At 46.4% G+C, this 72,089-nt stretch overlaps 1 protein-coding gene across 1 annotated transcript; it reads right to left on the bottom strand.

Moving 5' to 3' along the window:
• Positions 1 to 52,896: 52,896 nt before the first annotated feature.
• Positions 52,897 to 53,850, bottom strand: LOC141153021 (olfactory receptor 1L4-like). Its single transcript, XM_073637693.1, has one exon. It carries the CDS (start codon positions 53,848 to 53,850, stop codon positions 52,897 to 52,899), a length of 954 nt encoding a protein of 317 aa, XP_073493794.1.
• Positions 53,851 to 72,089: the final 18,239 nt, after the last annotated feature.

Below are 72,089 nucleotides of genomic sequence, written 5' to 3'. Positions count from 1 at the left end.
TCAGCATCGCAGACTACTATTGTTAGAAAAATTCAAGGTTAGTAACACAAGTAGTTGACTGAAAGTAAGTGCAGGCCTGCCGGTCTGGGAACCCAACTGCTACAGGCAATACACATGAAGGATAGCCAAATTAGAGTCTCAACATTTCCAAAAATTATGGGCAGACACCACTAAAATGGCATCAATTTCCCCAGAGTAGAAATAGTATAATGGGGCTCTGACACCCTTTGCACCAGAGGAAACTGTTAGGCGTCGGTCTGGATTCAAAATGGGTCCAGGACCTTCTGTGGTCTCCCATTTCAGTCCAGCCAGGGCTGATGCTGCTCAGCATCACTATCAGCCTCAACGCCTAGCTGGACCGCGAGCACTGTTTATCTCCCAGGTAGTTGTGCCTAGCAATGTTAAGCCTGGGTTGCAGAGAGAGACAGGGCTTGTGGAATCTAAGTCCAGGATTTGCCACACTGAGCATGTCCGTGACCTGGCGGATCATGATTGTTGGGTTGGCACCCACCTGACCCGGTGACCTGGCACCGCCTGATTGGTCCACGGGTAGCGTCACCAATGGCGCGTCGGTGGGCAGGGCTTTGTCTTTAAAAGGCCCGCCCACAAACATGGCGACGCGCTCAGATCATTTGAGCAAGTGATGCTGTTGTGTGGACAACTCTGTTCCACGTGCTCCCTAGCTGTTCTCTCCGTGATCTGACGATGCCAGAGTTCGCTCGGCTAATTAGCACAGGTCGCTTAGGTAGGTTAACTCCATAGAGGCAGGTTAGCTCCATAGAGGCAGGTAGCTTCGTCTAGCAGCCTGGCTCAGCCAAAGGGGTCACCTATCACCCCGAGCAGCCTGCAGACGTCCTGTGAATGGCTAACGCCTGTGTCGTCACTGCATTCTTGGTCTTCTATCCTTTGGATTACGATATCGGAGAGAATGAAGACACAGGACAGGATGTTTGTGTCTAAACATGCTCTAAACTTTATTACAAAACACAGGGCTAATATACACCCTGAAGGCAGGAAACGGATTTGCCATATATGGTTCGATTATACAGTTTAGCTGAACAAGCGAAAAAGCTAGTTTCTGTATGCTTTAAAATATTTAATTAGACGTATCTGGTTAGCAAGGCCATGTTATCTTCTTGCAAGAACACATTATTGCTACAAGAAGAAACATCTGGCCAGGGAGTACACGTTATCTTCTTAGCAAGGACACGCTATTGATACAAGAAGGAACATTTCAGCTTGCTGTTATTTTCACCTAAAGTAACTGTCAGACTTATATAGCATAGATGGGGCCTTTAAACTTGATGGACTCCATCTTCTGCTATAACATTCCATCCTTTTGTTCCTTCATTTATCAATACGAATCTCTATGTTTTCTTTTAGTACAACGCTGAATACACTTTAGAAAAAGCTTAAAAACCAAATAAGCCGCAAGACACATTAGCAAAACCTGTAAAATAGCTTGTACTATACCAGCCAACCACCCACCGATACCTTTAAACCAATTTGCGGGATTTAGAAAGGAAAATCTCTGTGTGGAATTATTGGCCAAAGTATCTGAACAGTTCACCCAAAAGTTTATCTCTTCCCATGAGACTGGGACAGCGAGAAAGGGTTTGCTAGTGGACGTCACAGGGGCATGTGTACATATCCAACAGTTAGCAATGGTCTGGTTTTGCTCCTTTAGTCCATCGATTAGAGCAAGATGGTGTCTAATGAATCTATTGTCATCTCCATCCATGGTGCCTAACGTAGTCCATGCACCTGTGGTCGCAAGTATGCAGGTAAGTATAAACAATGTCATCATTCTTTGTCTGCTGGTTCTCCTAGTATCTTTTTGCAATGGGATGCGTGGATCCAGGTCTCTTTTCCCTCTAGCTTAACGGCTGTACTTGTGGTCAGCAGAACTTGAAAGGGTCTGTCAAACCGTGGATCTAGGCTTTTCCTCACGTGTCTTTTTATAACCACCCAGTCTCCAGGTTGCAGCGTATGTCTGCTAGAGTCTTGATCTGGATCTGGAAGAGAACTGAAGACATTATCATGCATTTGCTTAATCTTTTTGTGTAAAGCCCTCACGTAGGAACTTAGCACATGGTTGTTCATTTCTAATGCTTGCGGATAGAAACACCCTAGGCTGGGTACGTTGCCAAACAATATCTCATATGGAGAGAGTCCAGTCTTTCTATTAGGCATGTATCTTACTGAAAACAGAGCAAGCGGTAAACAGTCCGGCCATGGTTTTCCTGTCTCAGCCATGGCTTTCTGAATTTTTAATTTCAATGTCCCATTCAGTCTTTCCACTTTTACTACTTTGTGGGTGATATGGGGTGTGGAATGCTTGTTGAATTCCTAGAGCTGACATGACTTCATTCATTATTTCACCTGTGAAGTGTGTACCTCTGTCACTCTCAATTACCTCTGGTACCCCATACCTGCAGACCACCTCCGCAAGCAGTTTCTTTGCGGTTGCCGCAGCCGTGGCTTTCGCAATCGGGAAAGCCTCTGGCCATCCTGAGAAGAAATCAATACAGACCAACACATATTCCCATGATCCTGACTTTGGCAGCTGAATATAATCAATTTGCAGTCTCTGGAATGGATAGATGGGCCGGGGGGGGGGGGGGGGTGTTTGGGTGGTGTTTTAACTACTCTACCCTGATTATGTGTAGCACATATCATGCACCCTTGTACCAGGTTTTCAATACAGGTGGAGAATCCTGGTGCCACCCAATGTTTCTGCATCACACTGATCACACCCGTTTTAGATTGGTGTGTCGGCCCATGTAGTATATGGGCAGCTGCTGGGTACAGTGCCCTTGGAAGGCAACATCGTGTCCCTTTCCCCCATACCCCATTTGCTTCATTCAGGCATGCACCTTCCTTTAACTACTTATCAACCTCCTCCTTTTGAGCCTGAGCCTGCATTTGGGATAAAATGTCCTCCGACACAAAGGGGTTTTTAGGGGCACTTAACTGACGTACTGTTGACCCTTGTTGCGGCTTACAGGCTGCTGTTTTTGCCGCTGCATCTGCCATCGCGTTTCCTCTGCTTACCTGGTCGGTGCATCTGGTATGTGCTCTTACCTTTATGACAGCTACTTGTTTGGGTAGTTGTAGCGCATCAATTAACTGCTGGACCGCATCAGCATTCTTTATGGGGTGTCCTGCTGCCGTCAGGAAACCTCTTGACTTCCATATGGGACCAAAATCATGCGATATACCGAATGCGTACCTAGAATCCGTGTAAATGTTAACAATACTACCTTCCGCTAGTTTACAGGCCTCGGTTAGGGCCCTAAGTTCGGCCTCTTGAGCCGATTGGTGTGGGAGCATTGGTTCTGCCTTGATTACTGCATTGAGGGAGACAACTGCATATCCAGTATGGAAGGTACCTGAATCGTCCTGATGACGGGATCCATCTACAAAAAATTCAAAATCTGCATTTTGCAATTCATGTTCAAATACAGTAGGTAAACCTGCCGTTTCTTGTGCCATCATTTGTACATAGTCATGAGGAACTTCCTCTCTTGGATCTTCCTTATAAAGCACAGTACCTGACCCCTCCTTTAGATCCGAGAGAGGTAACAAAGTTGCTGGATTCAGGGTAGTACACCTCTGTAAAAAACATTGGGAGGCATTAACAGTGCACATTGTAACCTAAGATGACGTGCTGCTGAGAGGTGAGCGGGTTGCACTTGGTTCAATATAGTGTAGACATCATGAGGTGTTAGAACGGTGAGCGGGTGGTCAAGAACAATGTCTGCGGATTTGTGGAGTAATAGTCCAACAGCATGCAGAGCACGTACGCAGGATGGTGCACCTCTGGCTACCGCATCTAATCTGCCACTAAAATAGGCAACAGGTCTCTGATTATCACCGTGTGTTTGAGTTAAAACTCCTGCTGCTTGTCCAGCTTGTGCATGAAGGTACAGAGTAAATGGGAGCTCATAATTAGGGGTACCCAAAGCTGGAGCTGCCAAAATACGGTTTTTGAGAGAATAAAAACAGTCTATTGCCTCTGGTGTTAGTACAAAAGGTGTTGGAGTAAGACAGTCATAGAGGGGCTGCATTAAAACAGAGACGGCATGAATCCACTGTCTGCAATAGGAAACAAGTCCAAGAAAAGTTCTGAGGGCTTCAACATTAATGGGGACGGTGAATGCCTGTACTGCTTGTTTACGTGCATTTGTCAAATGACGAGCTCCTGGTGTAATGCAATGTCCCAAAAAGGTGACTGAAGATTTACAAAACTGAAGCTTATCTTTCGATGCCTTGCAGCCAGCGTGATAGAGAAACAACATAAGCGATATAGTTGCACTATGACATTGTTTCCTGGAGGGGGCACAAATGAGCAGGTCATCGACATATTGCAGAACAACGATATGTGGTTCAGACCATCCCTCCAGTATTTCCTGCAGACTTGCAGTGTACATTGTGGGTGAATTCTGGGCACCCTGTGGCAACACTGTCCATGTATATTGACTACCGTGGAATGTGAAAGCAAACAAGTACTGGCAGTCAGGATGTAATGGTACACTGAAAAATGCATTTGCCAAATCGATCACTGAAAAGCAAAGAGAGTTAGAAGGTATCTGTGACAGAAGAGTATGCGGGTTGGGCACAACTGGTGTTAGAAGTTCTGTGGCTTTGTTAACCAACCGGAGGTCATGGACCATTCTATATGTGGCTGGTTGTCCTGGCACGCTCTTTTTCTTTACTGGGAACAGGGGAGTATTGCAAGGGGACTGGGATTTGATTAGGACTCCCCTCTGTAGTAATTTTTGGACTTGCTGGGCTATGGCATTCTCCTGAGCCCAGCTAAGGGGATACTGCCTCTGTTGAGGTAAGATTGCTCCTGGTTTTAATTTTACCATTACTGGTTGAACTCTTAACCTACCAACATCTGTGTTATCTGAGGCCCAAAAGTCGTATGGTACAGCCTGCTCCAATATCAGGGGAAAATCGTTTGTCTCTTCTATGCTGGCAATATCTAGTGACATAATTTTGCAAAGGGTACTTGGTTTTAAACCTGGGGTCATGGTGACAGTGCCATCGGAATGATACTCAATATGTGCTTGTAATTGGGACAACACATCATTTCCCAAAAGATTACATTGGCCTCGGGGCGATACCATGAGCTGGCTATGTACAGTAGCTCCTTGAATTTGCAGAGGAGTTCTCTTGGTGACAGGAAGCAGGACAGACGGGGAATTGAAGGGGGTGGCAATGACATGATGTGAAAAATCAGTGTCAGTGTATGGCCAATCACCTTGCCTAATTACTGAATTGTCGGCCCCCGTATCTACTTGGAAATCGATTTCATGTCCCCCTGGTAGGTTCACCTGCACTATACAACTGGGAGTTGGGGGTAAGGAGATGAGGGGGTTCATGTGCAAGCTACCCTCATCCTATGGGGGCGTTGTTTGGTCAGATGGAGGACCCGTACTCTGAGCATTTGGATACGGGTTGGTCCTACAGTTCTTTCTAAAATGTCCTGGCTTTTTACATCCTTAAAACAGTTTCTGTCCTCCTCCTTCAGTCCGTCCTCTGCCTCTGTTGTTTCTGGGGGTCGTCTCTACTATATGTATTCTGGCAGCTCTTTTTGCCTGCGCTATGTCATGCTGTGCCCCCTGAGCTATTCTAGCTAAATCTTCTGCCTTCACTGATCTCCAGTCTGGTCTACTTGCTTTTACCGTCTCTGCAATCTCTTTCTTTAGTCCATTCATGAAAGCACTTGCTAATACCCTCTCACTAGTGTTATTCCTGGGGTTGAACCCCATTTCAGACCAGGTTTTCTTTAGTGCATAGAAATAATCCTTAAGATCTTCCTCCTTCCCCTGCACTCTATCTTCTAGTGTAACTTGCTTTTCTGCTTGCCTGTCTTGGCATGCTTTTACCAACGCTGCTGCGAATAGGACTCCAGCTGCTGCATAATTAGATTCTGCATCTACGGGTCCGGTCCTATTGGCATACTGTTTTTTTGTCTCATCTATCAACCTATCATAGCGGGCTTCATCTGCCAATTTTCCCTTAATTACCCCCTGTAGATCTATTCTAGTGGCATGGTACGTATCCTGTATGGTGGAGATCATTCTAGCGAAACCCATAGGGGACTGGGATGGGTCTGGCAGCTGAGAGATCAGTGCCAACTGCTCTGAAGGACTCCATGGTCTATACATTAACATTGTACGAGCTTCCTGACCTGGAACCACTGCATCCCCCCCTGCTGCTGCTGCTTCTCCCAGTGCTCCTGGCACAACTACCGTCCTCATTGGGAATAGTCTAGCTGGGTGGGGTCTCGGTCCTCCACATGCCACACTGATGTCTACTGTCAAGGGGTTCTGTTGTCCACATCTGGGGCAAACCCAGAAATTGGGTTCCTGAGAATTCTGGTACTGGGGTGGGGGTGACGTCGGGGGCGGACAGGGAGGAAAATCTGTCATTCCGGTTTTTGTCAGTCTGTAATGTCCGTCTCCTAATTCTTCAATTTTTCCTTTAAAATGAGCACATGCATTCATCCATACATCTACTGTCCCTAACAGACCCTTATCTTTCAGCCATCCATGATAGGAGTTAAAGAAGGATTTCCATTTCTCTCCATTCATTTCTCCATTCTCATTCATTCCCGCTTTACACAATATTTTGTCAATTCCAATCAGTGCCTGTTTCCCTTCTCTGCGTACTACTAAGTCTTTGGCTATAATGCCTTCCTTGGCATTTTGGTTCCCCATTTTTTTCGGTTCTCCTCACCTAGAAGAGACTCCTCAGTCACTTAGACAATGGTCACTTAGACAATGGGCCACAAAGGTTTCTGAACCATTCCACTACTAGCCTCTCTAGGACTTATACGCCAACCAGAAAAACAGACCAAAAACATCAATTCTGAGACACACCCACACCACAATCATTGGATCCATACTTTCATTCTTAAATTCTCCAAAGGATAGAAGGCAGGACTGATCTGAGGGGATTCTACTGGTACAAAGGGACCTGAGCCAGACAACAATCTGTTGAATTACCTGGGGAGCCGACCGCTCGGGGGTGAGGGAGTCTCTTCTATGCAGTGATATAATTAGAAAACCGTTGCAAAGGACAAGCAGATAATATACATTTATATTTATGTATATTCTTACTGATCCAATAGATCAACATAATAGCATAAATGTATATCTGCTACTTAAATTGGTAGACCAATCGGAAGGCAATAACAAAACCAATATAGTAATAAATCCGACAAGAGGTCAAAAGTTGAAAACAAAGACCTTTATTACAAAAATTTTTTTGGGTACATAGTGGCAAGAAAAAAGAGAGCGCACACACGTATATCTTAATTATATCAAATGATAATGGGAGGGTATATGGATAATAGTAATACCAGGGCTGGATTAGACACCAAAACACCTCATGCATATAAATGGTATCCTAGATCAAGGGATATAATCTTGTGAAAGAGTTAAGCCAAAATAGGCATCCCCAGGCAATGCATGTGTATGCATGTGTATATCAAAAAGATATAACCCCCTGATGAAGGACGCACCGAAACGCGCGTCGGGGTGGGCGCCACACTGAGGAGGGAGGTCTGTACACTACCAGGTATGAATGGATCCAATATAACATTATTGTCATTTGTCAACCAACCCATTTGGGTATTTTATATCTTTTTTATATACACATGCATACACATGCATTGCCTGGGGATGCCTATTTTGGCTTAACTCTTTCACAAGATTATATCCCTTGATCTAGGATACCATTTATATGCATGAGGTGTTTTGGTGTCTAATCCAGCCCTGGTATTACTATTATCCATATACCCTCCCATTATCATTTGATATAATTAAGATATACGTGTGTGCGCTCTCTTTTTTCTTGCCACTATGTACCCAAAAAAATTTTTGTAATAAAGGTCTTTGTTTTCAACTTTCGACCTCTTGTCGGATTTATTACTATATTGGTTTAGTGATATAATTAGGTAGAATATAACAGTTATTCTTACCTCAGCGCTGTATATATCACCAACAGAGAGCCTCACTCGTCCCACGTCTCGGACCGGTCGAGCACCCCTGGGTAGATTAACTCAAGGTCCCTGTTCGAGGCACCAGCTGTCGTCACTGCATTCTTAGTCTTCTATCCTTTGGATTACGATATCGGAGATAATGAAGACACAGGACAGGATGTTTGTGTCTAAACATGCTCTAAACTTTATTACAAAACACAGGGCTAATATACACCCTGAAGGCAGGAAATGGATTTGCCATATATGGTTCGATTATACAGTTTAGCTGAACAAGCGAAAAAGCTAGTTTCTGTATGCTTTAAAATATTTAATTAGCCGTATCTGGTTAGCAAGGCCATGTTATCTTCTTGCAAGAACACATTATTGCTACAAGAAGAAACATCTGGCCAGGGAGTACACGTTATCTTCTTAGCAAGGACACGCTATTGATACAAGAAGGAACATTTCAGCTTGCTGTTATTTTCACCTAAAGTAACTGTCAGACTTATATAGCATAGATGGGGCCTTTAAACTTGAGGGACTCCATCTTTTGCTATAACACCTGTCAGCCACGTGGAGTTGAATCCTTCAGTCCAGTAGCACGCTGGCTGGGGGCACGTGTACCCGTTGGCGTAGTCACACATGCATCATAGCGCCGCCACTGTAGTCCCTGTGCTGTAACAGGACTACAGATAGTTTTCCGGTCGCTCATCTCCCGTGCTGCTAACGGAGACAGAGCGTAGCGCTTTACCCGTTTGTGTGTGGAGAAACACGGAAGGGTTTAATATTTAAGTTGTCGCTTTCCTTTCCACCCGGAAAGTGTTCGGCAGCAGTCCACCAGGCTGCATTGCGGACCCCGGGGTCGGTTGCATTCCATTAAATTAAAGTTGTTTGCAACCGCCCTCTTAACAGAAACACACATGATGGAGACCCCACCTGGAGTCTCAACATTTCAAAAATTATTGCCACACACCACTAAAGTGTCATCAATTTCCCCAGAGTAGAAATAGTATAATGGGGCTCTGACACCCCTTCCACTACAGGCAACCCACCAGATGGAGATCCAACTTGGAGTCTCCACATTTAAAAAAAATATTGCCACACACCACTAAAGTAGCATCAATTTCCCCAGTGTAGAAATAGTATAATAATGGGGCTCTGACACCCCTTCCACTACAGGCAACCCACCAGATGGTGATCCAACTTTGAGTCTCCACATTTCAAAAAATTAACATCAGCAGCATTAGCAACAGCAGGCACAGAAGCCACAGCAAAGCTGTCACAGACCGCAATAACGCGAGATCAATGCAGCACACTAAAAACTACACCATCGCCTAGTCTTCCCAGTCTGCGATTGGGGTACAAAAGTCATTGGAGATCCATGTTAGGCTGTCTACACTTTCAGTGGACAACTGGATGCGCTTATCCATCAGGACCCCACCAGCAGCACCAAAAATACGTCCAGAAAGACGCTGGCTGGGGGGATGTCAAAACCTTCAAGGCATGACAAGCAAGCTCAGGCCACTCTTCCATTTTTGAAGACCAAAATGCAAAAGTGTCCATATCCCCCCTTATGGCATTGATATTGAGCTTGAGATACTCCTGCACCATCCTCTCCAGTCATTCACTATGTATCAGACTTGCACTCTGTTCTGCGGGTACACAGGCTGATCTTAAAAATGTGTGAAACAACTCTTAGAAATTGCTTCTGCCACTTACACTGCTGCTGCTAAGGTTTTTGCATTTATGACTCGACATTCCCACGGTTGGAAGTGTAGAACCGCGATGCAAACTGTTTGCCTCACTGCAGTTTTTGGGGAAAAACACTCTTAAGATTGTCTACAGGCGTGTTTTGATACTCCAGCATGTGCAAGTCCCTTTCCAGGGCAAAAAGCATCTGGCATAATGTATTCTTATACCATGGATCTAATGGAGTGGAAACCCAGTAGTCAGCACTATTTCCAATCCTTACAATACGGGCATCATGTTGCAGATAGTGTAACAAGAAGGTGCTCATGTGTCGGGCTCTTCCATGAGGTAAATGGTGTGTTGGTGGTGGGGTAACACTCAAGCTTGATTACTACGTCCCTTTCCGCCAACCACGGACAACAGAGAGTGTATCATTATTCTCTTCATCTCCTGACTGTTGCGCGCCCATCACCTCTTCCTCCTCATCCTCCTCATCCTCCTCCATTTGTTCTCGTCTCCTGCATCTTCACTAGCAGTTTTTCTGGTACCATGAGCCCACCTTAATCGCTGTAATTCACCTTCCTATGGCTCCCAGCTGTGCGACCACATTCCGGAACAAAGAGATATTGTTATCCCTTCCGCATCCTTCTCTGCTTCCCCCTGTTCCTCTGGGACTACTACCTCCTCCCACATACTATTCAAAGTGTTCTCCAGAATGTAAATGACCGGAATAGTGATGCTTATGACTGCATCGTCAGAGCTAATCATCTTAGTATCCATTTCGAAACTGTGCAGAAGGGTGCAGAGGGCCTACATCTGTGCCCACTTCCGGACTGCGTTTGCAAAGGCTATGCAAAATGACATACTGCACCAGGACTCAACGTTGCTGCCACAGTTGCTGCAATGTGTGCAGAGTGGAATTCTACTGTGTCAGCACATTGCTTATCAAACGGTTAACCAGTAGGCCGGAAGACCTCTGCAGTGATGCAAGTCGATGACCAGTTGGGTGCAAATGGTGGAAGTGAGGCCGGGATAGTGGTGGAGAAATTGCTGTACCACCAGTTTGAGGATGTGAGCCATGCAAGGCACATGTGTGAGGTTGCCTCGGCATAGGCCCGCCACCAGGTACGCAGAGTTATCGCACACGGCCTTCCCTGGCTGCAGGTTAAGTGGAGACAGCAATGCTCATACCTACATACCTACACGCAACCTCTGATCCTCACAAGATCTCCTGCTCTACTCCCGTCTTATCTCCTCTTCCCACAATCACATACAAGATTTCTCACGTGCATTGCCCCTACTCTGGAACGCTATACCCCAACACATCAGACTCTCGCTTACCATGGGAATCTTCAAAAGGAACCTGAAGACCCACATCTTCCGACAAGCCTGCAACCTGTAGTAACCCTTGCTCCACCATACCGCTGCACGACCAGCTGTACCCTCACCTACTGTATCATCACCCATCCCTTGTAGATTGTGAGCCCTCAAGGGCAGGGTCCTCTTTCCTCCTGTACCAGTCGCTGACTCTTTGTTGTTCAAATTATTGTACTTGTTGTTTGCTATGCATACCCCTTTTAAACATGTAAAGCACCATGGAATCAATGGCGCTATAATAATTAATAATAATAATTGCTCAAACTCGGCCTAGATAGCTGTCTTGAGCTGTGTGACTGCGATCTCCAAGGCATATAAATCTATGCACTGCCTGATGACAATGAGCCATGGCTGCGCAGTATGGAGGTGGGGGGGGATTATCTCTGCACTGTTGGAATGCATGTCTCATTAAAGAAGAGGTTGAGGGTGAAGGTGGAGGCCCTAGAGGAGGTGGAGGAGGCAGAAGCAGTGGAAGAAGTTTTAGATACAGAGGTTTCTCTGGAAAGCCTTGTGTATTCCAAGACTTGTGGAGCAGCCCCTTCCCAACCTGCCCCCACAGCCACCAGTGTCATCCAGTGCCCAGTAAGTGAGATATAACGTCCCTGGCCATGCTTGCTCGTCAAGGTGTCAGTGATGAAATGCACCATGTCAGACATAGATTTTTTCAAGGAATGGGTGATTTTGTCTGCAACATGCTGGTGTAGAGCAGTCACAGCTTTCTTAAAGAAGTAATGGTGACTGGGCAACTGGAACTAGGGGACTGCGATGGCCATAGGCTTTCGGAATAATTTACAAAATGGGGTCACTTGAGGAGGGATTCTACTTTTCTAGCACTTAGGGGCTCTGTATATATAGCCTGCAAACTATTCTAGGAAAATCTGTGCTACAGGAGGCAAAGCAGTACTGTACAGCCACATATGGGGTATTTCTATGAATAGGTACAGGTAATTCCCCTCTTTCCACAGCTGCAATGCCACCTTTGCAACATCTATCATAACACTTAGCACTCCAAGACTTAATTTCATTGATAGACCAGTCCAGTACAGGATTGTGCAATTTTAACCAAGTTAACCCCAAAACCACTGGAGCAGGAAAATTATTTAATACCGCCAAATCCAAATTCTCTTGGTGGATACCATTAATGGTGAGGGGAAATTCAAAAACTTGTGAGTAATACCTTTCAAGGGAGAGCCATCAACAGCAACCACAGAAATAGGAGATGACAAAAGTTTGGATTCTAATTTAAATTTTTCCAAAAAACCCTCATCAATCACATTGAGTGTAGAACCACAATCCACAAATACCCGAAATTCAATCAACTCCTCCTGGAATGAGGTGCTTCCAGAAAGAAATACTCCTTTTGAGTTTAAACAAGCTATGCGGGCGTAACTCACCTCTTTTTTTTTGTTGTTCAAACGATGCACACAGTTCTTAATAAAGTGGTCAGATTTACCGCAATAAAAACACAATCCTTTAGCAAACCTGCGGTCTTTTTCCTGAGAGTGGGGTGACATCGCCCTAATCTCCATTGGTTCTCCACCCTCCGAACAGACCCTCTGAAAACTAGGAGCTGCCATAGCAGTAGATTTCTCTTCATTACTCCTAGCACACAGTCTCCTGTCCACACGTATGGCTAATTGCATAGCCTCCTGTAAGGTTCCAGGTTTTGGGAAGGCAATCAGCAGATCCTTAACCCTTTCACCTAGACCAGCAAAAAATAGACATTTTAATGTTGAGTCATTCCATTCCACTTCAGCCGACCATCTTCTGAAGTATGTACAATAATTTTCCACATCACCTGATCCCTGCTTCAAACGTCTTAATTCAGTTTCAGCAGATGAGACTCGATCAGGATCATCATACAACAACCCCATAGCAGAAAAAAAATCTTCCACAGATCTAAAACACGGATCATTAGGTTGTAGAGAAAAGGCCCATCCCTGTGGTTCTTTGCGCAAAAGTGACATTATAAACCCAATGCGCTGTGATTCATTCCCCGAGGATCTGGGTCTTAAACGAAAATATAATATACAAGCGTTTTTAAAGGAAAAAAAATCTTGCCTTTTTCCATAAAAAAAATCTGGCAGTCCTACCTTCGGTTCGACAAAATGCGCTCCAGGACAGCTACTCACGTGTTGCTGGAGCTCGGCCACCTCCAAAGACAGTCCCTGCAGGCGTTGAGCCAACTCCTGAACCGACACCATGCTGAAATCAGGATTTCTTTCCTTAGAGTGTTTTATTTTTGGGCTGGACTTACTGTTATGAACTGCTTCAAACACTAAGGAAAGATAGGAAAACTGTCCCTACAATAGGACTAAGCTGATTCCCTACGATGCAGGGGGGGACCAGTTCCTTGTGAACAGACCCGCCTAAGTCCTCAGCTAGACTGAACGCAGACCTATAGATATAAGGGAGGGGTCCCTACAAGAACTAAGGACTGGGAAATAGTTGGACACCTCCTAGCAGAAATTGTAGCAGAGCAAAGACAAACAAACAAACAGAAGTACTAGTGGTCAAAAGACCAAGCAAACTACAGAGTAAGGTACAAGGCACCTGGCTAGCTTAAGAGTAAATGTAACACTGAAGTCCAGCAAGGCCAGGAGGGCGGAGCTGGATTAAATAGGCAAAAAGTCATGTGACCAGCAAAATAGAAAAAACTAACAGGAGGGTTCTAACACTCGACACTGCTCGGTACTCGCCCGAGCATCACGCTACTCGGGATGTTCGGCGAGCACCCAGCATTTCCGGGTTACTCGGGCGGGAGCTCGGGTCTCCGCCCTGCATGTTTGGCGCTCTTTACAGAGCCAATGAACATGCAGGGATTGCCAGCCAGTCACTGTAATTCCGCAGCCATGTTGTTTGTGGGCATTACAGTGATTGGCTGGCCGCACAGCATCATCTCGAGTATTTAAAACCAGGCGCCGCCATCTTGGACACAGTCGCTCCGGATCAGACAGTGTAGGGACAGCACTGCTGATTTAGGGAAGGATATATCCTGTGAAATAGTTAGTGTAGGGTCTGTAAAGGCTGCCAGATCAAACAAACAGTCCTTCTCAGGACTATTATCCATCCCAGATATCAGGCAGGCAGGCAGACTGTATAGGAGACGCAGTGGTTATACCAGCAAAAGGTGCATTACAGTCCTGTGTGCTCCAGTTTCTGAAATTGCTGGACTTAGCTCCAGGTCTCGGGGGCCAGGAAAAATCATTTTATTTTCATCTAAATCCTCTTTTTCTTTTCCTCCTTCACACTGTCCAATACCCGTCTTATTAAACTTTTGGTGTTTCCCCGCCCCGATTTTTCAGACACAAATATATCTGTTGAAAATAGTGTGGTGTAGGTCAGAGAAATAAAAGTGTGGTTTTGCAGTTCCATAGGCCATTTGTATCTAAAAAAAACAGTTTGAGTGTGTCTCTCACTGTTCAGCCGCAAATATATATATTTAAAAAAGTCTGGTATACACCAGTAAATTATAATTGTGGTTTTGCTGTTCGACGGTGAAAAATTTCTATTATCCTGTTTTTGGCATTTTTTGCCGTAAAAAAAAAATAATAGTGTCTCCCTGATTTTTCAGACACAAATATATCTGTTGAAAATAGTCTGGTGTAGGCCAAAGAGACAGAAGTGTGCTTTTGCTGTTCCACGGTAAAAAATCTCTATTATCCTGCTTTTGGCATTTTTTGCCGTAAAAAAAAAAAAAAAAATAGTGTCTCCCTGATTTTTCAGACACAAATATATCTGTTGAAAATAGTCTGGTGTAGGCCAGAGAGACATAAGTGTGCTTTTGATGTTCCATGGTAAAAAATCTCTATTATCCTGCTTTTGGCATTTTTTGCCGTAAAAAGAAAAATAATAGTGTCTCCCTGATTTTTCAGACACAAATATATCTGTTGAAAATAGTCTGGTGTAGGCCAGAGAGACAGAAGTGTGCTTTTGCTGTTCCATGGTAAAAAATCTCTATTATCCTGCTTTTGGCATTTTTTGCAGTGAAAAAAATAATAGTGTCTCACTGATTTTTCAGACACAAATATATCTGTTGAAAATAGTCTGGTGTAGGCCCAAGAAATACAAAGGTGGTTTTGCAGTTCCACGGTTCAAACCTCTATATTATCCTGCTTTTCGCAATTTTTGACGTAAAAAATAAATAATAGTGTCTCCTGATTGTTCAGACACAAATATATCTGTTGAAAATAGTCTGGTGTAGGCCCGAGTAATACAAGTGTGGTTTTGCAGTTCCACGGCTCAAATCTCTGTATTATCCTGGTTTTCGCAATTTTTGACGTAAAAAATAAATAATAGTGTCTCCTGATTGTTCAGACACAAATATATCTGTTGAAAATAGTCTGGTGTAGGCCCGAGAAATACAAGTGTGGTTTTGCAGTTCCACGGTTCAAACCTCTGTATTATCCACTTTTGGGCCATTTGTATCTAAATAAAACAGTTTGAGGGTGTCGCTCACTGTTCAGCCGCAAATATATATATTTAAAAAAGTCTGGTATACGCCAGTAAATTATAACTGTGGTTTTTCTGTTCCACGGTAAAAAATCTCTATTATCCTGCTTTTGGCATTTTTTGCCGTAAAAAATAAATAATAGTGTCTCCTGATTGTTCAAACACAAATATATCTGTTGAAAATAGTCTGGTGTAGGCCCGAGAAATGCAAGTGTGGTTTTGCAATTCCACGGGTCAAATCTCTGTATTATCCACTTTTGGGCCATTTGTATCTAATAGAAACAGTTTGAGTGTGTCGCTCACTGTTCAGCCGCAACTATATGTATTTAAAAAAGTCTGGTATACACCAGTCAATTATAACTGTGGTTTTGCTGTTACACGGTAAGAAATCTCTATTATTCAGCTTTTGGTATTTTTTCCGTAAAGAAAAACATTAATAGTTTCTCCCTGATTGTTCAGATTGTTTAAAAGAGTCGGGTGTAGGCCCGAGAAATAGAACTGTGGTTTTCCTCTGCCAGGTTCTAATCTAGTTTTTATTACCTTTTTTCCATTGATAGTGCGAGTGTAAGCTATTTTACTTGCTTTACAATGGGCAAGGCGCGTGGCAAGGGACGTGGAAGTGGACGTTCTGGTGATGGTGTGTGCGGAGGACACGGCCGTGGCCAAGGTGAAAATGTGCCACAACCAACAGCCACATATTCTCGCTCCCACTTTTGACCGAATTACTAGGGAAGCACAGAACAACACAAGTATTGCGAACTGATCAGTGTGAACAGGTTATTGATTGGATAGCAGATACTTCCAGTCACCTGGGCACCACCACCTCCTGCCTGTCTTCCACACGGTAGACTCTTAGTAGCCCTGAGTCTCACCGCATACTCCTCCTCACCCTGATGCTCCTTCCTTCCACCATGCCGAGTGTCGTCAGACAGCAACTGATCCCACACTTGGACACTCTGAAGAGCTGTTCACTGGTCCATTTCCAGATTTGTGCCCCTCGACTGCTCCGCTTGAAGTGGTGGAAGAGGAGATCCCATGAAACGATGCCCAAATATTTGAACAGCCACGGCCACAGGAAGTCGACACTGGAAATTTGTCACAAGAGGTGGACTATGACGAGACACAATTGCCAGGAAGTGAGGAGGCGGGTCGTGGTGTGGAAGTGGAAGAGGAGGAGGTGGTGGATGATCTAGTATCTGACCCAATGTGGCAGGAGGACATGCAGAGTGCGGCCAGCAGCACACAGGGGGAGGGAGGCAGAGTACCCCAACAGGCAGGAAGAAGCAGTGTGGTGGCCGCAGACAGAAGGCGGGCAACCGTTCCCCGTAACACCAACACGAGGGACGTTGCAAGTACAACCGGTAGGTCTTCCAGAGTCTGGAATTTTTTTTAAGACTCTGCCCTCAACAACGCAGTTACTGGGAGAGTCCACCTAACAACGGACACGTGGACAAGTGCTTGTGGCCAGGGATGGTACATCTCCCTGACGGCACACTGGGTAAACATAGTGGAAGCTGGGACCCAGTCGGACCTTGGGACGGAACACATCCTCCCCACACCGAGGATTGCGGGCCCTATGTCAGTCAGAGTTGCCCCCACAGTGTACAGCTCCTGCACATCATCCTCCTCCTCATGTTCAGCCTCCAGCTCAGATATCAACACATCTGTTACAAGCTGGAAGCACTGCAGTACTGTCTCCGCCAAGCGGCAACAGGCTGTGCTGAAACTCATAAGCATACGTGAGAAACCTCACACTGCTTGTGAGTTGTGGACAGCTGTGAAAGAGCAGCCAGATCTGTGGCTGAGATCGCTGAACCTACATCCAGGCATGGTCGTGTGTGACAATGGCAGTAACCTGGTAGCGGCTCTGAGGCGAGGCAAGATCACACACGTACCATGCCTTGCTCATGTGCTTAACCTCGTGGTTCAGCGGTTTCTTAAATCGTACCCCGAGTTGCCAGATCTGCTCGTCAAAGTACGCCACCTGTCAGCTCATTTTCGCAAGTCTGCTACTGCTTCCGCCGCCCTTGCTGTGTTGCAGCAGCGCTTGCAGCTTCCGTCACACCGACTGGTGTGTGATGTTCCCACACGTTGGAACTCTACCCTCCACATGTTACAAAGGATTTGTGAGCAGAAGAGAGCAGTTGTGGAGTACCAGCTGCAACAAGGCTGTCGATATTCAGGTCAGACTCCACATATAACACCTCAGGATTGGAACTGGATGTCTGACATCTGTACCATCTTGACAAACTTTGAGGAGTCCACCCAGATGGTGAGTGGCGATGACGCCATCATTAGCTCAGCATTCCACTTGTCTGTCTTTTGCAATGCTCTCTGCAGAGAATTAAAGAGGAGGCATTGCAGCCAGAGTATGATGAGATGGATCAAGAAGCTGTAGCGGTCGATTACACACAGCCCAGCCTCATCTCATCACAAGGTGCATTGGGGGACAATGAGGGAGAGGAGGAGGAGGAGGAAGAACAGGAGATTGTATCATGCGCTGTAGACAGTAGTACCTGTACAACTGTTATACCGTCGGTTCAGCGTGATTGGCCTGAGGACAGGGGGGAGGAGGAGGAGGAGGAGAGCATGGTCAGGCCCTTGCTGTAGAACTGTTGAAAAAATTCCTATCTGAACACGCTAGCGGCAGAGGTCACAGTTCGTTGACCAACCAAGGCGTACAAGCGAGAGAGAGACAACTCCAATCCAGCAGAGGCAGGGGAACTCTGTCAATGTTCTGGGATAGTTTTCTGAGACCCGCCCAGCTTACAGGCCCTGAGGCGCCGGGTACTCTCACAAGGAGTGGAAAGTTTCAAAAGATGGTGAGGGAGTACCTTGCCGACCGTACCAGCGTCCTCTGTGATTCCTCTGTGCCTTTTAATTATTGGGTATCCAAGCTGGACACTTGGAATGAACTCGCTCTGTATGCCTTGGAGGTCCTGGCCTGCCCTGCCGCTAGCGTGTAATCGGAGCATGTTTTTAGTGCCGCTGGGGGAATTATAACTGATAAGCGCACTCGCCTGTCAACTGACAATGCTGACAAGCTGACTGTTATCAAAATGAACAAGGGCTGGATTGGGCCAGACTTCTTATCACCACCAAATGACAGCAGGGTAACAAAGTCAAATCCACTGTGTTTTTTCAGGAGGTGTATTCACATGCATCGCTTCACACCCACACATGGGTATATGCTTCCTCATTTCGGCTGTTTTATGCTCTTCTCCTTATCCTCAGCCTCCACCACCACTATATCACCAGGGTGACCGTGGTCCGTGTTGCCATTATTAAAAGTTCCTCCATCCTTATTTTTGTCAGCTTTTGCTTGGAAGTCATAAGCAAAGACTGTGGGAGACCCACTCCCCAATAATGGGATTAATATTTTTAAGATGCTGTACTGTATGGCTCTTGTAAGGGGCATTGCAAGTTACTCCGTCCTAATTTTTTGGCAGCTTTTGCTTGGAAGGCATAAGCAAATACTATGGGAGACCCACTCCCCAATCATGGGAATAATGTTTGTAATATGCTGTACTGCATGGCTCTTGTAAGGGGCATTGCAAGTTCCTCCATCCTAATTTTTGGCAGCTTTTGCTTGGAAGACATAACCAAATACTATAGGAGACCATGTTATACACACGCCCGGACTGACTGGCGTGTGTTTGTTTAGTGATCTCACTGGACCATGAACTGGAGAGTGCCTGGAGGGGCTTAAGTAAGTATCTACCCGATCCGACCAAGGTCACACGACGGCTAACGACGCCAGTGCACCAGGGAGGAACCGAGCAGAGGGACCAGGTGCAACTCCAGTTCAGACCCCCAGACACGGCTCTTGACCCACACCGGGGAATACAGGAACAGGCAGGTTAGAGCACAGGCTGGGTAGGGTCCAGTACAGACTAGGAGACGGGTTCAGAGCCGCAGATGCGGTAATCAAGCGGAATAAAACGAAACCGCAGGTGCGGTGGACAAGGCTGAGCAGAGCGAAACCGCAGGTGTGGTGGACAAGGCTGAGCAGAGCAAAACCGCAGGTGCGGTGGACAAGGCTGAGCAGAGCAAAACCGCAGGTGCGGTGGACAAGGCTGAGCAGAGCAAGACCGCAGGTGCGGTGGACAAGGCTGAGCAGAGCAAAACCGCAGGTGCGGTGGACAAGGCTGAGCAGAGCGAAACCGCAAGTGCGGTGGACAAGGCTGAGCAGAGCGAAGACACAAGTGCGGTGGACTAGGCTGAGCAGAGCGAAACCGCAGGTGCAGTTGACAGGGCTGAGTAGAGCAAAACTGCAGATGCAGGGGACAAGGCTGAGCAGAGCGATACCGCAGATGCGCTGGACAGTGATGAGCAGAGCGAAACCGCAGATGCGGTGGACAAGGCAGAGCAGAGCAAAACCGCAGATGCGGTGGACAAGGCATAGCAGAGCGAAACCGCAGATGCGGTGGACAAGGCTGAGCAGAGCGAAACCGCAGATGCGGTGGACAGGGCTGAGCAGAGCAAAACCGCAGATGCGGTGGACAAGGCAGAACAGAGCGAAACTGCAGTTGCGTTGGACAAGGCAGAGCAGAGCAAAACCGCAGATGCGGTGGACAAGGCAGAGCAGAGCGAAACCACAGATGTGGTGGACAAGGCAGAGCAGAGCGAAACCGCAGATGCGGTGGACAAGGCAGAGTAGAGCAAAACCGCAGATGCGGTGGACAAGGCTGAGCAGAGCGAAACCGCAGGTGCGGTGGACAAGGCTGAGCAGAGCAAAACCGCAAGTGCGGTGGAGAAGGCTGAGCAGAGCAAAACCGCAAGTGCGGTGGACAGGGCTGAGCTGAGCGAAACCGCAGGTGCGGTGGACAGGGCTGAGCAGAGCGAAACCGCAAGTATGGTGGACAAAGCAGAGCAGAGCGGGCAGAAACAGCCAGAGCGGTAAGTAAGGCAGAGCAGAGATAAACCTCCAAAGCGGTGAGCAAAGACAGAGTAGAGGGGACAGGGCTCTGTTCACACGGAACAGACTGGAAGGAAAAGGCAGAACCAGATACACACAAGGTACTTGCAAAGAAGTAGTGAGTGGACTCCAAACTCACAAACAGAAGTACAGCGACAACAAATAGGAGTTAGGTGCAGGTTCAGACTCTGCAGAAAAAGAGAGGAAACGGACACAGAGACAAAACAGGTAAGAGACCAGGAGACAGTTCAGACAAGAACTGTACTGCAACGTAATACAGGAACGAGCCTAGGTAAAGCCAAGTGCTGGTTCAGACACTGCAGCAAAAGGGAGGAAGCGGACATAGAGACAAAACAAGTAACAGGTTAGGAGACAGTTCAGACAGGAACTGTTACTGCAACGAAATACAGGAACGAGCCTAGGTAAAGCCAAGTGCTGGTTCAGACACCGCAGCAAAAGGGAGGAAACGAGCATAGAGACAAAACAAGTAACAGGTTAAGAGACAGTTCAGACAGGAACTGTTACTGCAACAGAATACAGGAACAAGCCTAGGTATAGCCAAGCGCTGGTTCAGACACTGCAGAAAATGGGAGGAAACGGACATAGAGACAAAGCAAGTAACAGGTTAGGAGACAGTTCAGACAGGAACTGTTACTGCAGCGAAATACAGGAACGAGCCTGGGTATACGGCCCCCAGAGGCAGAAACGAACAGGCAAGGAGCGGGTTCAGACTGGCCTGGAAATACAGCCTCCAGGAAGGCGGACAGACAGGCAAGAAAACATAGATAACAGATCAAGGTATGCGGCCCCTAGAAGGTGGGACGAACAGGCTAGGAGCGTGTTCAGACAGGCCTGGACATACAGCCTCCAGGAAGGCGGACAGGTAGGGAAAAACAGAACAGGACCTGGCACATTCAGAGTCAAGGAGCACACTGAATGTTAAAGTTGCTCAGGCATCAGTTTCCAGGTGAAGCTGGTTTAAATATCCAGTGACAGACAGCAATAGGCTGAGGACGCATTAGGGGTGTGCCCGCAGCAGCTACAAGAAACAGGAAGTGACCGGGCCACCGCCCTAAGCAATCAGAACAGAGACAAACAGACAGCATGGAAAGAAGCCAGGCTAGCAGACTGGACTGATAATCAAGTTTGCGATCTTGCATAGTGAGAGATGGTTCACTATGCAAGCCCGCCACCAGGTATGCTACAGTATCCCCCCCTTACGCCCCCTCTTTTTCAAGCCTTCAAGAGTGTTCCGCAGAGAATTGGGAGGCCAGTCCTTCTCTTCAAGAGGATTGCCTCTTCTGTCCACTAGAGCAAACAAAACTGGTCTCATCATCTTGGTAACTAGGATGCTTCCTCCCATCAAGCCATCCTCAGCCACGGATGAAGTGGGTGAAGTACCAGGTACAGGGTGTAAGAAAGTCTCTGTCCATTTGTTATCAGGTAGCACCCCGGAGGATTCAGGAGACAACTGGAGGTCCTCCGCCTGGTTGAAGGGGTACAGATACTTGGGGGTATCCCCCGCCTCGATGGACGCAAGGCCAGATTTATTAAAGATGGAGGGTCCATGCTTTGGGACCATCCTCAAACTGGTTTCAGAGATGACATGTCTGTGAGGCGGGATGGTACCTGAAGCCAGATCATTGGTACAATCGTCGAGACTGTGTGGGGACATTGCATCCACTTCCCTTCCTTCGGAGACTTCAGTGCACAGCGAGTCAGCGACTAGCAGATCTGGTGAAGAAGAAGAAGACATTGCTGACTGTCCTGAAGATATTGGGACTGGACACCCCTTGTACCTTAACAGTCCCCCACGATACACCATGCAAGGTCTCCAGACCTGAGCAGACACTAGATTTCTCGGCTCTGGGCGACTTGTGGGTAAACCAGTCAGCACCTGAAAGGAAAGCTTCTTCAAGTGTAATGCTCCAATCTGGAGCTTAATTTGTAAAGACATATTTTGACCGTTTCTGAGTAGGGCTCGTCCTTCTGCAGACAATGCCCAAACCGGCTTCTGTGGAGAGGAAACAAAAAATGCCCAGGGCAGCCTCTCCTACAGGCCTAATGTCTTGGGATTCTCCAACCTTCACTGGATAAAGACCATCAGTGGGACCCAAACAACCGCAGCGGGACTGCAATCCGATTTCGTGACTGATTTCCGGCCTCTGCTTTGCCTGCCGAACATGGTCAACCTTTATGGATTCAGTGCGGGTAGCTGCTTCTGCAGGCTGGGGAACAAGAGGTCTTTGGGAGGACAAAACCTGGTGTGATGGTTTGCCTCTACGCCTTGCACGACTGGACTGCCTCTTGAGGTTGGGAAGAGAAGTATTCTGCGGAGCGTAGTCATCCTGTGTGGATTCTGGGTGGGCATCAGTCTCTTTGGGCTGGAGAACTGGTGAGCTACCCACACACATTACCCATCGGGGCTGCTCCGGGATACTGGGAAGTGAAGCATTAGCAGAGGCTTCAGGATTGGGGTCATCGAAGACCATTAGAAAGACCACCAGGAAGGCCTGCAGGTCAAGGACGATAGGATCCCATGCTTCCCATAGGGGGGTGATCCATTTCAAGGCATCACCCGCAAGGTAGTATAACAAAAATGCCACTTTAGACCAATCGGTAGGAAAATAGAGAAGGTAGAACTTGAAATGCAGCATGCATTGCTCCACAAACGCACGGCTTTGTTTAGGATCCCCATAGTATCGAGGCGGATCCGCAGGAACGGGTGCAGAAAGCTCCATTTGGACTGGTGCGTACATCGCCTGGGCCATAGCTAGAGAAAAAACATTTTTTTACATTTATTTATTTTTTAATGCACGTATTCGCTGGATACAGATTCAAAATGCCTCTGAGAGCGAAGGGCCGTGGGGCTCAACGGGAACCATGGCCTGAGCAAACTGTTATGCAAACGCCCGGACTGACTGGCGTGTGCGTGTTTAGCGATCCCACTGGACCATGAACCGGAGAGTGACTGGAGGGGCGTAACTAAGTATCTACCCGATCCGAATAAGGTCGCACGACGGCTAACGACACCAGTGCACCAGGGACGAACCGAGCAGAGGGACCAGGTTCGACTCCTGGTTAGAACCCGGACACGGCTGTTGACCCAGACCGAGGAATACAGGAACAGGCAGGTTAGAGCACAGGCTGGGTAGGGTCCAGTACAGACTAGGGGACGTGATCAGAGCCGCAGATGCGGTAATCAAGCGGAAAAAAGCGAAACCGCAGGTGCAGTGGACAAGGCTGAGCAGAGCAAAACCGCAGGTGCGGTAGACAAGGCTGAGCAGAGCAAAACCACAGGTGCGGTGGACAAGGCTGAGCAGAGCAAAACTGCAGGTGCAGTGGACAAGGCTGAGCAGAGCGAAACCGCAAGTGCGGTGGACAAGGATGAGCAGAGCAAAACAGCAGATGCGGTGGACAAGGCTGAGCAGAGCAAAACCGCTGGTGCGGTGGACAAGGCTGAGCAGAGCGAAACCGCAAGTGCGGTGGACAAGGCTGAGCAGAGCGAAACCGCAAGTGCGGTGGACAAGGATGAGCAGAGCAAAACAGCAGATGCGGTGGACAAGGCTGAGCAGAGCAAAACCGCAGATGCGGTGGACAAAGCAAAGCAGAGCGAAACCGCAGTTGCGGTGGACAAGGTAGAGCAGAGCGTAACCGCAGATGCGGTGGACAAGGCAGAGCAGAGCGAAACCGCAGATGCGGTGGACAAGGCAGAGCAGAGCGAAACCGCAGGTGCGGTGGACAAGGCTGAGCAGAGCAAAACCGCTGGTGCGGTGGACAAGGCTGAGCAGAGCAAAATCGCAGGTGCGGTGGACAAGGCTGAGCAGAGCAAAACCGCAAGTGCGGTGGACAGGGCTGAGCAGAGTGAAACCGCAAGTGCGGTGGACAGGGCTGAGCTGAGCGAAACAGCAGGTGTGGTGGACAAAGCAGAGCAAAGCGGGCAGAAACCCCCAGAGCGGTAAGTAAGGCAGAGCAGAGATAAACCGCCAAAGCGGTGAGCAAAGACAGATCATAGGGGACAGGGATCTGTTCACACGGAACAGACTGGAAGGAAAAGGCAGAACCAGATACACACAAGGTACTTGCAAAGAAGTAGCGAGTGGACTCCAAACTCACAAACAGAAGTACAGCGACAATGAGTAGGAGTTAGGTGCAGGTTCAGACTCTGCAGAAAAAGAGAGAAAATGGACACAGAGACAAAACAGGCAAGAGACCAGGAGACAGTTCAGACAAGAACTGTACTGCAACGTAATACAGGAATGAGCCTAGGTAAAGCCAAGTGCTGGTTCAGACACTGCAGCAAAAGGGAGGAAATGGACATAGAGACAAAACAAGTTTCAGGTTAGGAGACAGTTCAGACAGGAACTGTTACTGCAACAGAATACAGGAACGAGCCTAGGTATAGCCAAGCGCTGGTTCAGACACTGCAGAAAATGGGAGGAAACGGACATAGAGACAAAACAAGTAACAGGTTAGGAGATAGTTCAGACAGGAACTGTTACTGCATCGAAATACAGGAACGAGCCTGGGTATATGGCCCCCAGAGGCAGAAACGAACAGGCAAGGAGCGTGTTCAGACTGGCCTGGAAATACAGCCTCCAGGAAGGCGGACAGACAGGCAAGAAAACACAGATAACAGATCTAGGTATGCCGCCCCTGGAAGGCTGGATGAACAGGCTAGGAGCGTGTTCAGACAGGCCTGGAAATATAGCCTCCAGGAAGGCGGACAGGTAGGGAAAAACAGAACAGGACCTGGCACATTCAGAGTCAAGGAGCACAATGAATTGTAAAGTTGCTCAGGTATCAGTTTCCAGGTGAAGCTGGTTTAAATATCCAGTGACAGACAGCAATAGGCTGAGGACGCATTAGGGGTGTGCCTGCAGCAGCTACAAGAAGCAGTAAGTGACCGGGCCACCGCCCTAAGCAGTCAGAGCAGAGACAAGCAGACAGCATGGAAAGAAGCCAGGCTAGCAGACTGGACAGATGATCCAGATTGCGATCTTGCATAGTGAGAGATGGTGCACTATGCAAGCCCGCCACCAGGTATGTTACAGTCCCACTCCCTAATTATGGGAATAATATTTGTAATATGCTGTACTGCATGGCTCTTGTAAGGGGCATTGCAAGTTCCTCCATCCTAATTTTTGGCAGCTTTTGCTTGGAAGGCATAAGCAAATACTATGGGAGACTCACTCCCCATTAATGGGAATAATGTTTTTAAGATGCTGTACTGTATGGCTCTTGTAAGGGGCATTCAAAGCGTCTTGTTAAGCTACTGCAACCTCCACCACTTTTCCGAGGGGAATTAAAAGCATCTAGTTAAGCTACTGGGGCCTCCACCACTTTTCCGAGGGGCATTAAAAGCGGCTTGTTAAGCTACTGGAACCTCCACGTCTCTTCTGAGGGGGCATTAAAAGCGTCTTGTTAAGCTACTGGGACCTCCACCACTTTTCCGAGGGGCATTAAAAGCATCTTGTTAAGCTACTGGGACCTCCACGTCTCTTCTGAGGGGCATTAAAAGCATCTTGGTAAGCTACTGGGACCTTCACGTCTCTTCTTAGGGGCATTAAAAGCATCTTATTAAGCTACTGGGACCTCCAACACTTTTCCGAGGGGCATTAAAAGCATCTTGTTAAGCTACTGGGACCTCCATGTCTCTTCAGAGGGGCATTAAAAGCGTCTTGTTAAGTTATTGGGACCTCCACCACTTTTCCGAGGGGCATTAAAAGCATCTTGTTAAGCTACTGGGACCTCCACGTCTCTTCTGAGGGGCATTAAAAGCGTCTTGGTAAGCTACTGGGACCTTCACGTCTCTTCTTAGGGGCATTAAAAGCATCTTATTAAGCTACTGGGACCTCCACCACTTTTCCGAGGGGCATTAAAAGCATCTTGTTAAGCTACTGGGACCTCCATGTCTCTTCAGAGGGGCATTATAAGCGTCTTGTTAAGTTACTGGGACCTCCACCACTTTTCTGAGGGGCATTAAAAGCGTCTTGTTAAGCTACTGCGACCTCCACATCTCTTCTGAGGGGGCATTAAAAGCTCCTTGTTAAGCTACTGGGACATCCACCACTTTTCTGATGGGCATTAAAATCGTCTTTTTAAGCTACTGGAACCTCCACGTCTCTTCTGAGGGGCATTAAAAGCGTCTTGTTAAGGTACTGGGAACTTCACCACTTTTCCGAGGGGCATTAAAGGTGTCTTGTTAAGCTACTGGGACCTTCACGTCAATTCTGAGGGGCATTAAAAGCGTCTTGTCAAACCACTCTGAACTCCACAGCTCTTCCAAAGTGCATTGAAATGTTGTTTTTAATTAACTCTAACCTCCATGACTCTCGAACGGGCATTGCATTTCCGCCTAATTTTTGGCAGCTTTTGCTTGGAAGGCATAAGCAAAGACTATTGGAGACCAACTCCCCAATAATGGGAATAATGTTTGTAATATGCTGTACTGCATGGCTCTTGTAAGGGGCATTGCAAGTTCCTCCGTCCTAATTTTTGGCAGCTTTTACTTGGAAGGCATAAGCAAAGACTATGGGAGACACACTCCCCAATAATGGGAATAATGTTTGTAATATGCTGTCCTGTATGGCTCTTGTAAGGGGCATTAAAACCATCTTGTTAAGCTACTGCGACCTCCACCACTTTTCCGAGGGGCATTAAAACCGTCTTGTTAAGCTATTGTGACCTCCACGTCTCTTCCAAGGGGCATTCAAACCATCTTGTTAAGCTACTGGGACCTCCACGTCTTTTCCGAGGGGCATTAAAACCGTCTTTTTAAGCTACTGTGACCTCCACCTCTCTTCAAAGGGGCATTAAAATCATCTTCTTAAGCCACTCTGAACTCCACAGCTCTTTCAAGGGGCATTGAAATGTTGTTTTTAATTACCCCTAACCGTCACGACTCTTCCAACGGCCATTGCAATTCCTCCTAATTTTAGTCAGCTTTTGCTTTTCAATGAAAAGGTGAAAACTAACGGAGACCCACTCCCCAATAATGGGTAGAAGGTTTTTAGTACGCTGTAATCCACGTTTGTTTCAAGGGGCATTGCAGTTCCTCATAATTTTTGGAAAGCCTTCCATTCACTGCTTAGGCCAACAGTGTACAGGAGACCCAGTTGCTATAAATGGAAAAAACGGTTTAGTTATGGCCCTCTGACCTCCATGACATTTTCAAGGGGCATTGGAGTGCCTCAAAATTTTTGGTAGGCATTGCACTCACTGTATGCCCTATAACTGTGTAGCTGAGCCGCTCATTTTGTTACAGAAACTTATCCTACAAGACATATGTGGTTGACTGGCCTGATATTGATGTGAATGGTCCCTGTTTCTCCTGCTCTTTCTCCTTTGCCACCACCTCATCCATCATTTATCACCTGAAGCTTTGTTTTAACGGGAGTCATAGAACTGAGATAGTAGCAGGAAAACATCCAGCAATTATGGACACCCGGCTGCCCCCAGGTGGCTGGGGACCGAGTATGGACACCCGGCCGCCCCCTTGCGGCTGGGGACCGAGTATGGACACCCGGCCGCCCCCTTGCGGCTGGGGACCGAGTATGGACACTCGGCCGCCCCCTTGCGGCTGGGGACCGAGTATGGACACCCGGCCGCCCCCTTGCGGCTGGGGACCGAGTGGGGACACCCGACCGCCGGGCGGCTGGGGACTGAGTATGGATACCAGGCCGTCAACGCAGCCATGACGTGGTGGCCAGATTCCGCCTCCGCATGCCTAGAAGTCCCAATTTCAAGTGCAAGCAAGCAGTATGGTAATGCAGCCTGGAGGTGGGTGGGTGGCAGGCTGCACACTTGCTCTTGCATTGCAAGGAATGGGAGAGTTACAATTGAACAACTGCCCTGGGACAAGGACTTGAACGGGGATAGTTGCAATTCTGCAACAACAGGTGCAGGGTGGGAGTCATCTTCGCAAGTACTATGAACAGGGGTTTGGCATGCACACACTACAGTGGAATAGGCTGTCATTCCCACTAAATGCACTGGGGAGGGCACAGGTAATGTTTTGGTATGCGTGCTTAATCTTATGTATAGGGCACACCGGGACAAATAGGGGCGGCTGGGGACTGAGTATGAATACCTCGCTGCCGAAGCAGCCATGAGGTAGTGGCCAGCTTCGGCCTCCTCCAATCTAAAAGGCCCCATTTCAAGTGCAAGCTAGCAGTATGGCATTGCAGCCTAGGGGTGGGTGGGTGGCAGGCTGCACACTTACGCTTGCATTCCAAGAAAACAAAGCAGATGCTAACTTCAATCATCATCATCATGGTCCTCACCTTGGCACTCTCAACTCCCCTGATGGAGAAGCCAGGGCCCACCGGAGGAGTCTGGTTCTCTGGTAGGCTTGTCCAATGCTGCCCTAAAGCAGGCCGGGCTAAGAAAAGTGTGTGGGGGATGTACCAAGGAGAAATAGGGGTGGCTCGGGACCATTTATGGACACCTGGTTGCCCCCAGGCGGCTGGGGACCGTGTGTGGACACCCGGTCGCGGGGCGGCTGGGGACCGAGTATGGACACCCTGCCGCCCCCTGGCGGCTGGAGACCGAGTGTGGACACCCGGCCGCCGGGCGGCTGGGGACTGTGTATGGATACCAAGCCGCCAACGCAGCCATGACGTGGTGGCCAGATTCCGCCTCCACATGCCTAAAAGGCCCAATTTCAAGTGCAAGCAAGCAGTATGGTATTGCAGCCTGGGGGTGGGTGGGTGGTAGGCTGCATACTTGCGCTTGCATTGCAAGGAATGGGGAGGTACAATTGAACACTGCCCTGGGACAAGAACTTGCACGGGGATAGTTGCAAGTCTGCATCTTCTGATGCGGCAAGGATGACTTCTGATGGGCACATTTTGCTTGGTCTTCCAGACCTTATCTTGACCTTCTGTTAACTGCCATTTATTAATTACATTTTGAACTGAGGAAAGGGCAACTTGAAAACGCTTTTCTATTTATTATGGTCTTCTCCTGCTTTCTGGACCTACAGCCATATTCATTTTCAGAGTGCTAGGCAGCTGCTTAGAAGAACCCATGTCTGCTGTTTTCTGGCACAAGGTTAGAGGAGGCTGTGTTTTAATAAAGTTGTGAAATGTACATCACCTGGATTTCCTAACGATGATGGTGAACAAGCCATAACCCTAAGAGGCTATATAAGTTCTGAAACCTTGGTCAAAGTTATCTGAGCACACAAATCTCCAAAGGTGCCTAAACTTTCCACTGGCCTATTTTCATTGTTGTAATTTTTAAAATGTAAAAAATATATATATTTTTTTGCCTAAAATGCAAAGGAAATGTGATATCTTAAAATTTAGGCCTTTTAGAGATCGTTTCATCTTCAACTTGCTTAACTGTTCACAATGACAGTAATTTTGACCAGGAGTGCCCAAACTTTTACATGCCACTGTAGCCATATGAGGGATTGTTTTTTTGTGGGTCAAGTTGTACTTTTGAATGACTTCATTCAGTTTATCATGTGATTCACTGGAAAGTGGGAAAAAATACCAAAAATGCATTGAAATTGCAAAAAAAGCGCAATTCCTCAATTGTTTCTTGTTTTTCTTATTTACCATGTTCACTATATGGTAAAGCTTACCTGGCAGTATGATTGCCCAGGTCAGTGTGAGTATGCATATTCCAAACATGCATCATTTTTTATTAAAGTGGTGAAATAAAATTCTGAAATTTCTAAAAAAAAAATGTTGCTTTAGTCGCCAATTTCTGAGAATCGCAGAATTTTTAATTTTCGGGATATGGGACTGTGTGAGGGCTTATTTTTTGCGCCCTGTGCATATTGGGGTAGATACAATGTTTTAATTGCTTGTTATTGGATTTTAATGCATTGTTGGGGCGGTCAAAAAAAAGGAAATTTTGGCTTTTCGATTTTTATTCTCATTTTGCCATTTACATATCAGATTAATTTATTTTATATTTTGATAGATCAGAATTTTTTGAATGCGGCGATACCTAGTATGTGTATTTTTTTCTATTGTTGTTTTATTTTTAGTGCAGCAAAAACGGGGTGATTTAAACTTTTTTATTTTTTTATATTTTTAAAAACTTTTTTTTACTATTTAACGAATTAAAAAGTCCCCTTAGGGGACTTAAAACAGCGATAATCTGATTGCTTGTTCCTAGTGATGGGCGAGCACTAGAATGCTCGGGTGCTCGATGCTCAGGTCGAGCACATTGGAATACTAGGTTGCTCGACCGAGGCAACGAGCCCAATGTAAGTCTATGGGAAACGCGAGTATTTTTCAGGTGGCTCCCCCCGGCGGTCTGCCGAGGGCCTAAGAATTGCCCAATCAATGGGAACAGTGGCTAAATGACATGGAAACAGCATGAGGATGACCCCTGGAAGCATTTCTGACTCCCAGGTCACTTCTGTCATCAACGTTGTCAGAGTATTACGCCACTTTTAAGGACTCACAATAAAACATACAAAAACTAAACCAAAATGGATTTTCTTGGGAAATATGTTAAGGAACATCCTTTCCAGGGTAATGACTTGTATATAAAGCAAAATAAATAACCAAAAACAAAAATACTCCTCCATACCTTGGGCTATGTTCACACTTAGCGTTTTTGATGCGTTTTTGCACTTTTGTATTGCTTTCAACCGTAACAAATGCATTCACCAGGAAATGTCATTTTAACATTTTACACCTTTATCTGGCCATGTGGCGTGTGAGATATTATCAGACACATCGTGTTTCATTCATGAAGGAGGGACTCTGAAAGTCAAAAAGCCTATTTTTATAGTGCCATCAGGCGGCCCTTACTATTCTTAAAGGGCCAGCAGTCGGCCATCATTATTCTTAGAGAGCCATCAGTCGGCTATATTTTATTGTTCCCATTACTAAAGAGTGGGTCTCCTATACCCTTATTGCATATGCAGGGAGTGGCAGGGCTGGCCAAAATTTGGACGCAACCCAATACCCCTTTGAAGAGACTTAGAGGAGGGCCTCCTGAAAACAATGTTCCCATTATTAGGAAGTAGGTCTGCCATTGTGTTTGCTTATGCAGTGAATGCAAGGGTTGCCAAAAATTTGAAGTCACTCCAATGCCCTTGGAAGAGATGTGGAGGTCGGAAGGCCTCCTGAAAACAATGTTCTCATTATTAGGAAGTGGGTCTCCCGTTATGTTTGCCTATGCAGAGAATGCAAGGGTTGCCAAAAATTTTAAGGCACTCCAATGCCCCTTGGAAGAGACGTAGAGGGCCTCCTGAAAAAAAATGTTCCCATTATTAGGAAGTGGGTCTCCCATTGTGTTTCCTATGCAGTGAATGAAAGGGCTGCCCCTCGGAAGAGACATGGAGGAGGGCCTCATAAAAAATGTTCCCATTAGAAAGGAGTGGGTTTCCTATACTTGTAATGCCCATGCACTAAATGTATGGGCTGACAAACATTTACCCCTGGGGGGTATACATGAACATACTGTATAAAATTTTTTTTTACGGGCATCATAAACACCCTTTAAAAAAATTATGTGGGTGTTGCATCACGGACCACAGTCACCCTGGTGATATGGTGGTGGAGGATGAGGTGAGGAGAAGGAGGAGGACAAGCGCAAATAGCCAAAATCAGGAAGCGTATACCCACTTGTGAGTGTGAAGAGGTGCATGGGAATGCACCTCCCAAAAGAAGACACTGGATTTGAGTTTATGTTACGCTGCTATCAATCCGTGGTGTTGAGAAGTCTGGCCCAATCCAGCCCTTGTTCATTTTTATAAGAGTCAGCCTGTCAGCATTTTCAGTTAACAGGCGGATGCGCTTATCAGTTATAATTCCACCAGCGGCACTAAAAACCCGCTCTGATAAAACACTGGCGGTAGGGCAGGCTAGGACCTGCAAGGCGTAGAGAGCCAGTTCATTCCACGTATCCAGCTTGGATACCAAATAATTATAAGGCACAAAGGAATCACGGAGGACGTTGTTACGGTGGGCAAGGTACTCCCTCAAGCATCTTCCCAAACTTTTCACTCCTTGTGAGATTCTACCGCACCTCAGGGCCTGTGCGATGGGAGGGGCTGAGAAAATTCTCCCAGAACTTTGACAGTGTTCCCCTGCCTCTGCTGGATTGAAGTTGTGTCTCTTTCGCCAGTACTCCTTGGTTGTCCAACGAACTGTGACCTCTGCCGCCAGCGTTTGCAGATGGGAATTTTTTAAATAGTTCCGCAACAAGACCTTCTGGTACTGCCCCATTTTTGTAGACCTTTCTGCCTCAGGAATAAGAGATATAAAGTTCTCCTTGTAGAGTGGGTCTAGAAGTGTCATCAACCAGTAATGACTGTCACACAAAATTTTGAGAACGTGAGGGTCATGGGAAAGGCAGCGTAACATAAACTCAGCCATATGTGTCAGAATGCTAACAGGCAAGACTTTCGTGTCCTCACCAAGAGAATGACTGACTATGCTCTCCTCCTCCTCTCTGTCCTCTGGCCATCCACACTGAACAGACGGTATGACAGTTGTGTAGGTAGTACCGTCTACAGCGTATGGACCTAGCTCCTGTCCTTCCTCCTCCTCCTCTTACTCATTGTCACCCAATCCATGTTGGGATGAGATGAGGCTGGGCTGTGTGTAATCACCCTGTATGGTTCCTTGCTCCATCTCATTGTGCTCTGCTGCAATGCATCCTCTTTGATTGTGAGCAGACAGCATTTCAGAAGACAGAGAAATGGGATGGTGATGCTAATTATGGCGTCATCGCCACTCACCATCTTGGTGGAGTCTTCAAAGTTTTGGGGGATGGTACATATGTCAAACATCCATGTCCACTCCTAAGGTCTTATGTGTGGAGTCTGAACTGAATACCGACGGCCTTGTTGATGCTGGTACTCAACAACTGCCCTCTTCTGCTCACAAATACTTCCCAACATCTGCAGTGTAAAGTTCCAATGCATGGGGATATTACACACCAGTCTTTGAGCCGGAAGCTGCAAACACGGCTGAAACACTGCAAGGGCTGCGGAAGCTGTAGGTGACACTCTAAAATTGGCACACACGTCCTTTAACAAGCAGATCCGGCAGCTCTGGGTAGGATTTGAGAAACCGCTGAACCAAGAGGTTAAGCACATGGGCCAGGCATGGTAGGTGTGTGAGCTTGCCTCGCCTCAGAGCCGCCACCAGGTTCTGGCCATTGTCACACACGACCATGCCTGGATGAAGGTTCAGCGGTGTAAGCCACAGATCTGCCTGCTCTTTCAGAGTTGTCCACAACTCTTCAGCATTGTGCGGTTTGTCACATAAGCATATTAGATTCAGCGTAGCCTATTGCCGCTTGGCCGAGGCAATGCTGCAGTGCTTCGAGCTTCTGACTGATGTGGTTATTTCAGAGATGGAGGCTGAAGAGGAGGGGGAGGCTGAGGAGGATGAGGTGCAGGAGCTGTAGACTGATTGACCTAGGGCCCAAGGTCCGACTGGGTCCCGGCTTCCACTATGTTAACCGAGTGTGCCGTCAGCGAGATGTACCGTCCCTGCCCACAAGCACTTGTTCACGTGTCCGTGGTTGGGTGGACTTTCCCGGTAACTGTGTTGTTGAGGGCACGGCTAATGTTTTGGGACACGTGCTTGTGTAATGCGGGGATGGCATACCGGGAAAAATAGTGGCGGCTGGGGAGTGAGTACTGCCGCCATCAGGTTGCGGAATACTTTTGTCTCCACGAGCCTGAAAGGCAACATTTCAAGCGCAAGCAGTCGTGAAATGTGAGAATCTAGTAGTGTGGCCTGTGGGCCTTGGCTGCGTATTTGCGCTTGCGCTTCAAGGACTGGCGTATGGACAACTGAATGCTGCGCTGGGACAAGGACGTGGACGTGCTTCCTGATGCTGCTACTTGAGAGTGTGCAACAACAGGTGCAGGGCAGGAGGTATCTTCGCATGCACCATGGACAGGGGATTGGCTTGCATGCACAACAGCTGAAGAAGCAGTGGTGCCACCTGCAGACACTGTTCCTGGATCCTGGGGTTTCGCCCACAAAGTCGGGTGCTTTGCTGCCATGTGCCTGATCATGCTGATGCTGGCCTGGCAGGTGGTGCAAATTGCCTTTTTGGGGTTATCGGCAGAGTCTTTAAAAAACAACCAGACTCGGGAAGACCTAACAGTTGTACTGGCAACTTCCTTCGTGTTGGTGTTGCGGGGAACGGTTGCCTGCCTTCTGTCTGCAGCCACCAAAATGCTTCTTCCTGCCTGTTGGGGTGCTCTGCCTCCCTCCTCCTGTGTGCTGCTGTCCTCACTTTGCATGTCCTCCAGCCAGGTTGGGTCAGTTACTATATCATCCATCACCTCGTCTTCCACTTTCACACCCTGGTCCTCCTCCTGACTTTCTGGCAATTGTGTCTCATCATCATCCACCTCTTGTGACACTTTCCCACCGTCGCCATCGTGTGACCATGGCTGCTCAAATATTTGGGCATCGCTAAATGCGATCTCCTCTTGCCCCTCTTCAAGTGGACAGGGCGAGTGGCCCAAATCTATAAATGGATAAGTGAACAGCTCTTCGGAGTGTCCAAGTGTGGGATCAGTTGTCTCTGGGCAGATACTGTTCAGATACTAGAACATGCACCAGTGTCTTCTGATTACCATTCCTTTATCTGTACAGACAGAGCTTGTCCCAGTGTCCGAGTCCCGTCCTGGCTGGAGACCAAGAAGCGGCGCTGTGTGAACAGCATCCGAAACCGGTTCTGTCAGTAACTCAGAGTCTGTGTCCATCCTGCTCAAAGACCCCAAACCCATGCTATCAGTACAGCATCCAAATCCTGTCCTGCTTGTGACTCCATGTCCATGTCAGCGAACCAGACCCTTGGGTCAGCAGCTGCGGAACAGGGTACTCAATAAGAGTGGTACCTGGCGGCTAGCTGCAGTTCTAGCCAGACTTTACCATTAGGAGATCCAGTGAAAACCAGGTAGCCATTTAGCTACACCCCTCCTAGGTAAGCCCAGGCCCATTGCACAGTGGGTCCATGATCCATGAAAGCAACATGCGTGTGTTACAGTTTGATCAGGGCATGGACCTCGCTGATCCCAAGAACCCTGTGGCCTTGGAGTTATACCAAGAATTGAACTGTCAGTGAGATCAGCAGGAAACAATTTTGTCCTATCTGTGGACTGTGAATACTCGGTTGGATACCCTGCCCATGACTGCTTCTTCCACACCAGTTCAAGTTGCAGCAACCTCGGCAGTGAATACTAAGCCTGCATTTTATGTACCTGGAACTAATCTATATCTGTCTCTTCCACCACGCTATGAACGGGATCCTAATCAATGCCATAGCTCCCTGAATCCATGCACTCTGCACTATTACATGTTGGCCCATCAGTTTCCCTCTAATAGGGCTAAAGTGGGATTCCCGATGTCCCATCTAATAGAAGAGGCCCTAGTGTGGCTCAACCCTTTGTGGGAGAAAGGGAACCCTGTGACCTTGGGTCTGCAGGCCTTCCTGGTGGCCATCCAAAAAGTCTTTGATAAGCCGGGCAATATGTCATTTGCCGCATTTTCCCTTATGAACGTGTCAGGGTGGTCTGTCTGGGGACCAGTATGCTGTCCAGTTCAGCACCCTGTCTTCTGAACTAGTATGGAATGACTAGGCTCTTGTAGTCGCTTATGGATGGGATTGTCCGGAAGGATCAAGGACAATCTAGGTGGTCGAGACATCCCTGCTACCTTAGACATTCTGATTTCTGTGGCAATCCGCATAGATCTCAAGTTCCAGGAATGGTCCAGAGAGGTGAGGCTTGCTAGGAAACCATCGCGTCTGGCTCCGGCCTTCCAGAGACTGCTCGTTCCCCAGTCTTCGGTGACAGCGGTCTAGTCTAAACCTATGCAAGTGTGCGAAGCTGGCTGAGCAGCAGCAGGAATAACTTTGTGCCAAGGGACTGTGGACTGTGCTACTATTGCGGTAGCATGGAACATCACATTGTGCTACTATTGTGGTAGCGCGGAACATCATACCCGTTCTTGTACTGAGAAGCCGGAGAGACTCCAAAGCCTTGGGTATGTGTAACGTCCATGACCCTCCACTTGGTTCCCCTTTTCCCTCCATGCAGGGGCGCCGTCATACTCACCACCTCTGCCACAGCAGAGTCCTCGCGATACTCTTCCTTCTCCTGTGCACACCGCATTGTGTTCTGCGCACATAGTAAACTGCCACCAGCCAACAGCTGGGAGGCATTTAGCAAAAAGTGCCTGCAAGATGACTCTCAGCCAATTGCTGGGAGGCATCTTGTATAAAAGGCACACTCACTAATATGGAAGTGCCTGAGCAACCCCTATAGTTTAATATTAGTGGTGTTGGTGTGTGCAACTGTATGGTGCCAGGTACCCCATCCTTGTTATATTTATTCCCTTTCCTGTGTAGTTCCATAAGTATAGTATAGTGTGTTTTTTGTCCTGTGGCCACTTTGGCGGTACCCATATCCTAATCCTGAAACCGCGTTGACGGTACCTGAATCCGAACCACTGGCCCTGGTGCAGCCAGTCCTGAATCTATAATCCCTAATCCTAGTGTGGCCAGCTCCAAAAATGTTTCCTGATAACTGTGTGTGTGCACAAGAACCTATCTTCAAGATCCAAATTTTCCTAACAGTCCATCGGTCTTGGAATCCTGCTCGGCAGTGACTCCGGTCACGTCTCCCAGTCCAGCGAACCCTACAACCTTGGATCGTCAGCTGCACTACCGAGGTCTGCCTGGGAGTGGTACATGGCATCTACCTGCAGCCCAGTCTGTCTCCACCATCAGGAGCTCCAGTGAACACCTGGTAGCAGCTTAGCTATGCCCCCTCCTTGATAAGTCTGGCCCCGTGGCACAGAGGGTTCATGATCCATGTGTGTGCATTATATTCAGTACCTATAATGCCCTCTATAGATATCTATCTTTAAGCTCTAACTACTTTTGTAATTTGCTTTAGTATACATTTTTCCCTGTTCTGCTAATACGTAAATGTGCTTTTTATTCTTCCCTTCCTTTGTCATTTCGTTTGAGAGCAGTCTTAAACTAAACATCACAGGAGGTTAGACCTGCAATCACATCCCCGCAGCTTTTAATGCTCCCTCTGATGACAGTCTTGTGGTCATCTGTCATCACTGTCACCTGATGACCTCCAGTTTCAGGGGGTGTGATGGAGAAGTGACCTTAGTTTCATCGTCCACCGCCACACTTTTACTATGCCCAATGCCCTTAGCTTACTTGGCCGCCGCCACACTTCTGTCCCTGTCTCCTGCATCTTCTATCGCCACCACAGTCCCTGTCTCTGACACTGTCACCTCTTTCCTTGAATCATCAGTGAGTGATGACAGGAGCAGGTTGAGGGATAGAAGTGCTACCCCATAGCTTCTATCACCACCCTCAAACGCCTCATCATCAGGGGGTAACCCTTATCCTGCTTTATCACCGCCCTCTTATAAAGATTCACTTGCGGGTGGTGATAAAAACTATGGGGTGGCACTACTGCCACTCACCCACTTCTGTCATCACCCCCTGGTGATGTCTCATTTCGAGGAAAGAGCTGACAGTATCAGAAGCAGGGACTGTGGCAACGGTGACCAAAGTTGTGGGCAGAGGGCTCAGAAGAAGTGTGGTGGCGGCGGCCACTGAAGCTGCGAAAATGTGGCGGTGGTTACTAAAGCTGAAGTTACTTCTCTATCAGTGAGAAGCAAAAGTAATTTTAACTATTACAATAAATACCCAATTGGGGATAGAGAACAGCAGGGGTATATCAATAAATCATAACTTTTAATCTATCGTTTAAGATAGTAGTCCTAGTAACAGATAACACTTGATGAATAACACATAAAAGCAAGTGAGCCATCACAGGAGTATCTCAGAAAGATGTATGGTCACACATATTGATACACAACTGCACTATCGATCACAACAAAAGGCAGGTGTCTGATTCAACCAGGTTAGATGAGAGATGGTCAGCCATCCATCTCACAAGTAGAGATGAGCGTTGTTCTACTCGAACTGTTCGCCAATCTCAACTTCGAGCTGTTTTGGGCGGTGTTCGAGCCGGTCGGCGAACACGAACAATTTGAGAAAAATTCGGCTGTTCGAGGTTATGTTCGATAACTGTTCGTGCACCAAAATCATAACTGGATTTTTTCTCAGTAATGATGAAAATTAATGTTAATACGCAGTTTGAGTGTACAGCGGGGCGGGGGGAGGGGCAGGGGATGGATCTCTGCAGGAACAATGAAGATCTCCATTTTTTTTTCTCTTTCCCGCATTTGCAGTGGGGAGGTGCAATCTGTCAGCCTATCAGCAGCGCACACACGGAGCGAAGTGCTTTTTTTCACACAAGCAAGGGCATGTGTGATTGGCAGTGTATGTCACATGTCCTTGCCCTATAAGACCAAGCCATTTTCCCCGTCGCCACCATTTTCTCACTGCTGCAGCTGCGTGTTAGACGGCACCGCTGTTGCTGTGTGCGCTATACCTTGTTAATTTCAAGCCAATTTTCGCACAAATATACAGATAGCTTGGGAGTAGGGAATAGTTGTGATTGCAGTCCTTTTAAGGACTAGGTTACAGCATTTCCTACGACTTTTATCAGGCAGGTCTGTGCTCTTAAATAGATAGATTGTGGGAGTAAAGACTAATTGTAATTGGAGTCCTTTTCAGGACTAGGTTACATCAGTTCCTATCAGTTTTTGCCAGGCAGGTCTGTGCCAGTGCTGTGCAAGTTTTTTTCACAGCATTTGGCTGAATCTAGCAAAGCTAATCCTTTTTGGCCTATTGCAGAGTGTGTTAGTCAGTGGAGTAGCCTATCTGTGTTGCAAGATATACCACCTGTGTATAGAATACCAATTTTTTTACTGCACCTAGTGAAGTAAAATCTTTTGGGCATAGCATCATTCTATTAGTCCATCTATACTGACCTCCATCAGGTTGCAAACTGAATATAATTTTTTTCTGCATCTAGCTCTGAAAAAATATTTGGGCTTCTAGCAGTGTGTGGGACTTGGTCTATTAGTCCATCTATACTGACCTCCATCAGGTTGTAAATTAAAAATAATTTTTTTCTTCATTTATCTCTGAAAAAATATTTGGGCTTCTAGCAGTGTGTGGGACTTGTTCTATTAGTCCATCTATACTGACCTCCATCAGGTTGCAAATTAAAAATAATTTTTTTCTGCATCTAGCTCTGAAAAAATATTTGGGCTTCTAGCAGTGTGTGGGACTTGGTCTATTAGTCCATCTATACTGACCTCCATCAGGTTGCAAATTAAAAATAATTTTTTTCTGCATCTAGCTCTGAAAAAATATTTGGGCTTCTAGCAGTGTGTGGGACTTGGTCTATTAGTCCATCTATACTGACCTCCATCAGGTTGCAAATTGAATAAAAAAATTTTCTGCATCTAGCTCTGAAAAAATATTTGGGCTTCTAGCGGTGTGTGGGACTTGGTCTATTAGTCCATCTATACTGACCTCCATCAGGTTGCAAATTAAAAATAATTTTTTTCTGCATCTAGCTCAGAAAAAATATTTGGGCTTCTAGCAGTGTGTGGGACTTGGTCTATTAGTCCTTCTATACTGACGTCCAGCAGGTTGCAAATTGAATATAATTTTTTTCTGCATCTAGCTCTGAAAAAATATTTGGGCTTCTAGCGGTGTGTGGGACTTGGTCTATTAGTCCATCTATACTGACCTCCATCAGGTTGCAAATTAAAAATAATTTTTTTCTGCATCTAGCTCTGAAAAAATATTTGGGCTTCTAGCAGTGTGTGGGACTTGGTCTATTAGTCCATCTATACTGACCTCCATCAGGTTGCAAATTAAAAATAATTTTTTTCTGCATCTAGCTCTGAAAAAATATTTGGGCTTCTAGCAGTGTGTGGGACTTGGTCTATTAGTCCATCTATACTGACCTCCATCAGGTTGCAAATTAAAAATATTTTTTTTCTTCATTTAGCTCTGAAAAAATATTTGGGCTTCTAGCAGTGTGTGGGACTTGTTCTATTAGTCCTTCTATACTGACCTCCAGCAGGTTGCAAATTGAATATAATTTTTTTCTGCATCTAGCTCTGAAAAAATATTTGGGCTTCTAGCGGTGTGTGGGACTTGGTCTATTAGTCCATATATACTGACCTCCATCAGGTTGCAAATTAAAAATAATTTTTTTCTGCATCTAGCTCTGAAAAAATATTTGGGCTTCTAGCGGTGTGTGGGACTTGGTCTATTAGTCCATCTATACTGACCTCCATCAGGTTTCAAATTAAAAATAATTTTTTTCTGCATCTAGCTCTGAAAAAATATTTGGGCTTCTAGCAGTGTGTGGGACTTGGTCTATTAGTCCATCTATACTGACCTCCATCAGGTTGCAAATTGAATAAAAAAATTTTCTGCATCTAGCTCTGAAAAAATATTTGGGCTTCTAGCGGTGTGTGGGACTTGGTCTATTAGTCCATCTATACTGACCTCCATCAGGTTGCAAATTAAAAATATTTTTTTTCTGCATCTAGCTCTGAAAAAATATTTGGGCTTCTAGCGGTGTGTGGGACTTGGTCTATTAGTCCTTCTATACTGACCTCCATCAGGTTGCAAATTAAAAATAATTTTTTTCTGCATCTAGCTCTGAAAAAATATTTGGGCTTCTAGCAGTGTGTGGGACTTGGTCTATTAGTCCATCTATACTGACCTCCATCAGGTTGCAAATTGAATAAAAAAAATTTCTGCATCTAGCTCTGAAAAAATATTTGGGCTTCTAGCGGTGTGTGGGACTTGGTCTATTAGTCCATCTATACTGACCTCCATCAGGTTGCAAATTAAAAATAATTTTTTTCTGCATCTAACCCAGCCAATAGTTTTGGCCTAATACCACAGTTTGGCCACTCAGCTCTGCTCGGTTACCATCCATTGTTTTTTTGTGCAAACAACTCCAGAGTTGTGAATTAGTTAACCACCAAAATGAGTGGAAAAAGGCCTGCTGCTGGTGGAAAGGGGAATAGGCGCGTTGGGAAGGGGAAAAAAGGTTGTGTCCGTGGGGTAGGTGCAGAAGAAAGACCATCTTCCAGCCAAACTAAAATGTCTACTTCTTTTAGCGGACAATGTGATAAGATCCCTTTCTTACGGCCACGCCAATCGCTACAAATTCCAGATGAGGCACAAAAACAGCAGGTGCTTCAACGGATATCAAGTGCTCCTTTAAGTGGGCTCTCCTCCACATCAACTTCAACATCACAAATACTCCAGTCCTCAAAGGTGTTACCCAAATCGCACTTGCTTCCTCACAGCTCCCAAATCTCCAGCTGCCCGTCTGAGTATGAGGTAGAACAGATGGTTGAGTCTGCAGAGCTGTTTACTCATACTATAGCCTGGGAATCAGAGGTCGACTCCAGCGCTTCTGTGAATCCAGATGAGGAAATGATCTGCACTGATGCCCAGAATCTTTATGAGTCTAATCCAGGACCAGACGCAGAAGGTTCTGACCATAATGTAGACCCTCATTCCCAAACTGTAACTCCTGTTGGTGGAGACAATGAGGAAGACGATGATAAGACTCAAATACCTGATTGGAGCGACAACTTTAGTTTTTTGTCAGGGCAGGAACAGGTTGGCTCTGAGGACGACGGGTGTGATAACGCACAGGGTGATGATGATGAGGTCGGAGATCCCACTTACTGTCAACCCACAGTCAGCCAAGAGATGAGGTCAGCAGAGGAGGTGGAGGAAGATGCTAGTGACGACGAGGTCAGGTTGCGCCTTCCTGGACAGAGACGTAGTACTGGAAGCACGTCAACAACTGCATCCTCAAACACAACTCTGCCTCTCACCACAAGTCGTGGTGGCTCTTGAGGTCGCATGGGTGCTAAGCCTTGCATAGCCTGGGCATTTTTTCAGATCGATAAAGATGACCCAACTCGTGTTATCTGTAACATTTGTCAGCAAAAGCTAAGTAGAGGCCAAAAAATACATAGTTTGAGTACTTCATGCATGAACCGGCACATGGACATGAAGCATAAGTTGCAGTGGGAAGCTCAGTGTGCTACAATGCGGTCTAGCCGGCCGGGCCAACCACCGTCTGCCATATCTTGTGCATCCGCGGCCTCTTCATCCTCTGTGACTGGGGGGACAGCAGTCACACCTGTTTTGGGGCGCAGACCTGCCACCTCTTTACCCGCAACAGCCAGCGTGATTGGCAGGTCATCATTTTCTTTGGAGGTGGTAACACCAGCTGGTCTTGAGCGCTGTCCGACATCGATAGCACCACCTTTGGATCAAGGCAACCTAACATGTCCGCCTGCATCTTCCTCACAGACCGGCAGTTTTCCGGGGACACCCTTATCAACCCCGTCTAAGCACAATAGCCAGCCCTCGGTCCCTCAGATGTGGACAAGTAAAAGACCATTTCCTCCTAGCCATGAGAAAGCTAAGAGGTTGAATTTCACCATCTGCAAGCTCTTAGCTACAGAAATGCTGCCTTTCCGCCTGGTGGACACAGAGGATTTTCGAGACCTTATGTCCGTCGCAGTGCCCCAGTACCAGATGCCCAGTCGGCACTACTTCTCAAAGAAAGGTGTGCCTGCGCTCCACCAGCATGTCGCACACAACATCACCGCTTCTTTGAGAAACTCTGTGTGTGACAGGGTGCATTTCACCACAGACACTTGGACGAGTAGGCATGGACAGGGGCGTTACATGTCGCTGACTGGGCACTGGGTAACTATGGTGACAGCAGGACAAGGGGCTGCTGTCCAAGTCTTGCCGTTCCCACGAGTTGTGCGTCAATCCTCTTTATGTCAAAGTTCCTCCACTGCTTCTGCCTCCTCAACCTCCTCTCGGTCTTCCACCTGCACCCAAAGCCTGTCTGGTCATGCCACAAGCTTTCTAACTGCGCAGAAGGGATCCTGCACACCTCCTTACTATGCTGGCAGTAGGGCTCAACGTCATCAGGCGGTTTTTACATTGAAATGTCTGGGAAATGTGAGTCACACAGCTGAGGAGTTGTGGTCAGCTCTGGAGAACCAATTTCATGAATGTTTGTCTCCACTGGACCAGAAACCAGGGAAGGCCGTGTGCGACAATGCTGCAAACCTGGGTGCGGCCCTTCGCCGGGGCAATGTCACACACGTGCCTTGTATGGCTCACGTGTTGAACCTGGTTGTCCAGCAATTTTTAGCCCACTATCTCAGACTAGATGGCCTTCTGCAGAGGGCACGGTCGCTGTGTGCTCACTTCCGCCGTTCGCATCCCGCAGCTCAGCGACTTACATCTCTACAGAAGTCGTTGGGCCTGCCACTTCACCGGCTAAAATGCGATGTGCCTACCCGATGGAATTCAACTCTGCACATGTTGCAGCGACTGTGGCAGCACCGACAAGCCCTGGTGCAATACGTTCTGACGTATAGCCTGGGCCAACGAGATTCAGAGGTGGGGCAAATCACGCTGGAGGAGTGGTCTCAGATCAGGGACCTATGCACCCTTCTGCACAGTTTTGAAATGGCGACGAAGATGTTTAGTGCTGACGATGCCATTATCAGCATGACTATTCCGGTGATTTACATGCTGGAGCACATGTTAAACAGAATTCGGAGTCAGGTGGTGGCACAAGAGGAGGTGGAGGAAGTAGAGGAGGAGGAGTTGTATGCGGAAGGGCTAACATCTGCAAGGTCCAGACGGTCGGCAGCACCAAGGCGGCAGGCATGTGAGGGTGGGGGAGATGATTTTACCAGGGCGCATGGTAGCAGCCAAACTAGTGAGGAAGGTGCAGGAGCCCAGGAATAAGTGGAGGACGAACTGATGGAAGACTCATCAGATGAGGGAGACCTTGATCACATTTCTGTTGTGCGAGGTTGGGGGGAGAGGACAGAGGAAGGAAGCATGATTGCTACCTCGCCACCAACACAACAGGGACTTGGTGCTCCTGGATGCGCAACACACATGAGTGCCTTCTTGCTGCACTACCTGCAACATGACCCTCGAATTGTGAGAATTAGAAATAATCCTGACTACTGGGTTGCCACACTGTTAGATCCCCGGTACAAAAGTAAATTTGCAGAAATTATTCCTGCCATAGAAAGGGATGCACGCATGCAGGAGTATCAGCAGAGACTGTTGCAGAATCTTACATGTGCTTTTCCACAAAATACCAGTGGTGCACGTAGTGAATCTCACAGTTCCAACTTGCCAACCGTGGGACCGTCAAGTGTTCAGCACTCAAACCGTAACAGAACCACAGTATCTGCTGGTAACATCAATTTTGCGGAATCATTTCACCACTTTTTTAGCCCATCCTTTGCAAGGCCACAGGAGACAAGAAGTCTGACACATAGTCAACGCCTAGAGACGATGGTATAGGAGTATCTCCAAGTAAACATTGAAGCCACGACTGTGTCACTGGACCCTTGCTCTTTTTGGGCTTCCAATCTGGATAAATGGCCGGAGATAGCCACTTACGCCTTGGAGATCTTGTCATGCCCCGCAGCCAGCGTTCTGTCTGAACGTGTGTTCAGCGCTGCTGGTGGTGTGCTGACAGATAAGCGCACGCGGCTCTCCACTGATAATGTAGACAGACTCACGTTCATAAAGATGAACAAATCATGGATCCGAAACGACTTTTCTACCCCTGTGTCATCCTGGGGAGAGTAAAAGCTTGATGATTGGTTAAAATCACCCTACCAACCGTTTTAAGCTTTCAAATTACTAATCATGTTTATCTGTATCTTGACTGGAAAATAATTTGGGCTTTGTAGCAGTGTGCAGCACTGATCCTATTAGGCCATCTATACTAAAGCTTCACCAGATTTAAAATTAAAAATAATTTTTAGCTGCATCTAGCCCGGAAAATAATTTTGGGGCTCCGAGATGCGCAAGACACATAAGTGCCTTCTTGCTGCACTACCTGCAGCATGACCCTCATATTGTCAGAATTCGAAGTAATCATGACTACTGGGTTGCCACACTCTTAGATCCCCCAAACTTTTCGATCAACCTTTTCATTTTAATAAATACCAAAAAAATGGTCATTTTTGAAATTATAAGCATTAGCAGGTTGTTAGAAACTGAAATCAAACAGTTTTCAACTCAAAACTTTATTCTAGGTGATGTTACATTTTCACATAGGACCCCTTGTTCGAAAGGAGCTTCTGAACTCTCTCGTCCATTGAATTTGTCAGGTTTTGGATGGTTTCTGCTTCAATTGTTTTGCATGAGGACAGAATACCCTCCCAGAGCTGTTGCTTAGATGTGAACTGCCTCCCGCCATCATAGACACTCCTTTTAATGATGCTCCAAAGGTTCTGAATGGGGTAGAGGTCAGGGGAGCATGGGGGTCACACCATAAGTTTGTCCCCTTTTATGCCCATATCAGCCAGAGATGCAGATGTTTTATGTGCAGCATGAGATGGTGCATTATCATGCAGAAAAATGATCTTGCTGTGAAATACACGGTTCTTCTTCTTGAACCATGGCAGGAAGTGCTGATTGAGAAAATCCACATACATTATGGAGTTCATCTTTAGCGCCTTCAGGGATCCTAAAGGGGCCGACAATCTCTCTCCCCATGATTCCAGCCCAAAATATTACTCCACCTCCTCCTTGTTGGCGCTGTAGCCGTGTTTGCGTGGGGTGTCCATCAACCAGCCATCCTCCACTCCATTCATCTGGACCATCGAGCGCTGCACGGCACTCATCCGTGAACAAAACAGTTTTGAAATCAGTCTTCATGTAATGTTTGGCCCACTGGAGCCGTTTCTGCTTGTGTGAAGTGGATAGAGGAGGTCGACAGGATGGCGTATGCACAGCTGCAAACCTCTGAAGGACCCTGCATCTTGTTGTTCGGGGGACGTTGGAGGCACAAGCAGCTTCAAAAACTTGTCTGCTGCTATGACAAGGCTTTTTTGCCGCTGCTCTTTCAACCTGACTTAATTGCCTGTAGGAAAGAGTCCTCAATTTGCCCTTATCAGCACGCACACGTGTGTACTGTGAATCAGCTACATACTTCTTTATTGCCAAGACACTTCATCCTGATCATCGCACAATGTTGATTGTAGTCATGCCTTGACCTAAACACTCCACAATTTGTTGCTTCTCAGCAGCCGACACATCCTTTTTCTTTCCCATTTTGGCAGAAAATGTAGGCTGCTTAATAATGTGAGAGAGCCTTCTTAAGTAGTCTTGCCTTTCATTGGACACACCTGCCAAACTAATTAGCACAGGTGTCTGCAATTGCTTACAGTGATATAAAGAGCCCTGACACACATCACCATCAATGAGTTTAACTGACAAACAAACAAATTCTTCCCTTATCACTCCTAAACACTTTTTGCATAATAATTTGGAACGCGGTGTACATGTGCTTTTCCACAAAACACCAGTGGTTCACATAGTGAATCTTACAGTTCTAACTTGCCAACCGTGGTCTGTATGGAATTGTTCAATAAAGGGCCCAAAATTAAGATAACATAGATGGGAGAGGTCTCTATGAATAGGAATTCCTAAGTGTTTGATACCCTGTGAGGGCCAGGCAAAGGGAAAGTTGGACTGGATGGAATCCTATATGGATTTAGGGAGGGAGACATCGAGGGCCTCAGACTTCGCTGCATTGATTTTAAAATTTTACCATGTAACAAAGTGATCTATTTCAGCCATAACAGCAGGGATGGATATATGTGATTGAGTGATATATACTAGGACATCATCAGCAAATAGAGAGCACTTGTACTCGGTGCCTCCCACCTCAATCCACCTAATATTGGGGTTATGGCGAATTGATGAGAGCAGGTGCTCCGTCACTAGGATGTATAAGAGAGGGGACAGAGGACATCCCTGCCTTGTCCCATTGGTGATTGTGAAAGGTGATGAAAATGTTCTGACGCACCCCCTGGGCCTTGGGACACCCGGAGCCGGACCCTTTTTGGTGGATGCTGGTGGTTGTAGTCTTCGTGGCGGCAATCCGGTTCCTTGGCTCAGGGCGGTCAAACCAGTGGCGGAACTATTTATGTGGTTTTGATGTTTAAATGTCCGACTACGCCACCCGTGGATTGCGGTCAGAGTGAACCGCCGCTACAGGGCAGACCGCTAAGGCTGGTGTTGTGGGTGCAGCAGAGCGTAGCATAACTCCCCACGGGAGGAGTATAGCCTCAGGGCAGTGTATGCGGAGGATGGGGGTGATGGTGCAGGGCAGCAGCAGTAACGACACGGAGTCAGTGATGCAGTTCAGGGCCTTTACTCACAGTTCTTATTATCCAGACCACGTCTGCAGGTAACGGCTGCCCACGTCGTACTGTGCTCACCAGGTGAGGGGCTCAGACAACTCCCAGATAACTTTGGAGCACTTCACAGGACCCCCTTTGTGTGTCCTTTGTCTGGCCTTTCTTACCAACACTTCTGTCCGGCTGCCTCGGGCCTCCTCTTGGTAAACTTGGCGCCAGTTTCCCTGACCCTATGTGGTGCCTTCCTAGCGGGTGGAGCAAGGGGCTGCGCCACATAAAATGTCAGAGCCTCCGGTTTCTAGCTGAGGGTCGTTTCCTGCCTCCACTAGTTCGGGGACCGGTCTCCCCCTTTGGCCTGACCCCTCCACGCAGGTGGATTCGGGCGTGCGGTGGCGACTCGCCCGTCCGCACCCCTGGGATCCCTTCATTCCTCGTTCCTGGAGCCTTCTCCGCTCCTCTTCCTTCCTTCTCCCTCTTGCAGGCCTGGGCCTCTGTTACTAGGCCCGCCTCCGGAGCAGAGCTCATGCAGAGCCCCTGCTCCCTGCCACTTCTGCTCAGACTTCTCTGCACTGAACTAAGATGGTGCCCACCTTTTATACTCCCTTCTCAATGCGCCCAGGAACTGCTTCCTCCTTGCTCCTGCACTGCAGGGTTCCCCTTCCTCAGTGTTCCCTCCCCCCACTCCAGCCAGGGACAGGGACTGTCGTGCCCATCTCAGAGGCATATTGGTCGCCCTGCCCCACGGCAATGTGGTGTAATGCATGCAGGTGTCGGGTCCTGATCCACACTCCATCCTTATCTGAGAGTGAGATATCACACCTCTGGGTGAGGTGCAATACGTCTGTAGCAACCGAGCCCTCGGTGCTACAGTTCCATTTATCTTCAGCCTAGGTGACGTATTGTGATACAGGGCCGTGATTTTGGCTATAAAAGGGTCCCCTAGACCCCTACCCCAAGCTTTTTAAGAGAATCATATATGGCGTGCCAGGAGACTCTATGGAATGCTTTCTCAGCATCCAACGAGAGTATCTACTTACAAATTTTTAACTGCATCTAGCCCAGGAAATACTTTGTGCCTAGTAGCAGTGTCTGCTAGTCAGCGGATTATCCCGGCTGTTAAGCAAGCTACACCACCTGTAGTTTGGACACTTAATTTTTTCAAAGGAAATGCTTCGGGACCACGGGATACTTAGTGAAGAGCATCAGGAGGCACCCCAAGGCATAGGGGCTGGGACTGGCACTAGGATGCCTTGCGGTGGACAGCCGTGCTCGATCCTTATAAAAGCTTTTTAACTGCAGCAGCTTTAGTGGACGCTACTGGAGCTGGAATTACGCGGCTGCTGGCATGAGACTTGCCCTCCAATAGATCCTTGTAAATGGATTTAAAGTGTATTCATTCAAATTAGAGGGACAATTTAAATTAAAAAGCTTAGAGCTGCCTCCACCACAGGGGGGCTCTCTCGACCCACCAGCGGACAGGCACCAGTATTGGGAGAGGGGGGCTGGCCGTCAGGGTTCACCGCGGCTCTGGCACAAACCCGGCGACACGGAGGTGGCACGGGCAGGAGCGGACTGGCCGTCTCGGCTTCTCACTTTTTGGATTTTAGAAGGGCATGACATGCCTATATCTGTGTCTCCCCCTCCTTTTACTCCTCCACCTCTTTTCTTTTCGCATGACTATATGTACTTGTCACTTTTCCATGTGTTAGTTGTGTCATCTGAGCAGTTTGTCAGCTTTTGGACACCTTTGAAGGTGTTTTCTATGTGTTTCTATGTGTTTTTGTTTGCCTGCCATTGGTTTTAACGGTGTTCGAAGGTGTTCGACGAACAGTTCGACGAACAGTTCGGCGAACACACGGGTGTTCGACGAACCGAACCGAACTCGAACACTACGGGGGTGGCTCAACACTACTCACAAGTGGCACCTAGCCTTAAATAGACAGTACAAATACACAAACAGTGCACCTGTAAAGAGCAGGTGTCAGAGTCTAGATCTGTATGTGTGCTTTGCTCTTATAGGTTACAAGTGCACACTATAGATACAGTAAAAATCACCCCAATGGTGAATTAGATATATTTAACTCAAGACAATTAAATGAAATGGAATGTCCTCACCCAATGTTGAGTTGCTAGCAGCCTGGTGCCATGGATATTCCTAGTAGAACCGAGCAAATGTCAGGAAAGCAGCGACAGGGATCAGGAAATGGCAACTGGTTCTGCCCCTATATATCCCTAAAAGATCTGTACTGCCCTACTTCCCCATTGCTCCTGTCCTAACAAGGGCAGTCCACAGCTAGTACTGCAATAGTGGGCCCTGCACTTTCCCTTTAATGCCTCTCATGCAACCCGACGCGTTTCAATGCTTCAATAAGATTCTTCAGGGGACCTATCTCATGGCGCAGCAGGGTTCTATGCTAAAGTGCCAGACTAAAGAGCCATTGTGTACGCCACTAATCTCACTTTAGCATAGAACCCTGCTGCGCCATGAGATAGGTCCCCTGAAGAATCTTATTTCTTTTGTTCTAGGTCCCTCAAGACCTCATAACATAATGAGACACATTCAATACACAAAGAATACATTTGATGCCAATTCAATTCATGGGTCAAATTCTAATCTCATCACTACTATCAGTAGGCAGAAGCCCTTTTACCTGATCATAATACAAAAAAAGGCAGCTGTGTCATATGAACCTGTAGAACTGGAGGTGGGATTAGCATCTGGTTGAGTATCTGTGGTGTTGTGTAACACCAATGCAGTAGAAGTCTTCCTGTTATATTCTACCAGTACACTTCTTGCCATTGAGGCACAATATATTTACATATTCCAAAAGTTTTGAAGTCTCTTGAGGAGCCCAAGAGGCACAAACATTCAAGAAGATACTACCATAAAACGTAATACGGACCTGCAGACTGTAAGGTATCAACGCTTAGTTGCTTACTATATATATAGCAGTTAGTTCTTTCAGTTTTCTTTATGGTGGTTCAATTGCAAGTGTCTGATCATTTCTTTATTGCTCTCTATGTTCTGAATTCCAGAAAGCCTGTGGTGGGCTTCTGCTAATGCACAGTAGTTCACCTGAAGAAGCAGATCTGTAGCCAATGGGTATAGAGGAGCTGGATATTACACTAATACTATACATAGAAACAGGTCAGAGCAGGTGAGAAAAACACAAAAGTAGGCAACAAGTAATTTGAGTTGTGATTTAATAGTTATAGTTAAGTAGCTGCTGCATTAAAAAAATGGCAAAAAAATTGAGAATATTTACATCAACCACATGTGCATAGCTGATAAATACCTGTTCACACTGGTCAGTACAAAATAAAAGTATGTAATAATGAATATCAAAATCCCTCACTAAAACCACTATCATTCAGTAGCATTACCCTGGAAATCTAAAAAGAATCCAGGGTGAAGAATACTTTGTGTTTCAATACACTTTTTTCACCCTTTTTATATATTGCTTTCCAGAGGTTAGTGAATGTTTTGAAATTGAAATTCATCAATTTTGCAGAATATTTAAAAATAAATTAGGTTTGTGACAAATTAATTAGCGGTGACTTTCAAGTACTCCAAATGCACTGAAAAAAACATATATAACACGCTAAGCTATTTATATGTGAATATAATATTTGTTCAGCAATATTTGTACATAGACAGTCTGTTCCCCGTTACTGAGAAATCAGCATTTGACTTGATATGCAAATGAGGCTGAAGAACTGTTTGGGGATCTGAAGCCTCTGTCACTCCAGCTCTATTCCCTGTCAATCACCACCTCCTCCTGCTGGACTGATAGCCTCTATGTTGTTTGACTTCCAGCAAAGGATCTGTCAGTCAAGCAAGATGGGGTTGCGCTGGGAGAGGAATAGAGCTGGAGTGACAGAGGCTTCAGATCTACAAATAGCTCATCAGCCTCATTTGCATATCAATTTAAATGCTGATTTCTCAGTAGCGAGGAATGAACTGGCCATGAAAAGGTGTTGCTGGACTTGACTTGGAAAGAGCTATATGCACGTTCAAATAGTTTGAGGGGGTGAAACCCTGGTGACATACTTTTTTAATGCAAAAACACCAGTAATAGTGTCAAATTGACCTCAAAATATATTGATATGGGTAAAAGGATGGTAACCATTCTTTACTATTGTCACTAACTCGCTGAAGAATTTGTTCGCTGTTCTGTCCCGATCTCTATGGTTAAGCTGTGAGCTGTGATGTCATCTTTCTATCCAGATTCACCCCAAAATGTCTGCTACATTCCCTAGCTCTGTTTTTCTACAGGTCATGATAATCTCTCCTGGTTGACTTGAGATGTAATAGCTGCAAGGCATTATGGGGAAGCCCACCCACCCAGGGAATCCCACCCACCCATGCCTGAGGTAATGTGAGCCTTCTCTGGTTGATGCAATCCTCTGTATTGGATAATATGGCAGCTGGGATTTATGGTCAAGCGAATCACAAATTGCTCAAGTTCACCAGGTCCAGCGAATTAGAAAAAAAAATTGACAAACTGATTCACATCATATTTCTTGGTTCATCTATATTCAGTAAACTTTGCTCAGGCCACTTCTTCATGATAGCTCACCTACTAATTCACAAACCATCTTTTCGCCAATTTATTAATTTACATTTTGATAATGTCCAATTGTATTCGACAGCTTATATTTTGAGTATTATACCAAGTACAGACAGGTGAATTGAGTCAATAAGAATCAGATTTTTGGGAATTAGCTGAACCCAATGAATTCTAATAATTTGCAATTCTCTTTGTGAGAATCGTCTAAAATGGCTTCTGCCATTTTTCACATTGCAGAAAAATGCATCTGATGGAGAAGGATCACACAACCTTGAGCAGTCTTCCTCATAATGCCTTACAGATGTCACATCACATGGTATAACACAGCTAATAATGGGGGGGGGTGCTATCGCAGCTTGTATAAAAGCAGAGGCAGGTAACACAGCAGCCATTTTGTGTTGAATCTGAATAGTGAGAATATGAGACATTTCAGAGCTTAGCCATAGAGGTAGGGATTAAAATCCATAAAACACTGAAGAAACTGAACAGATAGTATGTGTAAAAGCACAGCAGTGAAGAAGGTTAGCATGTGAGGAAAATAGAAAATAGAATAGTGTCATACATGTTTTTTTCGGGCTAGTTGGAAGCTTTGCAGTACTTTTGGCGAATTGATTAACCATAAATTAACTTTGTGGGAAAAATTTGACAAATCTGGTGAATTCAAATATTAAAAGATTTGCTAATCTGTAAAGCCAAGAAACCCAAATGTTGCAACAAAATTACATAATTATAACAAAATTCTTGAATTCAGTGATGAAATGTAAGAATTGTAAACTGAGAACGTCCAGCAATCATTTTCCTCACACTTTCTTTGACTTCCTTATTTCTTATGCTATAAATAATGGGGTTAAACATAGGGGTAACCACAGTATAAAGAATGGCCACAGATCTGTCTCGATCTACAGCGTAGCTTCCCCGAGGTCGTAAATACATAAAAACAATGGCACCGTAGTATAGAGAAACTACTGAAAGGTGGGAGACGCAAGTCGAGAAGGCTTTGCGTCTTCCAGTGCTTGAACGGATCCTTAAGACAGTCAAAATTATGTGAACATAGGACAGAAGTGTCAACACAAAAGAGCAAAGACCTACAATCCCTCCAGAGATATAAACTGCTATTTCATTCATTAAAGTTTCTGTACAGGATAGTCGAAAAAGAGGAGGCATCTCACAGAAGTAGTGATTCACATTCTTAGACCTACAGAATGGCAGCCGAAAAGTGATGAAAGCATAGTAAATTGAATTTAGGAAATTTAAAGACCAGGTTCCGACAGAGAGAAGAAAGCAACGTTTTAAGTTCATGATAGTGTTGTAGTGTAAAGGTTGACAAATGGCCACATATCTATCATAGGCCATGATTGCCAATATAATACACTCAGTGCCCCCCAAAGCTAGGTGGAAATACATCTGAATGGCACATCCCCAGAAAGAGATACTCTTGTCTTCAATCAATGTACTCATCAGAAGTTTTGGCACGATGGTGGATGAAAAGCAGAGGTCAATGAGTGAGAGATTACTGAGAAAAAAGTACATTGGGGTCTGTAGTCGAGGTTCAGTCCTTACCACTGCAATGATTAAAAGGTTCCCTGTTACAGTGACTATATACATTACTAAAAATATCATAAAATATAGAGGTTGAAGCCATGGGTTGGTGGAAAGACCAATTAAGATAAATCTAGATGATGTTTCATTCAAGAATTCCATAACACGTGACAGTAGGAATCTAGAAGACACAGAGTCAATGTCAAAAGTTATGGTGTTTCTGGTTTACATTTTCTTCATTTACAGATTTACTAAACCTTGTAAATGGTATAAACTGATTAAACTGAATATCTGGAAACCCAGCCATATTTCGAATCCTTTTATGGATCCCTTATATTTGCGAGCCTTCAAAAATTCATCATCTAAGATCGTAAAACTAAGCTATTTTCCCCCAGAAGCAAACAGTATCAAATGGTCATTTTTGTGGCCCGCACTCAGCTACGGTGGTTCGATCGTTCAGGCTAAGATGAATGATACATTTGAAGGATTTATAGTTTCCCTTATACACGTATCAATCCTTACCTTTCTTTTTGGCTCAATGTATCACCAAATCCCAAGATCAAGATATCCCAATATCAAAGATCAAGATATCCAAAGGTATCTATGGATTTAGAACATTTTGTAAATGCTATAAACTCAATAAATTGATCTGAAAACATCTAGTAACCCAGCTATATTGTGAATTCTTTTATGGATCTCTAATATTGCGGTCCTTGAAAAACTCATCATCTAAGGCTGTGTTATTTTCTCCAAGAAGCAAAGAACATCAAAATGTCAATCCTTACCTTTCTTGTTGGCTAGAGGTATCCCAGGATAAGTGATGCAAGATAGCTAGCTTTGATAAAATAATGTAAGTCACTCTGTTGGACGCTATACAGTATATCAGTTTAAAATCAGAAAATTAGACTCAATGAAATTTGTAGATAGTCAAGGGTAGACACATCTGTAAAAAATGTTTTAATATAAATTTAAAAAAAGTAAAAAATTAAGATAAGAAATTACAACAAATTCTTTATGCAAAATGTGTCTTTAGAGAGAAAGAGGACTTGAACTCTATTGCGCCACCTACTGGAAGCAGCAATCCTACAAGTCACAATCGACCCTTTAACAAGTCTTGCAATATGACTTAGGATGAAGTCAAATCAGAATCTCAATTTGCAGACACGGTGTTTCGGGCTATTGGTCCTCGTCAGTGCAAAGTATGAGAAGTGATTTGGCTATATGAGAGGCTCTGAACTGAGGTCTAAAGGGTAACGTTTCTCCTTGTGGAGAGTGACATACCGACTCTAGCATGCCAAGGTAAGGAGGCTTATTTGCAGGGCAATGCTTCTCTGGGAAATTTAATATGCAAATTGCCTCTTCAGAGAGAAAGAATATTTGAACTCTATAGCGCCACCTATTTGAAGCTGAAATCCAGAGCCTCTCACCTAGCCAAATCAGTTCTCATACTTTGCACTGACGTGGGCCAATAGCCCCAAACACCGTGTCTGCAAATTGAGATTCTGATTTGGCTTTTATCCTAAGTCATATTGAAAGTCTTGTTAAAATGGTCGATAGTGACTTGTAGGATTGCTGCTTCCAATAGGTGGCACTATAGAGTACAAGTCCTCTTTCTCTCTGAAGAGGCAATTTGCATATTAAGTTTCTCAGAGGAGCATTGCTCGGCGAATAAGGCTCCTTACCTTGGCATGCCAGAGCTGGTATGTCCCTCTCCAAGAGAAGAAACCTTACCCCTTAGACCTCAACAAATTCTTTAAAATAGAGCAATTAAATCACTTCTTAAAACAATACTTCTAAATTAATATACTTAAGTAATACTATGAAAATTGAGTGTCTATGGCTCCATAAGTACAGAAATTAAGGGAATCCATTTGCTACCATATTGTCATATGTGTGAGGACTTAGGGTAAAGAAAATAAAACTAAAAATAATTCTAAAGAATTCGAAAGAGGTGTGTTAAGTAGTTATGATACCTTAGTACATTACTCAATAGTAATACAATGCATCAACTGAGTAGAAATATCTGTAAATATAATCAAGATTTATTACGTTCTGATCATACTTTCTAAAGATCATCAGCTTATATGGACTGAGCTGTCTTTTTTTTTGTATATGTGTTGGAAATTTATAAATTTCAATAAATTTGTGTTACTAAGGTTAATTAGAGATAAGAAAATGTGATAAGATTTAAATTTACCAAATCACCTGGATTTTTTCAGTAGATTTGATTTGCATTGAATTTTTTTCCGCACATGTTCCTTGTTATTTTCTGGGGTCTGGAGAGACCCTAGGGCATAATAAAGGTAAGATGTAGAAAAAAATAATTAAACAACTAATATTCACTTCATCGTTTACCTCCACTGCTCAATGTTCCCCGCAAAGTCCTCTGCGCCTGTTCTTACTGCCTCCCAGCCAAGAGTGCTTGTAGGAAGGTTAGAATATTTTGACATCATGACATTGCCGTGGCCTTACAACTTGAATGCACAGAGACATCCTGGGTATAGTCACGCACTGTAAGTCCAGAGTTTCCCTGGGCCTAGTCATCACCAGATGTCCTGGCCTGGTGTGAAGTTGCAGAAAATGGCGGTAAGAAGATTCATGGAGGACTGTTAGGGAGAGAGCAAGCAGCAGTGGTGGTAGGAGAGGTGAGAAGGGAGGTGAGTATGACTTCTTTTTTTAACCTTTAGCCAGCCCTGTACGGTACAGCAAAATGAAATTGGCTCCTAATAAAAAGTTAACATGATGCTACCTAGCGCAATAATAGCAAGATAGGTATGTAAGCCCAGGCTAGTGGTAACCCACTGGAGAACTTAGGAGGTTGTTCAGGGAGCAGGAAAAAAATTGGGAGTCAGTGTGTAGTGTGCATCTGAGGGAATTAAGAATCAGCTACAGCAGCCACTCAGAAGGACTTGTGAGCCAGTCCGGCATTGAAACGTGTTGTATGGGACTCTTTGCTTCCCATTTTATGCCTGTTTGTTGTTTTTTACCTTTGAGTAACTATTTAACAATGAAATACTCAGTCTACATCCTGTTGAATCCATTTTTCATTCCATCTGGTCTTCCTCAACCAATAGCTCCCAAAGCTCAATATTTTCCTCCAGACCTTAGTTCAGCAAATTAGAAAAAAATCTGCATTCTGGAGAATACAGACTTTTTGAAAAATTTGAGTAGAATTAAAATCTATTGAAATAAACAGCCCAAGTGTAATATTAATAATATAGTAGTGAAAAAAGATTTTCGAGAACATGATCCATTGACCATGTCATTGTCTTCTTAATCAGAGCTCTGTGAACCTATTCTTACCTGTTGGAAACCCTGGAGCCTCTTCTGATTAGAAGGTTGTTGCAGCATGATGCTAGTATAATGGGGAGTGGAGGTTGTTAATTAGAGGAGTCAAGTAGGAGGTGGTTTATTGGACTCTGGTCTGGTGACCGCAGACTTCCAATGTGACCACTAGACCAGAATCCTGCGAATAACTTTGCTCAACTCTAGTCAACAATATTTATGTCATTCAAAATGAATAGTAATAGTAATAACCATTGTACAAAAACAAAAGACAAAAGTAGAAATAGTAGTGTCTCCTCTACACAGGAAAACAAATTGTAAATTCTAAAACAGGAACAAAATCAGATGAATAAATTATTTTAATTAATTAAAATACTTTATGTATCTGATTTTGTTCCTGTTTTATAATTTACATTTTTTTTGGAAGTCTGCGGTCATCAGACCAGAGCCCAATGAACCACTTCCTACTTGACTCCTCTAATTAACAACCCCCACTCCCCATTATACTAGCATCATGCTGCAACAACCTATTTTGAACATAGACATTCAAGAGCCGATTATTATTTAAACTTCAAATAAATTTCTTTTTTTTTTTTGCTAATTTAAAATTACATTATAATTATTTTTTGGATATTATTTTTGTTATATGTCCCCTAAATTTTATTTTTAGATTACCTTTTTTACCTAAAAATATTTCAAATAGAACTCTTTGCTTCAGACGAACAATCATTGAAGAGATGAATCCACCAGAATAAGTTAAAATCTGTTAAATACTGAAATAAAACAATTTTAAATAAAAAATAACAAAAAAAAACCATAATAAAATGCAATGTAACCACTGGGAGGGAGGCACTACCTGAGCTTACTGGATTTTTTATACATCTGTTGGTCCATATAAACTTTCATCTAATCAAATAAGATTTGAAGACAGTGCCATTTGTGGATTCTTTTCAATTGTATGAAGAATTACATGGTGAGAGCTCGGTTTCGCTGGGCCAAAGGGGCGCCCAGTTCAATTGAGGTATCTGTGATTAAAAATGAAGATGAATGATGCCGGCAGCTCCTGTAGATTGGAGCAAGCGTGAACTCTGCAGTGTTCACCTTAAATAAAATGGTAGTTACATACTGATTGGTCCCAGAGAAAGTAGTTTGCAAAAAAATCCCCAGACAAAGCTCTAGATAATAATATCCCGTGAGCTATACATTATTCTTTTTTTTTAATTCTTAGAAATTAAACTGCAATATTGTAATGTTTTCTTGCGAGAAAATTAAAAGCATAGAATAGATTAAGTCAGACATGTCCATTTAAAAAATAAATTAGACCCATTGATTTAGAAGACATTGGTTAATCTCTTTAACCAGACAAGTACTGGGCAATTTTACCCCATTCCTGTTCTGGTTTCATTTCTCATTGTGGCCTGGGACGCTGTGATTGACAGCTCAGCCGCCCTATAGGATTTGGAGTGTGTTGGACAGTCAGTATTGAGGTAGAGAAACTGGAATAACAATAAGCGCAGTAGGGTTTTATCTGAGTGACAAAGAGGAAACGAAAAGGCCAATAAAAGGGTTCAAGGCTGCTGGAGACTCATAGCTAAGATAACAACTGAAAAGGAATGATAGGGTTAATTCTGTGCTGATGGTAGTCAGAGATGGAATAGGAGAATGGTATCCAGGAGAGCAGTTTATTTGTCAACTCTTTTCGAAGTTTCCAATTTCTTCATCAGGACCGCACAGGCCCTTCCTTCCTATGACCCTGGTTTTCAGGGGATGAGTCCCAGTAGGTTGGAATAGTCGTGTCTCTATAGCGAGGAGGCTCTAAGACTTTGGCATTTTCTATGTCCCCACAAGGCCCAGAACAGTTTCCAGTTGACGCCTTCATTGATGTTTTAGGGGTTATCTCTAATGAAGAACCCGACAGAATCCATGTTGCTTAGGCTAGTAACATGAACCTGACACAAGGGAGCCACATCACTGAGGACTACTGAACTGAATTCCGACAGTGGTCCACTGAGATTCAGTGGAACAATGCAGCCCTCAAGTGAAAATTTCATAGAGATCTGTCTGAATCCCCGAAGGATGCTCAGGCTCTGCATGATCCCCCTTTTTCTATGGCGGAGGCCATAACCTAGGCCATACAGATGGACGACAGAATTTATGAGAGTCATGGTGGACAGTGAGATGCCTTGTATATTCCCCCGGAGCATGTCCATTTATCCGCAGTAGAGCCATTGGAGGTTGGAGCTACCAGTTTTCATGCCATGGAGAAGAAACATAGACAGGATCTTGGACTCTGTTTCTACTGTGGTCTTGCGGGACTTTTTTTGAAGGACTGTTTAATTCACCCTCAAACAATCGAGCCGTTGGGAAAATGTCTAATTCTGTGTGACTTTCAGGAACCCTTTTTCTCCACAGATAAAGTGCTGCTAAAGATGATTTTGTCTTTCAAGAACCAGGTATTGCCAGCATTGGCGGTCATTGACTGTGGGTCGTCTGTTAACTTTATTGAGTCTGGGCTGGTTGGGAAATTAGGTGTAGCATCGGCGTCTCTGCCCCCTGACAGGCAGAGACGCCATCAACCTTACTGCCGGGCTCCCGTCCTGGCATCTTCCGACACTCCTGCTGCTGCTGCCGGCGCGCGCAGCTTCCGGGGCACTGTGCTTAGGGCGCGCGCGCACTCCCTCCCTCTTAAAGGGGCCGCGCGCGCCACCCTAAGGAGTCCCCGGCCAATGGCCGGAGGACTTCTCATATAAAAGGCACCTCCTCCAAAATGGAGGTGCCCGTGCAAGGTTGTAGCTCTTTGTACTAACTCTGCTTCAGCCCTCAGGTCCCGCTGCTAGCCAGACTACCAGTCCAGTCCGCCAGCCTGACTACCAGTCCAGTCCGCCAGCCTGACTACCAGTCCTGCCCGACAGTCTGCTTACAGCTCAGACCGCCAGTCTGTCTATGGGCTTGGTCAGTCAACTTATCTGGAGCCTTTACCTGCTATCTGTCTCGCCAGCCAAGTACACTCTCCAGCCCGACGGTCTGCCTCCGGTCCAAACTCGCCAGTCTGTCTATGGGCCAGGCTAGCCTGCCAACCCGGAGAACGTACCAGTTGCCTGCCGTGCCTACCAGCCAGCCTACCTGGAGGCTCCTGCCAGTTACCCGTGGTGTCTGCCAGTCCGTCTACCAGGCTCACCCGTCAGCCTGCCTGCCATGCTCATCTGCTGTACCGGTCATTCCCTGCTTTCTGACCCATGGGAGTCACCTGCTCTCATACAAGGACTGGCCCAGAGTAGCACCTGGTCCCTCTGCTCGGTCCTTCCCTGGTTCACGGAGTCAATTGAGCCGCAGTGTGACCTTGGTCAGTTCGAGTTGATACCTAGTTATGCCCCTCTGGTTCCTCCTTGCACCGCAGCACAGAGGTTCCACCACCAGGATCCGTAACAGTTTGCACGGGCCATGGAACCCGGTGGCCCCCAGGCTCCTTGCTGACCTGTACCAGGAGGTTTCTTGCCAGAGATCCCAACAGGAAACTATCCTGACCTACCTGCGGTCTGTCCCACCTGTGTCCGCCTCGAGCCGAGCGGCACCCGCTCCGGCGGCGCCTCAGCCTACTGGTGCCATGGCATCCAGCTCTGGACCCCGGCTCTCTGCGCCTCCTCGTTTTGGGGGTGACCCCGTCTTATGTCGGGGTTTTCTGAACCAGTGCACCCTGCACTTTGAACTCCTGGCACATCAGTTTCCCTCCGACCAGGTCAAGGTCATCATGTCTCACCTTACCGTTGAAGCATTGGCATGGCTAAACCCTTTATGGGAGAGAGAGGATCCCCTGGTGTCTGATCTTCTGGCTTTCCTCACTGCCTTTCGGAAGGTCTTCGATGAGCCCGGATGAAGGACTTCTACTGCCTACTCATTGCTCAGTCTCCATCAAGGGAGTCTCACCATGAGCCAGTATGCCATACAGTTGCATATCCTCGCATCTGAGCTTGCCTGGAACAATGAGGCCCTGGTGTCCACCTTCTGGGAGGGTATTTCCGGAGGGATCAAGGACGAGCTAGCCGGCCGGGACATTCCTACCACCCTGGATGACCTGGTGTCACTAGCTACCCGGATTGATATCCGTTTCCTGGAACGAGCTAAGGAGACTACCCGGGAGAGAAGATTTCCTCGTCTTGCTCCTGTTTTCCAGAAACCTGCCTCCCAACCAGCAACTCCCCAGGCACGCTCGCCCGAACCCATGCAGATCGACCAGACCAAGATGGCCAAGTCTCGCCAAGAAACACGCCGAACCGAGGGGAGCTGTTTCTACTGTGGTAGTAAGGAGCATCTGATCCGTTCCTGTCCTTTGAAGCCAGGAAACTCCAGTGTCTAGGACCGCTCGGAGAGGTCGTCCTAGGCAAGAGTAAATCCTCTCCGTCCTTGACTCTATCCGTTTCTATTTCTATTTCCTGTGAAGAGACCCGCTTCTTTGAAACCGCCCACCTGGATTCCGGAGCTGCTGGGAATCTCATTTCTCACTTCCTTGTGGAGAAGTATCAGATTCCCACCAAATGTCTGGCATAACTATTGGCAGTCGCTTCTGTGGATGGAAGACTCCTTCCGGTGACCATGTTGCTCGTCACAGAGCCTGTAACTAGTATTGAGCCACCCCCGTAGTGTTCGAGTTCAGTTCGGTTCGTCGAACACCCTTGTGTTCGTCGAACTGTTCGTCGAACACCTTCGAACACCGTTAAAACCAATGGCAGTCAAACAAAAACACATAGAAACACATAGAAAACACCTTCAAAGGTGTCCAAAAGCTGACAAACTGCTCAGAAGACATAACTAACACATGGAAAAGTGACAAGTACATATAGTCATGCGAAAAGAAAAGAGGTGGAGGAGTAAAAGGAGGGGGAGACACAGATATAGGCATGTCATGCCCTTCTAAAATACAAAAAGTGAGAAGCCGACACGGCCAGTCCGTTCCTGCCCGTGCCACCTCCGTTTGTGCCAGAGCCGCGGTGGACCCTGACGGCCAGCCCCCCTCTCCCAATACTGGTGCCTGTCCACTGGTGGGTCGAGCGAGCCCCCCTGTGGTGGAGGCAGCTCTAAGCTTTTTAATTTAAATTGTCTCTCTAATTTGAATGAATGCACTTTAAATCCTTTTACAAGGATCTATTGAAGGGCAAGTCTCATGCCAGCAGCCGCGTAATTCCAGCTCCAGTAGCGTCCACTAAAGCTGCTGCAGTTAAAAAGCTTTTATAAGGATCGAGCTCGGCTGTCCACCGCAAGGCGTCCTACCGCCAGTCCCAGCCCCTATGCCTTGGGGTGCCTCCTGATGCCCTTCACTGAGTATCCCGTGGTCCCGAAGCATTTCCTTTGAAAAAATTAAGTGTCCAAACTACAGGTGGTGTAGATTGCTTAACAGCCAGGATAATCCGCTAACTAGCAGACACTGCTACTAGGCACAAAGTATTTCCTGGGCTAGATGCAGTTAAAAATTTGTAATTAGATACTCTCGTTGGATGCTGAGAAAGCATTCCATAGAGTCTCCTGGCACGCCATATATTATTCTCTTAAAATGCTTGTGGTAGGGGTCTAGGGGACCCTTTTATAGACAAAATCACGGCCCTGTATCGCAATGCGTCACCTAGGCTGAAGATAAATGGAACTGTAGCACCCCGAGGGCTCGGTTGCTGCAGAGGTATTGCACCTCACCCAGAGGTGTGATATCTCACTCTCAGGTAAGGATGGAGTGTGGATCAGGACCCCGACACCTGCATACATTACACCACATTGCCGTGGGGCAGGGCGACTAATATGCCCCTGAGATGGGTACGACAGTCCCTGTCCCTGGCTGGAGTGGGGGGATGGAACACTGAGGAAGGGGAACCCTGTAGTGCAGGAGCAGGGAGGAAGCAGTTCTTGGGTGCATTGAGAAAGGAGTATAAAAGGTGGGCACCATCTTAGTTCAGTGCAGAGAAGTCTGAGCAGAAGTGACAGGGAGCAGGGGCTCTGCATAAGCTTTGCTCCAGAGGCGGGCCTAGTAACAGAGGCCCAGGCCTGGAAGAGGGAGAAGGAAGGAAGAGGAGCGGAGAAGGCTCCAGGAACGAGGAACGAAGGGATCCAGGGGTGTGGACGGGCGAGTCGCCACCGCACGCCCGAATCCACCTGCGTGGAGGGGTCAGGCCAAAGGGGGAGACCGGTCCCTGAAACTAGTGGAGGCGGGAAACGACCCTCAGCTAGAAACCGGAGGCTGTGACATTTTATGTGGCGCAGCCCCTCGCTACACCCGCTAGGAGGGCAGCACATAGGGTCAGGGAAACTGGCGCCAAGTTTACCAAGAGGAGGCCCGAGGCAGCCGGACAGAAGGGTTGGTAAGAAAGGCGAGACAAAGAACACACAAAGGGGGTCCTGTGAAGCGCTCCAAAGTTATCTGGGAGTTGTCTGAGCCCCTCACCTGGTGAGCACAGTACGACGTGGGCAGCCGTTACCTGAAGAAGTGGTCTGGATAATAAGAACTGTGAGTAAAGGCCCTGGACTACATCACTGACTCCGTGTCGTTACTGCTGCTGCCCTGCACCATCACCCCCATCCTCCGCATACACTGCCCTGAGGCTATACTCCTCCCATGGGGAGTTATGCTATGCTCTGCTGCACCCACAACACCAGCCTCAGCGGTTTGCCCTGCAGCGGCGGTTCACTCTGACCGCAATCCACGGGTGGCGTAGTCGGACATTTAAACATCAAAACCACGTAAATAGTTCCGCCACTGGTTTGACCGCCCTGAGCCACGGAACCGGGTCGCCGCCACGGAGACTACAACCACCAGCATCCACCAAAAAGGGTCCGGCTCCGGATGTCCCAAGGCCCAGGGGGCGCGTCAGAACATTTTCATCACCTTTCATAATCACCAATGGGACAAGGCAGGGATGTCCTCTGTCCCCTCTCTTATACATCCTAGTGACGGAGCACCTGCTCTCATCAATTCGCCATAACCCCAATATTAGGTGGATTGAGGTGGGAGGCACCGAGTACAAGTGCTCTGCATTTGCTGATGATGTCAATCACATATATCCATCAGCAGACTGTTATGGCTGAAATAGATCACTTTGTTACATGGTCAAATTTTAAAATCAATACAGCGAAGTCTGAGGCCCTCGATGCCTCCCTCCCCAAATCCATACAGGATTCCATCCAGTCCAACTTTCCCTTTGCCTGGCCCTCACAGGGTATCAAATTCTTAGGAATTCCTATTCATAGAGACCTCTCCCGTCTATGTTATCTTAATTTTGGGCCCTTTATTGAACAACTCCATACAGACAACGGTTGGCAAGTTAGAACTGTAAGATTCACTACGTGAACCACTGGTGTTTTGTGGAAAAGCACATGTACACTGTGTTCCAAATTATTATGAAAAAAGTGTTTAGGAGTGATAAGGGAAGAATTTGTTTGTTTGTCAGTTAAACTCATTGATGGTGATGTGTGTCACGGCTCTTTATATCACTGTAAGCAATTGCAGACACCTGTGCTAATTAGTTTGGCAGGTGTGTCCAATGAACGGCAAGACTACTTAAGAAGGCTGTCCCACATTATTAAGCAGTCTACATTTTCTGCCAAAATGGGAAAGAAAAAGGATGTGTCGGCTGCTGAGAAACAACAAATTGTGGAGTGTTTAGGTCAAGGCATGACTACAATCAACATTGTGCGATGATCAGGATGAAGTGTCTTGGCAATCAAGAAGTATGTAGCTGATTCACAGTACACACGTGTGCGTGCTGATAAGGGCAAATTGAGGACTCTTTCCTACAGGCAATTACGTCAGCTTAAAAGAGCAGCGGCAAAAAAGCCTTGTCATAGCAGCAGACAAGTTTTTGAAGCTGCTGGTGCCTCCAACGTCCCCCGAACAACAAGATGCAGGGTCCTTCAGAGGTTTGCAGCTGTGCATACGCCATCCTGTCAATCTCCTCTATCCACTGCACACAAGCCGAAACGGCTCCAGTGGGCCAAACATTACATGAAGACTGATCTCAAAACTGTTTTGTTCACGGATGAGTGCCATGCAACGCTCGATGGTCCAGATGGATGGAGTGGAGGATGGCTGGTTGATGGACACACCACGCAAACACAGCTACAGCGCCAACAAGGAGGAGGTGGAGTAATGTTTTTGGCTGGAATCATGGGGAGAGAGATTGTCAGCCCCTTTAGGATCCCTGAAGGGGTAAAGATGAACTCCATAATGTATGTGGAGTTTCTCAAACAGCACTTCCTGCCATGGTTCAAGAAGAAGAACCGTGTATTCCACAGCAAGATGATTTTCATGCATGATAATGCACCGTCTCATGCTGCACATAACACATCTGCATCTCTGGCTGATATGGGCATAAAAGGGGACAAACTTATGGTGTGACCCCCATGCTCCCCTGACCTCTACCCCATTCAGAACCTCTGGAGCATCATCAAAAGGAGTGTCTATGATGGCGGGAGGCAGTTCACATCTAAGCAACTGCTTTGGGAGGGTATTCTGTCCTCATGCAAAACAATTTAAGCAGAAACCATCCAAAACCTGACAAATTCAATGGACGAGAGAGTTCAGAAGCTCCTTTCGAACATGGGGTCCTATATGCAAATGTAACATCACCTAGAATAAAGTTTTGAGTAGAAAACTGTTTGATTTCAGTTTCTAATAACCTGCTAATGCTTATAATTTCGAAAATGACCATTTTTTTGGTCTTTATTAAAATGAAAAGGTTGATCGAAGAGTGTGGGGGATTTAAGAGTGTGGCAACCCAGTAGTCAGGATTACTTCGAATTCTGACAATCTGAGTGTCATGTTGCAGGTAGTGCAGCAAGAAGGCACTTATGTGTCTTGCGCATCTTGGAGCCCCAAAATTATTTTCCGGGCTAGATGCAGCTAAAAATTATTATTAATGATTAGTAATTTTAAATCTGGTGGAGCTTAATATAGATGGCCTAATAGAATCATTACTGCACACTGCTACAAAGCCCAAATAATTTTCCAGCCAAGATACAGATAAACATGATTAGTAATTTTAAATCTGGTGGAGCTTAGTATAGATGGCCTAATAGAATCATTACTGCACACTGCTACAAAGCCCAAATAATTTTCCAGCCAAGATACAGATAAAAATGATTAGTAATTTGAAAGCTTGAAACGGTTGGTGAGGTGATTTTAACCAATCATCAAGCTTTTATTCTCCCCAGGATGACACAGGGGTAGAAAAGTCATTAAGGATCCATGATTTTTTCCTCCTTATGAACGTGAATCTGTTTACATTATCAGTGGAGAGCCGCGTGTGCTTATCTGTCAGCACACCACCAGCAGCGCTGAACACACGTTCAGACAGAACGCTGGCTGCGGGGCATGACAAGATCTCCAAGGCGTAAGTGGTGAGCTCCGGCCATTTATCCAGATTGGAAGCCCAAAAAGAGCAAGGGTCCAGTGACACAGTCATGGCTTCAATGTTTACTTGGAGATACTCCTGTACCATCGTCTCTAGGCGTTGACTATGTGTCAGACTTCTTGTCTCCTGTGGCCTTGCAAAGGATGAGCTAAAAAAGTGGTGAAATGATTCCGCAAAATTGATGTTACCAGCAGATACTGTGTTTCTGTTATGGTTTGAGTGCTGAACACTCGACGGTCCCACGGTTGGCAGGTTGCAACTGTGAGATTCACTACGTGCACCACTGGTGTTTTGTGGAAAAGCACATGTAAGATTCTGCTGATACTCCTGCATGCGTGCATCCCTTTCTATGGCAGGAATTATTTCTGCAAATTTACTTTTGTACCGGGGATCTAACAGTGTGGCAACCCAGTAGTCAGGATTATTTCTAATTCTCCCAATTCGAGGGTCATGTTGCAGGTAGTGCAGCAAGAAGGCACTCATGTGTCTTGCGCATCCAGGAGCACAAAGTCACTGTTGTGCTGGTGGCGAGGTAACAATCATCCTTCCTTCCTCTGTCCTCTCCCCCCAACCTCGCACAACAGAAATGTGATCAAGTTCTCCCTCATCTGATGAGTATTTCATCAGTTCGTCCTCCACTTCTTCCTGGGCTCCTGCACCTTCCTCACTAGTTTGGCTGCTACCATGCGCCCTGGTAAAACCATCTCCCCCACCCTCACATGCCTGCCGCCTTGGTGCTGCCGACCGTCTGGACCTTGCAGATGTTAGCCTTTCCACATACAACTCCTCCTCCTCTACTTCCTCCACCTCCTCTTGTGCCACCACCTGACTCCGAATTCTGTTTAACATGTGCTCCAGCATGTAAATCACCGGAATAGTCATGCTGATAATGGCATCGTCAGCACTAAACATCTTCGTCGCCATTTCAAAACTGTGCAGAAGGGTGCATAGGTCCCTGATCTGAGACCACTCCTCCAGCGTGATTTGCCCCACCTCTGGATCCCATTGGCCCAGTCTATACGTCAGAACGTATTGCACCAGGGCTTGTCGGTGCTGCCACAGTCGCTGCAACATGTGCAGAGTTGAATTCCACTGGGTAGGCACATCGCATTTTAGCCGGTGAAGAGGCAGGCCCAACGACTTCTGTAGAGATGTAAGTCGCTGAGCTGCGGGATGCTAACGGCGGAAGTGAGCACACAGCGACTGTGCCCTCTGCAGAATGCCATCTAGTCCGGGATAGTGGGCTAAAAATTGCTGGACAACCAGGTTCAACACGTGAGCCATACAAAGCACGTGTGTGACATTGCCCCGGCGAAGGGCCGCACCCAGGTTTGCAGCATTGTCGCACACAGCCTTCCCTGGTTTCAGGTCCAGTGGAGACAACCATTCATGAAATTGGTTCTCCAGAGCTGACCACAACTCCTCAGCTGTGTGACTGACATTTCCCAGACATTTCAAAGTAAAAACCGCCTGATGACGTTGAGCCCTACTGCCAGCATAGTAAGGAGGTGTGCAGGATCCCTTCTGCGCAGTTAGAAAGCTTGTGGCATGACCAGACATTCTTTGGGTGCAGGTGGAGGACCGAGAGGAGGTTGAGGAGGCAGAAGCAGTGGATGAACTTTGACATAAAGAGGATTGACGCACAACTCGTGGGGACGGCAAGACTTGGACAGCAGCCCCTTGTCCTGCTGTTACCATAGTTACCCAGTGCCCAGTCAGCGACATGTAACGCCCCTGTCCATGCCTACTCGTCCAAGTGTCTGTGGTGAAATGCACCCTGTCACACACAGAGTTTCTCAAAGAAGCCGTGATGTTGTGTGCGACATGCTGGTGGAGCGCAGGCACACCTTTCTTTGAGAAGTAGTGCCGACTGGGCATCTGGTACTGGGGCACTGCGAAGGACATAAGGTCTCGAAAATCCTCTGTGTCCACCAGGCGGAAAGGCAGCATTTCTGTAGCCAAGAGCTTGCAGATGGTGAAATTCAACCTCTTAGCTTTCTCATGGCTAGGAGGAAATGGTCTTTTACTTGTCCACATCTGAGGGACTGAGGGCTGGCTGTTGTGCTTAGACCGGTTTGATAAGGGTGTCCCCGGCAAACTGCCGGTCTGTGAGGAAGATGCAGGTGGACATGTTAGGTTGCCTTGATCCAAAGGTGGTGCTATCGATGTCGGACAGCGCTCAACACCAGCTGGCGTTACCACCTCCAAAGAAAATGATGACCTGCCAATCACGCTGGCTGTTGCGGGTAAAGAGGTGGCAGGTCTGCGTCCCAAAACAGGTGTGACTGCTGTCCCCCCAGTCACAGAGGATGAAGAGGCCGCAGATGCACAAGATGGGGCAGACGGCGGTTGGCCCGGCCGGCTAGGCCGCATTGTAGCACAGTGAGCTTCCCACTGCAACTTATGCTTCATTTCCATGTGCCGGTTCATGCATGAAGTACTCAAACTATGTATTTTTTGGCCTCTACTTAGCTTTTGTTGACAAATGTTACAGATAACACAAGTTGGGTCATCTTTATCGATCTGAAAAAATGCCCAGGCTATGCAAGGCTTAGCACCCATGCGACCTGAAGAGCCACCACGACTTGTGGTCAGAGGCAGAGTTGTGTTTGAGGATGCAGTTGTTGACGTGCTTCCAGTACTACGTCTCTGTCCAGGAAGGCGTAACCTGACCTCGTCGTCACAAGCATCCTCCTCCACCTCCTCTGCTGACCTCATCTCTTGGCTGACTGTGGGTTGACAGTAAGTGGGATCTCCAACCTCATCATCATCACCCTGTGTGTTATCACACCCGTCGTCCTCAGAGCCAACCTGTTCCTGCCCTGACAAAAAACTAAAGTTGTCGATCCAATCAGGTATTTGAGGCTCATCATCGTCTTCCTCATTGTCTCCACCAACAGAAGTTACAGTTTGGGAATGAGGGTCTACATTATGGTCAGAACCTTCTGCGTCTGGTCCTGGATCCGACTCATAAAGATTCTGGGCATCAGTGCAGATCATTTCCTCATCTGGATTCACAGAAGCGCTGGAGCCGACCTCTGATTCCCAGGCTATAGTAAGAGTAAAAAGTTCTGCAGACTCAACCATCTGTTCTACCTCATACTCAGACGGGCAGCTGGAGATTTGGGAGCTGTGAGGAAGCAAGTGCGATTGGGGTGACACCTCTGAGGACTGGAGTATTTGTGATGTTGAAGTTGATGTGGAGGAGAGCCCAATTAAAGGAGCACTTGATATCCGTTGAAGCACCTGCTGTTTTTGTGCCTCATCTGGAATTTGTAGCGATTGGCGTGGCCTTAAGAAAGGGATCTTATCACATTGTCCGCTAAAAGAAGTAGACATTTTAGTTTTGCTGGAAGATGGTCTTTCTTCTGCAGATGTTACTGTTGCTTTAATACCTACTCCACGGACACAACCTTTTTTCCCCTTCCCAACACGCCTATTCCCCTTTCCACCAGCAGCAGGCCTTTTTCCACTCAATTTGGTGGTTAACTAATTCACAACTCTGGAGTTGTTTGCACAAAAAAACAATGGATGGGAACCGAGCAGAGCTGAGTGGCCAAACTGTGGTATTAGGCCAAAACTATTGTCTGGGTTAGATGCAGAAAAAAATTATATTCAGTTTGCAACCTGATGGAGGTCAGTATAGATGGACTAATAGAGCAAGTCCCACACACTGCTAGAAGGCCAAATATTTTTTCAGAGCTAGATGCAGAAAAAAATTATATTCAATTTGCAACCTGATGGAGGTCAGTATAGATGGACTAATAGAACAAGTCCCACACACTGCTAGAAGGCCAAATATTTTTTCAAAGCTAGATGCAGAAAAAAATTATATTCAATTTGCAACCTGATGGAGGTCAGTATAGATGGACTAATAGAACAAGTCCCACACACTGCTAGAAGGCCAAATATTTTTTCAGAGCTAGATGCAGAAAAAATTATGTTCAATTTGCAATGTGATGGAGGTCAGTATAGATGGACTAATAGAACAAGTCCACACACTGCTAAAAGGCCAAATATTTTTTCAGAGCTAGATGCAGGTAAAAAGTATTTTGAATTTGCAACCTGATGGAGGTCAGTATAGATGGACTAATAGAACAAGTCCCACACACTGCTAGAAGGCCAAATATCTCTTCAGAGCCAGATGCAGAAAAATATTATGTTCAATTTGCAACCTGATGTAGGTCAGTATATATGGACTAATAGAACAAGTCCCACACACTGCTAGAAGCCCAAACATTTTTTCATAGGTAGATGCAGAAAAAAATTATATTCAGTTTGCAATCTGATGGAGGTCAGTGTAGATGGACTAATAGAACAAGTCCCACACACAGCTAGAAGGCCAAATATTTTTTCAGAGCTAGATGCAGAAAAAAATTATATTCAATTTGCAACCTTATGGAGGTCAGTATAGATGGACTAATAGAATGATGCTATGCCCAAAAGGTTTTACTTCACTAGGTGCAGTAAAAAAATTGGTATTCTTTTCACAGGTGGTGTAGCTTGCAACACAGATAGGCTACTCCACTGACTAATACACTCTGCAACAGGCCAAAAAGGATTAGCTTTGCTAGATTTAGCCAAATGCTGTGAAAAAAACTTGCACAGTACTGGCACAGACCTGCCTGGCAAAAACTGATAGGAACTGATGTAACTTAGTCCTGAAAAGGACTGCAATTACAATTAGTCTTTACTCCCACAACCTATCTATTTAAGAGCACAGACCTGCCTGATAAAAGTCATAGGAAATGCTGTAACCTAGTCCTTAAAAGGACTGCAATCACAACTATTCCCTACACCCAAGCTATCTGTAGATTTGTGCGAAAATTGGCTTGAAATTAACAAGGTATAGCGCACACAGCAACAGCGGTGCCGTCTAACACACAGCTGCAGCAGTGAGAAAATGGTGGCGACGGGAAAAATGGCTGGGTCTTATAGGGCAAGGACATGTGACATACACTGCCAATGACACATGCCCTTGCTTGTGTGAAAAAAAGCACTTCGCTCCGTGTGTGCGCTGCTGATAGGCTGACAGATTGCACCTCCCCACTGTAAATGCGGTAAAGAGAAAAAAAAAATGGAGATCTTCATTATTCCTGCAGAGATCCATCCCCTGCCCCTCCCCCCGCCCTGCTGTACACTCAAACTGCGTATTAACATTAATTTTCATCATTACTGAGAAAAAATCCAGTTATGATTTTGTTGCACGAACAGTTATCGAACATCACCTCGAACAGCCGAATTTTTTTCAAATCGTTCGTGTTCGCCGAACGGCTCGAACACCGCCCAAAACAGCTCGAATTTGAGATTGGTGAACAGTTTGAGTCGAACAACGCTCATCTCTACCTTTAACCCTTCAGGTGGGAATGCTGCACTCTGAGAGGATCTCCTTCCATGTGCTATCCGGACTCTCTCACTCACTTTTGCTAGGTCTACCCTGGCTGCAGAGACATGAACCCATTCTGAATTGGCGATCTGGTGAGGTGCTCCATTGGGGGCAGGATTCGTCTACTCCGGCTAATTTACCTGGTCTACCGGCACCTTACTGGTCCTATGCAGATGTATTCGACAAGAAGGAAGCAGAGACACTGCCACCTCATAGGCCATATGATTGCCCTATCAACCTGGTACTCGGTGCTTGTCCACCCCATGGTCGTATCTACCCCTTGTGCTGGCCGAAACCCGGGCCATGTCTGAGTATATCGAAGAAAATCTGGCTAGGGGATT

Source organism: Phyllobates terribilis, unplaced genomic scaffold (genome assembly GCF_046119375.1).
Source record: "Phyllobates terribilis strain yellow unplaced genomic scaffold, ASM4611937v1 Scaffold_7__3_contigs__length_470593459, whole genome shotgun sequence".
Classification (NCBI taxonomy): domain Eukaryota; kingdom Metazoa; phylum Chordata; class Amphibia; order Anura; family Dendrobatidae; genus Phyllobates; species Phyllobates terribilis.
Note: the sequence above shows the minus strand (reverse complement) of the source record. Positions and strands in the feature narration are given on the sequence as shown.

What these genes read in the sequence shown, in the direction of transcription:
- LOC141153021 (XM_073637693.1), bottom strand. Translation starts at nt 53,850, where the DNA reads ATGGAATTCTTGAATGAAACATCATCTAGATTTATCTTAATTGGTCTT.